The sequence below is a fragment of the Euprymna scolopes genome, chromosome 8 (assembly GCF_053919585.1).
Source record: "Euprymna scolopes isolate OS-2025 chromosome 8, ASM5391958v1, whole genome shotgun sequence".
NCBI lineage: Eukaryota > Metazoa > Mollusca > Cephalopoda > Sepiida > Sepiolidae > Euprymna > Euprymna scolopes.
The window spans coordinates 169,400,740-169,472,828 of record NC_136489.1 but is presented as its reverse complement, the minus strand read 5'-3'; the positions used below and the strand labels follow the sequence as shown (position 1 = coordinate 169,472,828).

The following is a 72,089-nucleotide window of genomic DNA, read 5'->3' as shown; positions in this document are numbered from 1 at the left end:
ATAGGAAACATTAAAAATAACAGATGAATGATTCCAGAATGATTCCAGAATTACCACATTCTTTCACCTTTGAGGACATGAAAATTTTCCAATTTTTCAAGGTATTAATTTTGTATGTATTTTATGTCTAAATCAAAGAAAATCATCAAAAAATACCAAAGAATAGCATTAAAAGCTTTCGATTCGATAGGAAACATTAAAAATAACAGATGAATGATTCCAGATTCACCACATTCTTTCGCCTATGAGGTCATGAAAATTTTCCAATTTTTACAGGTATTAATTTTGTATTTATTTTATGTCTAAATCAAAGAAAATCATCAAAAAATACCAAAGAATAGCATTAAAAGCTTTCGATTCGATAGGAAACATTAAAAATAACAGATGAATGATTCCAGAATCACCACATTCTTTAACCTTTGAGGACATGAACATTTTACAATTTTTCAAGGTATTAATTTTGTATTTATTTTATGTCTAAATCAAAGAAAATCATCAAAAAATACCAAAGAATAGCATTAAAAGCTTTCGATTCGATAGGAAACATTAAAAATAACAGATGAATGATTCCAGAATCACCACATTCTTTAACCTTTGAGGACATGAACATTTTACAATTTTTCAAGGTATTAATTTTGTATTTATTTTATGTCTAAATCAAAGAAAATCATCAAAAAATACCAAAGAATAGCATTAAAAGCTTTCGATTCGATAGGAAACATTAAAAATAACAGATGAATGATTCCAGAATCACCACATTCTTTCACCTTTGAGGACATGAAAATTTTCCAATTTTTCAAGGTATTAATTTTGTATTTATTTTATGTCTAAATCAAAGAAAATCATCAAAAAATACCAAAGAATAGCATTAAAAGCTTTCGATTCGATAGGAAACATTAAAAATAACAGATGAATGATTCCAGAATGATTCCAGAATTACCACATTCTTTCACCTTTGAGGACATGAACATTTTCCAATTTTTCAAGGTATTAATTTTGTATGTATTTTATGTCTAAATCAAAGAAAATCATCAAAAAATACCAAAGAATAGCATTAAAAGCTTTCGATTCGATAGGAAACATTAAAAATAACAGATGAATGATTCCAGATTCACCACATTCTTTCGCCTATGAGGTCATGAATATTTTCCAATTTTTCAAGGTATTAATTTTGTATTTATTTTATGTCTAAATCAAAGAAAATCATCAAAAAATACCAAAGAATAGCATTAAAAGCTTTCGATTAGATAGGAAACATTAAAAATAACAGATGAATGATTCCAGAATCACCACATTCTTTAACCTTTGAGGACATGAAAATTTTCCAATTTTTCAAGGTATTAATTTTGTATTTATTTTATGTCTAAATCAAAGAAAATCATCAAAAAATACCAAAGAATAGCATTAAAAGCTTTCGATTCGATAGGAAACATTAAAAATAACAGATGAATGATTCCAGAATCACCACATTCTTTCACCTTTGAGGACATGAAAATTTTCCAATTTTTCAAGGTATTAATTTTGTATTTATTTTATGTCTAAATCAAAGAAAATCATCAAAAAATACCAAAGAATAGCATTAAAAGCTTTCGATTAGATAGGAAACATTAAAAATAACAGATGAATGATTCCAGAATCACCACATTCTTTCACCTTTGAGGACATGAAAATTTTCCAATTTTTCAAGGTATTAATTTTGTATTTATTTTATGTCTAAATCAAAGAAAATCATCAAAAAATACCAAAGAATAGCATTAAAAGCTTTCGATTCGATAGGAAACATTAAAAATAACAGATGAATGATTCCAGAATGATTCCAGAATTACCACATTCTTTCACCTTTGAGGACATGAACATTTTCCAATTTTTCAAGGTATTAATTTTGTATGTATTTTATGTCTATATCAAAGAAAATCATCAAAAAATACCAAAGAATAGCATTAAAAGCTTTCGATTCGATAGGAAACATTAAAAATAACAGATGAATGATTCCAGATTCACCACATTCTTTCACCTATGAGGTCAGGAATATTTTCCAATTTTTACAGGTATTAATTTTGTATTTATTTTATGTCTAAATCAAAGAAAATCATCAAAAAATACCAAAGAATAGCATTAAAAGCTTGCGATTCGATAGGAAACATTAAAAATAACAGATGAATGATTCCAGAATCACCACATTCTTTCATCTTTGAGGACATGAACATTTTACAATTTTTCAAGGTATTAATTTTGTATTTATTTTATGTCTAAATCAAAAAAAATCATCAAAAAATACCAAAGAATAGCATTAAAAGCTTTCGATTCGATAGGAAACATTAAAAATAACAGATGAATGATTCCAGAATCACCACATTCTTTCACCTTTGAGGACATGAAAATTTTCCAATTTTTCAAGGTATTAATTTTGTATTTATTTTATGTCTAAATCAAAGAAAATCATCAAAAAATACCAAAGAATAGCATTAAAAGCTTTCGATTCGATAGGAAACATTAAAAATAACAGATAAATGATTCCAGAATCACCACATTCTTTTACCTTTGAGGACATGAAAATTTTCCAATTTTTCAAGGTATTAATTTTGTATTTATTTTATGTCTAAATCAAAGAAAATCATCAAAAAATACCAAAGAATAGCATTAAAAGCTTTCGATTCGATAGGAAACATTAAAAATAACAGATGAATGATTCCAGAATCACCACATTCTTTAACCTTTGAGGACATGAACATTTTACAATTTTTCAAGGTATTAATTTTGTATTTATTTTATGTCTAAATCAAAGAAAATCATCAAAAAATACCAAAGAATAGCATTAAAAGCTTTCGATTCGATAGGAAACATTAAAAATAACAGATGAATGATTCCAGAATCACCACATTCTTTAACCTTTGAGGACATGAACATTTTACAATTTTTCAAGGTATTAATTTTGTATTTATTTTATGTCTAAATCAAAGAAAATCATCAAAAAATACCAAAGAATAGCATTAAAAGCTTTCGATTCGATAGGAAACATTAAAAATAACAGATGAATGATTCCAGAATCACCACATTCTTTCACCTTTGAGGACATGAAAATTTTCCAATTTTTCAAGGTATTAATTTTGTATTTATTTTATGTCTAAATCAAAGAAAATCATCAAAAAATACCAAAGAATAGCATTAAAAGCTTTCGATTCGATAGGAAACATTAAAAATAACAGATGAATGATTCCAGAATGATTCCAGAATTACCACATTCTTTCACCTTTGAGGACATGAAAATTTTCCAATTTTTCAAGGTATTTATTTTGTATGTATTTTATGTCTAAATCAAAGAAAATCATCAAAAAATACCAAAGAATAGCATTAAAAGCTTTCGATTCGATAGGAAACATTAAAAATAACAGATGAATGATTCCAGATTCACCACATTCTTTCGCCTATGAGGTCATGAAAATTTTCCAATTTTTACAGGTATTAATTTTGTATTTATTTTATGTCTAAATCAAAGAAAATCATCAAAAAATACCAAAGAATAGCATTAAAAGCTTTCGATTCGATAGGAAACATTAAAAATAACAGATGAATGATTCCAGAATCACCACATTCTTTCACCTTTGAGGACATGAAAATTTTCCAATTTTTCAAGGTATTAATTTTGTATTTATTTTATGTCTAAATCAAAGAAAATCATCAAAAAATACCAAAGAATAGCATTAAAAGCTTTCGATTCGATAGGAAACATTAAAAATAACAGATGAATGATTCCAGAATGATTCCAGAATTACCACATTCTTTCACCTTTGAGGACATGAAAATTTTCCAATTTTTCAAGGTATTAATTTTGTATGTATTTTATGTCTAAATCAAAGAAAATCATCAAAAAATACCAAAGAATAGCATTAAAAGCTTTCGATTCGATAGGAAACATTAAAAATAACAGATGAATGATTCCAGATTCACCACATTCTTTCGCCTATGAGGTCATGAAAATTTTCCAATTTTTACAGGTATTAATTTTGTATTTATTTTATGTCTAAATCAAAGAAAATCATCAAAAAATACCAAAGAATAGCATTAAAAGCTTTCGATTCGATAGGAAACATTAAAAATAACAGATGAATGATTCCAGAATCACCACATTCTTTAACCTTTGAGGACATGAACATTTTACAATTTTTCAAGGTATTAATTTTGTATTTATTTTATGTCTAAATCAAAGAAAATCATCAAAAAATACCAAAGAATAGCATTAAAAGCTTTCGATTCGATAGGAAACATTAAAAATAACAGATGAATGATTCCAGAATCACCACATTCTTTAACCTTTGAGGACATGAACATTTTACAATTTTTCAAGGTATTAATTTTGTATTTATTTTATGTCTAAATCAAAGAAAATCATCAAAAAATACCAAAGAATAGCATTAAAAGCTTTCGATTCGATAGGAAACATTAAAAATAACAGATGAATGATTCCAGAATCACCACATTCTTTCACCTTTGAAGACATGAAAATTTTCCAATTTTTCAAGGTATTAATTTTGTATTTATTTTATGTCTAAATCAAAGAAAATCATCAAAAAATACCAAAGAATAGCATTAAAAGCTTTCGATTCGATAGGAAACATTAAAAATAACAGATGAATGATTCCAGAATGATTCCAGAATTACCACATTCTTTCACCTTTGAGGACATGAACATTTTCCAATTTTTCAAGGTATTAATTTTGTATGTATTTTATGTCTAAATCAAAGAAAATCATCAAAAAATACCAAAGAATAGCATTAAAAGCTTTCGATTCGATAGGAAACATTAAAAATAACAGATGAATGATTCCAGATTCACCACATTCTTTCGCCTATGAGGTCATGAATATTTTCCAATTTTTCAAGGTATTAATTTTGTATTTATTTTATGTCTAAATCAAAGAAAATCATCAAAAAATACCAAAGAATAGCATTAAAAGCTTTCGATTAGATAGGAAACATTAAAAATAACAGATGAATGATTCCAGAATCACCACATTCTTTAACCTTTGAGGACATGAACATTTTCCAATTTTTCAAGGTATTAATTTTGTATTTATTTTATGTCTAAATCAAAGAAAATCACCAAAAAATACCAAAGAATAGCATTAAAAGCTTTCGATTCGATAGGAAACATTAAAAATAACAGATGAATGATTCCAGAATCACCACATTCTTTCACCTTTGAGGACATGAAAATTTTCCAATTTTTCAAGGTATTAATTTTGTATTTATTTTATGTCTAAATCAAAGAAAATCATCAAAAAATACCAAAGAATAGCATTAAAAGCTTTCGATTAGATAGGAAACATTAAAAATAACAGATGAATGATTCCAGAATCACCACATTCTTTCACCTTTGAGGACATGAAAATTTTCCAATTTTTCAAGGTATTAATTTTGTATTTATTTTATGTCTAAATCAAAGAAAATCATCAAAAAATACCAAAGAATAGCATTAAAAGCTTTCGATTCGATAGGAAACATTAAAAATAACAGATGAATGATTCCAGAATGATTCCAGAATTACCACATACTTTCACCTTTGAGGACATGAAAATTTTCCAATTTTTCAAGGTATTTATTTTGTATGTATTTTATGTCTAAATCAAAGAAAATCATCAAAAAATACCAAAGAATAGCATTAAAAGCTTTCGATTCGATAGGAAACATTAAAAATAACAGATGAATGATTCCAGAATCACCACATTCTTTAACCTTTGAGGACATGAACATTTTACAATTTTTCAAGGTATTAATTTTGTATTTATTTTATGTCTAAATCAAAGAAAATCATCAAAAAATACCAAAGAATAGCATTAAAAGCTTTCGATTCGATAGGAAACATTAAAAATAACAGATGAATGATTCCAGAATCACCACATTCTTTCACCTTTGAGGACATGAAAATTTTCCAATTTTTCAAGGTATTAATTTTGTATTTATTTTATGTCTAAATCAAAGAAAATCATCAAAAAATACCAAAGAATAGCATTAAAAGCTTTCGATTCGATAGGAAACATTAAAAATAACAGATGAATGATTCCAGAATGATTCCAGAATTACCACATTCTTTCACCTTTGAGGACATGAAAATTTTCCAATTTTTCAAGGTATTTATTTTGTATGTATTTTATGTCTAAATCAAAGAAAATCATCAAAAAATACCAAAGAATAGCATTAAAAGCTTTCGATTCGATAGGAAACATTAAAAATAACAGATGAATGATTCCAGATTCACCACATTCTTTCGCCTATGAGGTCATGAAAATTTTCCAATTTTTACAGGTATTAATTTTGTATTTATTTTATGTCTAAATCAAAGAAAATCATCAAAAAATACCAAAGAATAGCATTAAAAGCTTTCGATTCGATAGGAAACATTAAAAATAACAGATGAATGATTCCAGAATCACCACATTCTTTAACCTTTGAGGACATGAACATTTTACAATTTTTCAAGGTATTAATTTTGTATTTATTTTATGTCTAAATCAAAGAAAATCATCAAAAAATACCAAAGAATAGCATTAAAAGCTTTCGATTCGATATGAAACATTAAAAATAACAGATGAATGATTCCAGAATCACCACATTCTTTAACCTTTGAGGACATGAACATTTTACAATTTTTCAAGGTATTAATTTTGTATTTATTTTATGTCTAAATCAAAGAAAATCATCAAAAAATACCAAAGAATAGCATTAAAAGCTTTCGATTCGATAGGAAACATTAAAAATAACAGATGAATGATTCCAGAATAACCACATTCTTTCACCTTTGAGGACATGAAAATTTTCCAATTTTTCAAGGTATTAATTTTGTATTTATTTTATGTCTAAATCAAAGAAAATCATCAAAAAATACCAAAGAATAGCATTAAAAGCTTTCGATTCGATAGGAAACATTAAAAATAACAGATGAATGATTCCAGAATGATTCCAGAATACCACATTCTTTCACCTTTGAGGACATGAACATTTTCCAATTTTTCAAGGTATTAATTTTGTATGTATTTTATGTCTAAATCAAAGAAAATCATCAAAAAATACCAAAGAATAGCATTAAAAGCTTTCGATTCGATAGGAAACATTAAAAATAACAGATGAATGATTCCAGATTCACCACATTCTTTCGCCTATGAGGTCATGAATATTTTCCAATTTTTACAGGTATTAATTTTGTATTTATTTTATGTCTAAATCAAAGAAAATCATCAAAAAATACCAAAGAATAGCATTAAAAGCTTTCGATTAGATAGGAAACATTAAAAATAACAGATGAATGATTCCAGAATCACCACATTCTTTAACCTTTGAGGACATGAAAATTTTCCAATTTTTCAAGGTATTAATTTTGTATTTATTTTATGTCTAAATCAAAGAAAATCATCAAAAAATACCAAAGAATAGCATTAAAAGCTTTCGATTCGATAGGAAACATTAAAAATAACAGATGAATGATTCCAGAATCACCACATTCTTTCACCTTTGAGGACATGAAAATTTTCCAATTTTTCAAGGTATTAATTTTGTATTTATTTTATGTCTAAATCAAAGAAAATCATCAAAAAATACCAAAGAATAGCATTAAAAGCTTTCGATTCGATAGGAAACATTAAAAATAACAGATGAATGATTCCAGAATCACCACATTCTTTTACCTTTGAGGACATGAAAATTTTCCAATTTTTCAAGGTATTAATTTTGTATTTATTTTATGTCTAAATCAAAGAAAATCATCAAAAAATACCAAAGAATAGCATTAAAAGCTTTCGATTCGATAGGAAACATTAAAAATAACAGATGAATGATTCCAGAATGATTCCAGAATCACCACATTCTTTCACCTTTGAGGACATGAAAATTTTTCAATTTTTACAGGTATTAATTTTGTATTTATTTTATGTCTAAATCAAAGAAAATCATCAAAAAATACCAAAGAATAGCATTAAAAGCTTTCGATTCGATAGGAAACATTAAAAATAACAGATGAATGATTCCAGAATGATTCCAGAATCACCACATTCTTTCACCTTTGAGGACATGAAAATTTTTCAATTTTTACAGGTATTAATTTTGTATTTATTTTATGTCTAAATCAAAGAAAATCATCAAAAAATACCAAAGAATAGCATTAAAAGCTTTCGATTCGATAGGAAACATTAAAAATAACAGATGAATGATTCCAGAATCACCACATTCTTTTACCTTTGAGGACATGAAAATTTTCCAATTTTTCAAGGTATTAATTTTGTATTTATTTTATGTCTAAATCAAAGAAAATCATCAAAAAATACCAAAGAATAGCATTAAAAGCTTTCGATTCGATAGGAAACATTAAAAATAACAGATGAATGATTCCAGAATGATTCCAGAATCACCACATTCTTTCACCTTTGAGGACATGAAAATTTTTCAATTTTTACAGGTATTAATTTTGTATTTATTTTATGTCTAAATCAAAGAAAATCATCAAAAAATACCAAAGAATAGCATTAAAAGCTTTCGATTCGATAGGAAACATTAAAAATAACAGATGAATGATTCCAGATTCACCACATTCTTTCACCTATGAGGTCAGGAATATTTTCCAATTTTTACAGGTATTAATTTTGTATTTATTTTATGTCTAAATCAAAGAAAATCATCAAAAAATACCAAAGAATAGCATTAAAAGCTTGCGATTCGATAGGAAACATTAAAAATAACAGATGAATGATTCCAGAATCACCACATTCTTTCATCTTTGAGGACATGAACATTTTACAATTTTTCAAGGTATTAATTTTGTATTTATTTTATGTCTAAATCAAAAAAAATCATCAAAAAATACAAAAGAATAGCATTAAAAGCTTTCGATTCGATAGGAAACATTAAAAACAACAGATGAATGATTCCAAAATCACCACATTCTTTAACCTTTGAGGACATGAAAATTTTTCAATTTTTACAGGTATTAATTTTGTATTTATTTTATGTCTAAATCAAAGAAAATCATCAAAAAATACCAAAGAATAGCATTAAAAGCTTTCGATTCGATAGGAAACATTAAAAATAACAGATGAATGATTCCAGAATCACCACATTCTTTAACCTTTGAGGACATGAACATTTTCCAATTTTTCAAGGTATTAATTTTGGGTCAAGCCGGAAACGGTCAAAAAGCGTGAGATTTTTACCAAAAAGTCAAAAACTTAGTGTGTACAAACATCAATGGCTTCCCCCCGCCTCCCCCCTCGTTGCCACAGGTCAAGGTCACGTGTGCATAAAGGGTCAAGGTCACGGATACAGGTCACACTCAAAAACAAAGGTCATGGTCAAGGGTCAAGCCGGAAACGGTTTAAAAGCGTGAGATTTTTACCAAAAAGTCAAAAACTTAGTGCGTACAAACATCAATGGCTTCCCCCCGCCTCCCCCTCGTTGCCACAGGTCAAGGTCACATGTGCATAAAGGGCAAAGGTCACGGGTCAAGGTCACATTCAAAAACAAAGGTCAACGTCAAGGGTCAAGCCGGAAACGGTCAAAGAGCGTGAGATTTTTACCAAAAAGTCAAAAACTTAGTGCGTACAAACATCAATGGCTTCCCCCCGCCTCCCCCCTCGTTGCCACAGGTCAAGGTCACGTGTGCATAAAGGGCAAAGGTCACGGGTCTAGGTCAAACTCAAAAACAAAGGTCAACGTCAAGGGTCAAGCCGGAAACGGTCAAAAAGCGTGATATTTTTACCAAAAAGTCAAAAACTTAGTGCGTACAAACATCAATGGCTTCCCCCGCCTCCCCCCTCGTTGCCACAGGTCAAGGTCACGTGTGCATAAAGGGCAAAGGTCACGGGTCAAGGTCACACTCAAAAACAAAGGTCAAGGTCAAGGGTCAAGCCGGAAACGGTCAAAAAGCGTGAGATTTTTACCAAAAAGTCAAAAACTTAGTGCGTACAAACATCAATGGCTTCCCCCCGCCTCCCCCCTCGTTGCCACAGGTCAAGGTCACGTGTGCATAAAGGGCAAAGGTCACGGGTCAAGGTCACACTCAAAAACAAAGGTCAAGGTCAAGGGTCAAGCCGGAAACGGTCAAAAAGCGTGAGATTTTTACCAAAAAGTCAAAAACTTAGTGCGTACAAACATCAATGGCTTCCCCCCGCCTCCCCCCTCGTTGATACAGGTCAAGGTCACGTGTGCATAAAGGGCAAAGGTCACGGGTAAAGGTCACACTCAAAAACAAAGGTCAACGTCAAGGGTCAAGCCGGAAACGGTCAAAAAGCGTGAGATTTTTACCAAAAAGTCAAAAACTTAGTGCGTACAAACATCAATGGCTTCCCCCCGCCTCCCCCCTCGTTGCCACAGGTCAAGGTAACGTGTGCATAAAGGGCAAAGGTCACGGGTCAAGGTCACGGATACAGGTCACACTCAAAAACAAAGGTCATGGTCAAGGGTCAAGCCGGAAACGGTCGAAAAGCGTGAGATTTTTACCAAAAAGTCAAAAACGTAGTGCGTACAAACATCAATGGCTTCCCCCCGCCTCCCCCCTCGTTGCCACAGGTCAAGGTCACATGTGCATAAAGGGCAAAGGGCACGGGTCAAGGTCACATTCAAAAACAAAGGTCAACGTCAAGGGTCAAGCCGGAAACGGTCAAAAAGCGTGAGATTTTTACCAAAAAGTCAAAAACTTAGTGCGTACAAACATCAATGGCTTCCCCCCGCCTCCCCCCTCGTTGCCACAGGTCAAGGTCACGTGTGCAAAAAGGGCAAAGGTAACGGGTCAAGGTCACACTCAAAAACAAAGGTCAAGGTCAAGGGTCAAGCCGGAAACGGTCAAAAAGCGTGAGATTTTTACCAAAAAGTCAAAAACTTAGTGCGTACAAACATCAATGGCTTCCCCCCGCCTCCCCCCTCGTTGATGCAGGTCAAGGTCACGTGTGCATAAAGGGCAAAGGTCACGGGTAAAGGTCACACTCAAAAACAAAGGTCAACGTCAAGGGTCAAGCCGGAAACGGTCAAAAAGCGTGAGATTTTTACCAAAAAGTCAAAAACTTAGTGTGTACAAACATCAATGGCTTCCCCCCGCCTCCCCCTCGTTGCCACAGGTCAAAGTAACGTGTGTATAAAGGGTCAATGTCATGGGTACAGGTCACACTCAAAAACAAAGGTCATGGTCAAGGGTCAAGCCGGAAACGGTCAAAAAGCGTGAGATTTTTACCAAAAAGTCAAAAACTTAGTGCGTACAAACATCAATGGCTTCCCCCCGCCTCCCCCCTCGTTGCCACAGGTCAAGGTCACGTGTGCAAAAAGGGCAAAGGTAACGGGTCAAGGTCACACTCAAAAACAAAGGTCAAGGTCAAGGGTCAAGCCGGAAACGGTCAAAAAGCGTGATATTTTTACCAAAAAGTCAAAAACTTAGTGCGTACAAACATCAATGGCTTCCCCCCGCCTCCCCCCTCGTTGCCACAGGTCAAGGTCACGTGTGCATAAAGGGCAAAGGTCACGGGTCAAGGTCACACTCAAAAACAAAGGTCAAGGTCAAGGGTCAAGCCGGAAACGGTCGAAAAGCGTGAGATTTTTACCAAAAAGTCAAAAACTTAGTGCGTACAAACATCAATGGCTTCCCCCGCCTCCCCCCTCGTTGCCACAGGTCAAGGTCACGTGTGCATAAAGGGCAAAGGTCACGGGTCAAGGTCACATTCAAAAACAAAGGTCAACGTCAAGGGTCAAGCCGGAAACGGTCAAAAAGCGTGAGATTTTTACCAAAAAGTCAAAAACTTAGTGCGTACAAACATCAATGGCTTCCCCCCGCCTCCCCCCTCGTTGCCACAGGTCAAGGTCACGTGTGCATAAAGGGCAAAGGTCACGAGACAAGGTCACACTCAAAAACAAAGGTCATGGTCAAGGGTCAAGCCGGAAACGGTCAAAAAGCGTGAGATTTTTACCAAAAAGTCAAAAACTTAGTGCGTACAAACATCAATGGCTTCCCCCCGCCTCCCCCCTCGTTGCCACAGGTCAAGGTCACGTGTGCATAAAGGGCAAAGGTCACGGGTCAAGGTCACACTCAAAAACAAAGGTCAAGGTCAAGGGTCAAGCCGGAAACAGTCAAAAAGCATGAGATTTTTACCAAAAAGTCAAAAACTTAGTGCGTACAAACATCAATGGCTTCCCCCCGCCTCCCCCCTCGTTGCCACAGGTCAAGGTAACGTGTGCATACAGGGCAAAGGTCACGGGTCAAGGTCAGACTCAAAAACAAAGGTCAAGGTCAAGGGTCAAGCCGGAAACGGTCAAAAAGCGTGAGAATTTTTCCAAAAAGGCAAAAACTTAGTGCGTACAAACATCAATGGCTTCCCCCCGCCTCCCCCCTCGTTGCCACAGGTCAAGGTCACGTGTGCATAAAGGACAAAGGTCACGGGTAAAGGTCACACTCAAAAACAAAGGTCAACGTCAAGGGTCAAGCCGGAAACGGTCAAAAAGCGTGAGATTTTTACCAAAAAGTCAAAAACTTAGTGTGTACAAACATCAATGGCTTCCCCCCGCCTCCCCCCTCGTTGCCACAGGTCAAGGTCACGTGTGCATAAAGGGTCAAGGTCACGGATACAGGTCACACTCAAAAACAAAGGTCATGGTCAAGGGTCAAGCCGGAAACGGTCGAAAAGCGTGAGATTTTTACCAAAAAGTCAAAAACTTAGTGCGTACAAACATCAATGGCTTCCCCCCGCCTCCCCCCTCGTTGCCACAGGTCAAGGTCACATGTGCATAAAGGGCAAAGGGCACGGGTCAAGGTCACATTCAAAAACAAAGGTCAACGTCAAGGGTCAAGCCGGAAACGGTCAAAAAGCGTGAGATTTTTACCAAAAAGTCAAAAACTTAGTGCGTACAAACATCAATGGCTTCCCCCCGCCTCCCCCCTCGTTGCCACAGGTCAAGGTCACGTGTGCATAAAGGGCAAAGGTCACGGGTCAAGGTCACATTCAAAAACAAAGGTCAACGTCAAGGGTCAAGCCGGAAACGGTCAAAAAGCGTGATATTTTTACCAAAAAGTCAAAAACTTAGTGCGTACAAACATCAATGGCTTCCCCCCGCCTCCCCCCTCGTTGCCACAGGTCAAGGTCACGTGTGCATAAAGGGCAAAGGTCACGAGACAAGGTCACACTCAAAAACAAAGGTCATGGTCAAGGGTCAAGCCGGAAACGGTCAAAAAGCGTGAGATTTTTACCAAAAAGTCAAAAACTTAGTGCGTACAAACATCAATGGCTTCCCCCCGCCTCCCCCCTCGTTGCCACAGGTCAAGGTCACGTGTGCATAAAGGGAAAAGGTCACGGGTCAAGGTCACACTCAAAAACAAAGGTCAAGGTCAAGGGTCAAGCCGGAAACAGTCAAAAAGCATGAGATTTTTACCAAAAAGTCAAAAACTTAGTGCGTACAAACATCAATGGCTTCCCCCCGCCTCCCCCCTCGTTGCCACAGGTCAAGGTAACGTGTGCATACAGGGCAAAGGTCACGGGTCAAGGTCAGACTCAAAAACAAAGGTCAAGGTCAAGGGTCAAGCCGGAAACGGTCAAAAAGCGTGAGAATTTTTCCAAAAAGGCAAAAACTTAGTGCGTACAAACATCAATGGCTTCCCCCCGCCTCCCCCCTCGTTGCCACAGGTCAAGGTCACGTGTGCATAAAGGGCAAAGGTCACGGGTAAAGGTCACACTCAAAAACAAAGGTCAACGTCAAGGGTCAAGCCGGAAACGGTCAAAAAGCGTGAGATTTTTACCAAAAAGTCAAAAACTTAGTGTGTACAAACATCAATGGCTTCCCCCCGCCTCCCCCCTCGTTGCCACAGGTCAAGGTCACGTGTGCATAAAGGGTCAAGGTCACGGATACAGGTCACACTCAAAAACAAAGGTCATGGTCAAGGGTCAAGCCGGAAACGGTCGAAAAGCGTGAGATTTTTACCAAAAAGTCAAAAACGTAGTGCGTACAAACATCAATGGCTTCCCCCCGCCTCCCCCCTCGTTGCCACAGGTCAAGGTCACATGTGCATAAAGGGCAAAGGGCACGGGTCAAGGTCACATTCAAAAACAAAGGTCAACGTCAAGGGTCAAGCCGGAAACGGTCAAAAAGCGTGAGATTTTTACCAAAAAGTCAAAAACTTAGTGCGTACAAACATCAATGGCTTCCCCCCGCCTCCCCCCTCGTTGCCACAGGTCAAGGTCACGTGTGCATAAAGGGCAAAGGTCACGGGTCTAGGTCACACTCAAAAACAAAGGTCAAGGTCAAGGGTCAAGCCGGAAACGGTCAAAAAGCGTGATATTTTTACCAAAAAGTCAAAAACTTAGTGCGTACAAACATCAATGGCTTCCCCCGCCTCCCCCCTCGTTGCCACAGGTCAAGGTCACGTGTGCATAAAGGGCAAAGGTCACGGGTCAAGGTCACACTCAAAAACAAAGGTCAAGGTCAAGGGTCAAGCCGGAAACGGTCAAAAAGCGTGAGATTTTTACCAAAAAGTCAAAAACTTAGTGCGTACAAACATCAATGGCTTCCCCCCGCCTCCCCCCTCGTTGCCACAGGTCAAGGTCACGTGTGCATAAAGGGCAAAGGTCACGGGTCAAGGTCACACTCAAAAACAAAGGTCAAGGTCAAGGGTCAAGCCGGAAACGGTCAAAAAGCGTGAGATTTTTACCAAAAAGTCAAAAACTTAGTGCGTACAAACATCAATGGCTTCCCCCCGCCTCCCCCCTCGTTGCCACAGGTCAAGGTCACGTGTGCATAAAGGGCAAAGGTCACGGGTCAAGGTCACACTCAAAAACAAAGGTCAAGGTCAAGGGTCAAGCCGGAAACGGTCAAAAAGCGTAATATTTTTACCAAAAAGTCAAAAACTTAGTGACTACAAACATCAATGGCTTCCCCCCGCCTCCCCCCTCGTTGCCACAGGTCAAGGTCACGTGTGCATAAAGGGCAAAGGTCACGGGTCAAGGTCACATTGAAAAACAAAGGTCAAGGTCGAGGGTCAAGCCGGAAACGGTCAAAATCGTGAGATTTTTACCAAAAAGTCAAAAACTTAGTGCGTACAAACATCAATGGCTTCCCCCCGCCTCCCCCCTCGTTGCCACAGGTCAAGGTCACGTGTGCATAAAGGGCAAAGTTCACGGGTCTAGGTCACACTCAAAAACAAACGTCAAGGTCAAGGGTAAAGCCGGAAACGGTCAAAAAGCGTGAGATTTTTACCAAAAAGTCAAAAACTTAGTACGTACAAACATCAATGGCTTCCCCCCGCCTCCCCCCTCGTTGCCACAGGTCAAGGTCACGTGTGCATAAAGGGCAAAGGTCACGGGTCAAGGTCATATTCAAAAACAAAGGTCAAGGTCAAGGGTCAAGCCGGAAACGGTCAAAAAGCGTGATATTTTTACCAAAAAGTCAAAAACTTAGTGCGTACAAACATCAATGGCTTCCCCCCGTCTCCCCCCTCGTTGCCACAGGTCAAGGTCACGTGTGCATAAAGGGCAAAGGTCACGGGTCAAGGTCACACTCAAAAACAAAGGTCAAGGTCAAGGGTCAAGCCGGAAACGGTCAAAAAGCGTGAGATTTTTACCAAAAAGTCAAAAACTTAGTGCGTACAAACATCAATGGCTTTCCCCCGCCTCCCCCTCGTTGCCACAGGTCAAGGTCACGTGTGCATAAAGGGCAAAGGTAACGGGTCAAGGTCACATTCAAAAACAAAGGTCAACGTCAAGGGTCAAGCCGGAAACGGTCAAAAAGCGTGAGATTTTTACCAAAACGTCAAAAACTTAGTGCGTACAAACATCAATGGCTTCCCCCCGCCTCCCCCCTCGTTGCCACAGGTCAAGGTCACGTGTGCATAAAGGGCAAAGGTCACGGGTCAAGGTCACACTCAAAAACAAAGGTCAAGGTCAAGGGTCAAGCCGAAAACGGTCAAAAAGCGTGAGATTTTTACCAAAAAGTCAAAAACTTAGTGCGTACAAACATCAATGGCTTCCCCCCGCCTCCCCCCTCGTTGCCACAGGTCAAGGTCACGTGTGCATAAAGGGCAAAGGTCACGAGACAAGGTCACACTCAAAAACAAAGGTCATCATCAAGGGTCAAGCCGGAAACGGTCAAAAAGCGTGAGATTTTTACCAAAAAGTCAAAAACTTAGTGCGTACAAACATCAATGGCTTCCCCCCGCCTCCCCCCTCGTTGCCACAGGTCAAGGTAACGTGTGCATACAGGGCAAAGGTCACGGGTCAAGGTCAGACTCAAAAACAAAGGTCAAGGTCAAGGGTCAAGCCGGAAACGGTCAAAAAGCGTGAGAATTTTTCCAAAAAGGCAAAAACTTAGTGCGTACAAACATCAATGGCTTCCCCCCGCCTCCCCCCTCGTTGCCACAGGTCAAGGTCACGTGTGCATAAAGGGCAAAGGTCACGGGTAAAGGTCACACTCAAAAACAAAGGTCAACGTCAAGGGTCAAGCCGGAAACGGTCAAAAAGCGTGAGATTTTTACCAAAAAGTCAAAAACTTAGTGTGTACAAACATCAATGGCTTCCCCCCGCCTCCCCCCTCGTTGCCACAGGTCAAGGTCACGTGTGCATAAAGGGTCAAGGTCACGGATACAGGTCACACTCAAAAACAAAGGTCATGGTCAAGGGTCAAGCCGGAAACGGTCGAAAAGCGTGAGATTTTTACCAAAAAGTCAAAAACGTAGTGCGTACAAACATCAATGGCTTCCCCCCGCCTCCCCCCTCGTTGCCACAGGTCAAGGTCACATGTGCATAAAGGGCAAAGGGCACGGGTCAAGGTCACATTCAAAAACAAAGGTCAACGTCAAGGGTCAAGCCGGAAACGGTCAAAAAGCGTGAGATTTTTACCAAAAAGTCAAAAACTTAGTGCGTACAAACATCAATGGCTTCCCCCTTCCTCCCCCCTCGTTGCCACAGGTCAAGGTCACGTGTGCAAAAAGGGCAAAGGTAACGGGTCAAGGTCACACTCAAAAACAAAGGTCAAGGTCAAGGGTCAAGCCGGAAACGGTCAAAAAGCGTGAGATTTTTACCAAAAAGTCAAAAACTTAGTGCGTACAAACATCAATGGCTTCCCCCCGCCTCCCCCCTCGTTGATACAGGTCAAGGTCACGTGTGCATAAAGGGCAAAGGTCACGGGTAAAGGTCACACTCAAAAACAAAGGTCAACGTCAAGGGTCAAGCCGGAAACGGTCAAAAAGCGTGAGATTTTTACCAAAAAGTCAAAAACTTAGTGTGTACAAACATCAATGGCTTCCCCCCGCCTCCCCCTCGTTGCCACAGGTCAAGGTAACGTGTGTATAAAGGGTCAATGTCATGGGTTCAGGTCACACTCAAAAACAAAGGTCATGGTCAAGGGTCAAGCCGGAAACGGTTTAAAAGCGTGAGATTTTTACCAAAAAGTCAAAAACTTAGTGCGTACAAACATCAATGGCTTCCCCCCGCCTCCCCCTCGTTGCCACAGGTCAAGGTCACATGTGCATAAAGGGCAAAGGTCACGGGTCAAGGTCACATTCAAAAACAAAGGTCAACGTCAAGGGTCAAGCCGGAATCGGTCAAAGAGCGTGAGATTTTTACCAAAAAGTCAAAAACTTAGTGCGTACAAACATCAATGGCTTCCCCCCGCCTCCCCCCTCGTTGCCACAGGTCAAGGTCACGTGTGCATAAAGGGCAAAGGTCACGGGTCTAGGTCAAACTCAAAAACAAAGGTCAAGGTCAAGGGTCAAGCCGGAAACGGTCAAAAAGCGTGAGATTTTTACCAAAAAGTCAAAAACTTAGTGCGTACAAACATCAATGGCTTCCCCCGCCTCCCCCCTCGTTGCCACAGGTCAAGGTCACGTGTGCATAAAGGGCAAAGGTCACGGGTCAAGGTCACATTCAAAAACAAAGGTCAACGTCAAGGGTCAAGCCGGAAACGGTCAAAAAGCGTGAGATTTTTACCAAAAAGTCAAAAACTTAGTGCGTACAAACATCAATGGCTTCCCCCCGCCTCCCCCCTCGTTGCCACAGGTCAAGGTCACGTGTGCATAAAGGGCAAAGGTGACGAGACAAGGTCACACTCAAAAACAAAGGTCATGGTCAAGGGTCAAGCCGGAAACGGTCAAAAAGCGTGAGATTTTTACCAAAAAGTCAAAAACTTAGTGCGTACAAACATCAATGGCTTCCCCCCGCCTCCCCCCTCGTTGCCACAGGTCAAGGTCACGTGTGCATAAAGGGCAAAGGTCACGGGTCAAGGTCACACTCAAAAACAAAGGTCAAGGTCAAGGGTCAAGCCGGAAAAAGTCAAAAAGCATGAGATTTTTACCAAAAAGTCAAAAACTTAGTGCGTACAAACATCAATGGCTTCCCCCAGCCTCCCCCCTCGTTGCCACAGGTCAAGGTAACGTGTGCATACAGGGCAAAGGTCACGGGTCAAGGTCAGACTCAAAAACAAAGGTCAAGGTCAAGGGTCAAGCCGGAAACGGTCAAAAAGCGTGAGATTTTTACCAAAAAGTCAAAAACTTAGTGCGTACAAACATCAATGGCTTCCCCCCGCCTCCCCCCTCGTTGCCACAGGTCAAGGTCACGTGTGCATAAAGGGCAAAGGTCACGGGTCAAGGTCACATTCAAAAACAAAGGTCAAGGTCAAGGGTCAAGCCGGAAACGGTCAAAAAGCGTGAGATTTTTACCAAAAAGTCAAAAACTTAGTGCGTACAAACATCAATGGCTTCCCCCCGCCTCCCCCCTCGTTGCCACAGGTCAAGGTCACGTGTGCATAAAGGGCAAAGGTCACGGGTCAAGGTCACACTCAAAAACAAAGGTCAAGGTCAAGGGTCAAGCCGGAAACGGTCAAAAAGCGTGAGATTTTTACCAAAAAGTCAAAAACTTAGTGCGTACAAACATCAATGGCTTCCCCCCGCCTCCCCCCTCGTTGATACAGGTCAAGGTCACGTGTGCATAAAGGGCAAAGGTCACGGGTAAAGGTCACACTCAAAAACAAAGGTCAACGTCAAGGGTCAAGCCGGAAACGGTCAAAAAGCGTGAGATTTTTACCAAAAAGTCAAAAACTTAGTGTGTACAAACATCAATGGCTTCCCCCCGCCTCCCCCTCGTTGCCACAGGTCAAGGTAACGTGTGTATAAAGGGTCAATGTCATGGGTACAGGTCACACTCAAAAACAAAGGTCATGGTCAAGGGTCAAGCCGGAAACGGTCAAAAAGCGTGAGATTTTTACCAAAAAGTCAAAAACTTAGTGCGTACAAACATCAATGGCTTCCCCCCGCCTCCCCCCTCGTTGCCACAGGTCAAGGTCACGTGTGCATAAAGGGCAAAGGTCACGGGTCAAGGTCACACTCAAAAACAAAGGTCAACGTCAAGGGTCAAGCCGGAAACGGTCAAAAAGCGTGAGATTTTTACCAAAAAGTCAAAAACTTAGTGCGTACAAACATCAATGGCTTCCCCCCGCCTCCCCCCTCGTTGCCACAGGTCAAGGTCACGTGTGCATAAAGGGCAAAGGTCACGGGTCAAGGTCACACTCAAAAACAAAGGTCAAGGTCAAGGGTCAAGCCGGAAACGGTCAAAAAGCGTGATATTTTTACCAAAAAGTCAAAAACTTAGTGTTTACAAACATCAATGGCTTCCCCCCGCCTCCCCCCTCGTTGCCACAGGTCAAGGTCACGTGTGCATAAAGGGCAAAGGTCACGGGTAAAGGTCACATTCAAAAACAAAGGTCAACGTCAAGGGTCAAGCCGGAAACGGTCAAAAAGCGTAATATTTTTACCAAAAAGTCAAAAACTTAGTGACTACAAACATCAATGGCTTCCCCCCGCCTCCCCCCCTCGTTGCCACAGGTCAAGGTCACGTGTGCATAAAGGGCAAAGGTCACGGGTCAAGGTCACATTCAAAAACAAAGGTCAAGGTCGAGGGTCAAGCCGGAAACGGTCAAAAAGCGTGAGATTTTTACCAAAAAGTCAAAAACTTAGTGCGTACAAACATCAATGGCTTCCCCCCGCCTCCCCCCTCGTTGCCACAGGTCAAGGTCACGTGTGCATAAAGGGCAAAGGTCACGGGTAAAGGTCACACTCAAAAACAAAGGTCAAGGTCAAGGGTCAAGCCGGAAACGATCAAAAAGCGTGAGATTTTTACCAAAAAGTCAAAAACTTAGTACGTACAAACATCAATGGCTTCCCCCCGCCTCCCCCCTCGTTGCCACAGGTCAAGGTCACGTGTGCATAAAGGGCAAAGGTCACGGGTCAAGGTCATATTCAAAAACAAAGGTCAACGTCAAGGGTCAAGCCGGAAACGGTCAAAAAGCGTGATATTTTTACCAAAAAGTCAAAAACTTAGTGCGTACAAACATCAATGGCTTCCCCCCGTCTCCCCCCTCGTTGCCACAGGTCAAGGTCACGTGTGCATAAAGGGCAAAGGTCACGGGTCAAGGTCACACTCAAAAACAAAGGTCAAGGTCAAGGGTCAAGCCGGAAACGGTCAAAAAGCGTGAGATTTTTACCAAAAAGTCAAAAACTTAGTGCGTACAAACATCAATGGCTTTCCCCCGCCTCCCCCTCGTTGCCACAGGTCAAGGTCACGTGTGCATAAAGGGCAAAGGTAACGGGTCAAGGTCACATTCAAAAACAAAGGTCAACGTCAAGGGTCAAGCCGGAAACGGTCAAAAAGCGTGAGATTTTTACCAAAACGTCAAAAACTTAGTGCGTACAAACATCAATGGCTTCCCCCCGCCTCCCCCCTCGTTGCCACAGGTCAAGGTCACGTGTGCATAAAGGGCAAAGGTCACGGGTCAAGGTCACACTCAAAAACAAAGGTCAAGGTCAAGGGTCAAGCCGACAACGGTCAAAAAGCGTGAGATTTTTACCAAAAAGTCAAAAACTTAGTGCGTACAAACATCAATGGCTTCCCCCCGCCTCCCCCCTCGTTGCCACAGGTCAAGGTCACGTGTGCATAAAGGGCAAAGGTCACGAGACAAGGTCACACTCAAAAACAAAGGTCAAGGTCAAGGGTCAAGCCGGAAACGGTCAAAAAGCGTGAGATTTTTACCAAAAAGTCAAAAACTTAGTGCGTACAAACATCAATGGCTTCCCCCCGCCTCCCCCCTCGTTGCCACAGGTCAAGGTCACGTGTGCATAAAGGGCAAAGGTCACGGGTCAAGGTCACATTCAAAAACAAAGGTCAACGTCAAGGGTCAAGCCGGAAACGGTCAAAAAGCGTGAGATTTTTACCAAAAAGTCAAAAACTTAGTGTGTACAAACATCAATGGCTTCCCCCCGCCTCCCCCCTCGTTGCCACAGGTCAAGGTCACGTGTGCATAAAGGGCAAAGGTCACGAGACAAGGTCACACTCAAAAACAAAGGTCATGGTCAAGGGTCAAGCCGGAAACGGTCAAAAAGCGTGAGATTTTTACCAAAAAGTCAAAAACTTAGTGCGTACAAACATCAATGGCTTCCCCCCGCCTCCCCCCTCGTTGCCACAGGTCAAGGTCACGTGTGCATAAAGGGCAAAGGTCACGGGTCAAGGTCACATTCAAAAACAAAGGTCAACGTCAAGGGTCAAGCCGGAAACGGTCAAAAAGCGTGAGATTTTTACCAAAAAGTCAAAAACTTAGTGCGTACAAACATCAATGGCTTCCCCCCGCCTCCCCCCTCGTTGCCACAGGTCAAGGTCACGTGTGCATAAAGGGCAACGGTCACGGGTCAAGGTCACACTAAAAAACAAAGGTCAAGGTCAAGGGTCAAGCCGGAAACGGTAAAAAAGCGTGAGATTTTTACCAAAAAGTCAAAAACTTAGTGCGTACAAACATCAATGGCTTCCCCCCGCCTCCCCCCTCGTTGCCACAGGTCAAGGTCACGTGTGCATAAAGGGCAAAGGTCACGGGTCAAGGTCACATTCAAAAACAAAGGTCAACGTCAAGGGTCAAGCCGGAAACGGTCAAAAAGCGTGAGATTTTTACCAAAAAGTCAAAAACTTAGTGCGTACAAACATCAATGGCTTCCCCCCGCCTCCCCCCTCGTTGCCACAGGTCAAGGTCAAGATATCATGTGTACTCATGTCCGTTTGGAAAAACACCTGTGTCCGGAAGATTTTGCCTTTTTGTCCTCTTTCGCGTTTCACGTTCGAGCCCGGACACTGCGGCTGATTGTTTTTTTTTTCGGTGGCCCGGGCATTCCCATCTATTTTAATTGAAAGAAAAATTGTTTTGAATCATTTAATGTATATGAGGACGGGGTCCAGTGCACAGGCAGCAAAAAGTACTCAACATCCGTAGAATAACTTCTTTTCGTATCTCTTCTGCCGGAATATCTAGTAAGGAGGTGGTAACATACTTCTTTTTTAGGGCGATTACATTTTCGTGTCTTTATAAGTTCTTGTATTTTTCAAATAGTTGTTGAGGTATCGACGTTACCCATGATGAAAATCGTCAATAATCTTAGTATAGCAGGTGTGTCCAAAATGATGTGCATCTGGGCAACGCCGGGTATCTATGCTAGTATTTTATAAACCAGAGTCCGTGTTTATGATTCTTTTTTAAGCCGACGTGTACTTCTACTAATATATATATATACATATATATATATGTATATATATATATATATATATATATATATTAACGTGTAAATGTGTGTGTGTTTTTCCGTGTTTGCAGAAGGTATACTAAACAATGTACTCATTTCCAATAACGGTGGCACATTTATTTATGAACTTAGAACAAAATCCACTACCTACAACTACAGAGACGAAAAATTATAACTACAGAATCATGTTCGCAAATGTTCAGGTTGATAACACTTATTTTCCAAACAACGTTGATTACACACATTAAGTGATTAACAAATGGCACAAAAAAGGTTATTACAAGTGGCCATTTGAGAAGTCTAGGCGCTGTATGTTCCGGGCTGGGTCGTCGAAATTTCCGCTTGCTATCTTGGTCTGTACTAATTTACTGGAAGAGATGCACCTCCAGTCTTCGTTAAGATATGCATTTAGAGGAAGGGAAAACTCTGATGTATAAACTTGCGATCTACTGCATGCTCTGTCTTGTGGTCGTCATCCGCACCGACAAAGATTAGCAGTTGTTGGTTGTACACAGAGCCTTCTTCACTAAACAAATAATTTGTGCGGATTACCGAACAACTAAATTGTTATGGCGGAGCCTCAAACGTCGAAATCGACGAAAGAGTATATCTGCCCCCCCCAACCTCTCTCTCTCTCTCTCTCTCTCTCTCTCTCCCTTTCTCTCTCACTCTTTCTAACTGTTAGAAGCTCTGACTGTCGTTTGGGCGATCGGGTTTCGATCCTGGCTTGAGGTAGTTGCTTGTTTAACTGCACTGATGAGCTGTGAAGCAGGGAAACAGTACTGTATGTTGATGACTATATATATATATATATATATATATATATATATATATACATATTTATATTCTATTTTAATAGAAAGTGCTAGTCAGGAATGGAATTGCTAAAAGATTTTAAATGACCACATTAGTTGATAAACACCTGCTTTATATGCAAAAATGAAATGAAACAGCTTGCGCATATTTGTAAATACAACTGTTAGCCGATGTTTGCGGATAAAACACATTTTTAAATAGTCGATAAGCGTGCATCTCAAATTATGACTCCAAGCTACCCAAGTAAACAAGACGGAGAAAAGATCTCATGTGGATGTCTTGGCTGTTAACATTCGATTCAGCAGAAGTTCTAATTTGAACCCCATTTGAATTAGTTATAACAAGGTCTTGGCAAGGATCCAACGTCTACATATAGCCTTTACTCTTAATCTGAGATTGAACACGTACATGAAATCCGTTGCCAAGCTGCTGGAAAAATGGTGGGAGCGTTTTACCGCTCCAGTAGATATCTCACTCCTGATGCAATTCTACCCGTGTAACAGCCAAGTCCGTCCAAGGATTAAATACTGTTAAATCATCTGGCCAGGAGCTGCTAGAAACAGTTTATTCTGCCTTGACAGATTTCAAAATAGATTTTGTAGCCTAGTGGAGAATGCCCTTTTCTTTTCCCTGCATCTTTTTCCCCCACAGAATGGACGTTGCGAGCTTATCTCTGCTTTATCGTTATTTTCATGGCAACTGCTCGTCTGGGCTCCAATCTATAGTACCCCAATGCATGACTTTCACGAAAAGCACTCGTCTAGCTGCAACTACTATCAATAATTGCCCTTACGTTTTATTTGTGCCGAAACGTAAGCGTAGATTCCATGAACAAAACTTATTTCTTAGAACTGCACGTTTATGGAACTCTGTTCCGTTTTCTTGCTTTCCAACTGACTACAATACTGTTTTCTTCAAGTCCAACGTAAACAAATTATTGATGAGCAATCCCCTTAAGTAGTCTAATGTAACAAATTTTCACTACTTATGATTACTACGTCATGTACCCTTTGATCACTGTACACTCACTAATCTTTATCCTCGAGTGGTCCCATGGCCTTGATAAGTGGTGACTCCTTTTTCAAAAAAGGTCATTAAGATAAGAGATAATTTTTCGTTGCATTAAAATTCTTATCGAGATTCATTCTTTTCTGCTAAAACATTAATTTGTATAAGAGTTACCATTTATCTGATTGTTGTCAAAAAATTATGTTAACTTGACATGAAAGCTCTTGCGGTTTTTAACGTTTTACATTTAGGTGAACATATCTTAGCTCAAACAAAAGATTTTGATCAAAATAAGCACCATCAGAGACAACACACTTTTTCAAACGGAAAACAAATGTATTTATGCTAGTATCGTAAAAATCTTGCCTTCTGGTGGCGATGGAATCGCTGAAGGGCTTTTTTAATATCGCTTGCGTTTATGACGCATTTCCCACGCAGAAAGTTGTTAAAATATTTTAAAAATGTATTAGTTGGTAGGAGAGAGGTCTGGGGAGTACGGTGGGTGGATCAGAGTTTCATAGCTCAATTTCTTCAACTTCAGCATAATGTATTATTATTTTTTTTTTTTTTTTACACAGTGATCACCACTTATCAAGGCCCGGAAGCCACTCAGGGATAAGGGTTATTGCAAGTACATTACGTTAGTGTGGAGATTTGATGAAGTGTTTACTTAAGGGGGCGGTTCATTAGGAATTTGTTAACATTAGACTTGAAGACATCCAAGTTGTAGTCCGGAGGGAAGCAGACAGACGGAACAGAGTTCCACAGGCGTGCAGTTCTAAGAAAGAAGCTTTGTTCATGGAATCCGCGTTTTGATTTAGGCACATATATAGAGTGGGGAAATTTTTCACAGATGAGTTACTGGTGTTTGCTCTGCCATTCGTATCTGCTATCAATCCTGTCTTATAATAAACGAATATAAACGTTTCTTAATTTTATCGATGCATCCGTAACTAATATTTCATCAAGATATGGCGGTTGGTTTAAGCATGAATAATGAAGTAAGTTATATCTTCCGTGATTACATTTAAATATGAAGATATTTTTGGCTTAAATAACTGTGGTAATGGTTATTTACGACTCAGCTTCTGCACATCGGCCCGGATAGATTCAAATATCAATATTTTCCCAGAATAGATCCGATGTGAACATAGAGACATTCAAATATTCGCTTGAGTGCGTTTATCTTGAAAATAATTTCGATAAACTCTTATCGCGACCTCGGATAAATAAGATGAAAAATAAAGAAGGGGATGAGTGTTCGCCTATAATACACCCAATGCAGTAGATGGTATACACCATTTAGCACACACACAATAAATATCTACGTTTACAGAACGCTGCAGCTCATCTTAGATATAAATATTCGTTTGCAACGAATTCACAAGATTATATATTTCAGTAGTGAATGTTAGGAATAGATAGACCCATAATCATGCAAATCTCTACTCTCATATGAAAGTCATTTTGAGGTTGCGAGTTCCTTCCTTATAGATTCCAAAAAGGTTGAGCCTATTTTTTGCAAATTTAACACAAACGTAATTTATATGTCTGGTAGTGTGCTTAGATAAGTTTTGTACAGAAATTCATCTCATAAGCATCGAAAATCGAAATAATCTAATCTGAAAACATTATATTTTTATTTATAAGAGAGGAAATGCTCTTTTAAGATCGTCAAATCTACATATCAGTTGACGAAATATTGTAAACATACGCAAACGAAATTTTATGAACGACATTATCATTGTTATTTTTTATGTTGTATTTTTTTTTTTTTTTTGCGAATTAGTCCACCGGCAAATTATTCCTCCTAATATATAACATTCAATGGAGATTGTATTCTAGAGTGTTATATACGCAATCTGCATGAATTAAAATATCATGTTTAAACGTATTGTACGACCGGACAACGACGGGCGGTGAGCCAGTTATTCTGTATTTTAAATTTATTGCCACATAGCTTAATAAGAAAAATATTCGGTAAAATGTGTTTCATAATAAAACAAGGCCGATAGCCATTAGTCGCGTGCTCTCGTGTAATGAATGAATGCGTGAATGTAGGATTGGCATGAAATTCTTAAAGATAAACTAAAATGACCGAAAAATGGGCTGAAATGACTTAAATAAATAAAAAGTAAATGACTTAGAATGGCTTTAATAAACTTAAGGATGGATTGAATGACCTTAAGAATGACTTGAATGCTTAAAAAATAACTGGAATCCTTCAAAAACAACTTGAATGATCTGGAGAATGATTTGAATGGCTTTGGAACTGACTGGTTGTAAAGCCTGTGATCATTTTACATCAAATTAATACAGAAAAGTGATCCCCCACTTTATATCACAAAGTTACAAACATAAGTATAGCATGTAGTAAGAAAGATACTACTCTTTGATTTTGGCCAAGAAAAATGTATTTATTTGCTCCCCCACCGAGAAAATTGGGCACAAGGCCGATTTTTTATGTGAAGAGTGAAGGGGAAATGGGGGAAATCTCCCCGGGGAGAATAGTGACAATGCCCATTTTTTAATGTGAAGAGTGAAGAGGAAATAGGTGCCAGCTCCCCGGGGAGTTGGGGAGCTGGATAGTGACAATTGGTATGAAGGGTTGCCCCTACATTGACCAAGGTCTTATATCTAGGGTTGGTATTTATTTGCTCCCCCCACCGAGCAAATTAGGCACAAGGCCGATTTTTAATGTGAGGAGTGAAAGGGAAATGGGGACCAACTCCCCGGGGAGTAGGGGAGCTGGATAGTGACAATTAGTATGAAGGGTTGCTCCTACATTGACCAAGGTCATATGTGGGGTTGCCCACACATATAATCATTGCTTGCAGTACCTGCCGGAACAGATACTACACTTTGAGATATTAAATCCTTTATTCATGTTAAAAAATACATTAAAAATCAACAATGAACAAAAAACTTAGGCACATGGCCAACTCAAAAGGGGGGATTGTGGGGGTCGTTGGTCATCCTTGTCACTCCAGAACTAAACAAAATCAAAAGTTTCTCCCAGCTAGTACCTTCTTTCACCATAATACTGCATTCACACTTTCATACTGGGAGACGTCCTACTACACTCCCAATTTTTAAAACATTTTTATTGACATGTAAATACAAAACAGATAGCAATAAAATGGTACAATAATTCATTTGTGTCGAGGGCGGGGGAAGAAAAAACCAAAGGTGATTAGTAGGACCCTCCCAACCCCATCTAGTTGACAGACTGCCCGTTCCACTAGGTTTGTAAAAGGAACCTCGTTTCTGCGGGCCAGTCTCTAAGTGGGGATGCCCTCTAGATGGGGGTGACTGGAGAAAAAAAATTTGTGGGTAAGGAATGGGGGTTAGTTTGTATTTCTTTCTCTCCAAGATGGGTGAAATTTAGAGGAGGGGGTGAAAAAAAAAATTGCAAGAAGGAGGGGGTGGGGATCTTGGAGGCTTCTAAATCGGGGAGGGATGGAACACACATTCAGCTAGCTGAGAGGCTACTTGTTTAATTTTACTTTACGGAACTGTGCGTTCCACTCCTAGGCGGGGAACACGTATTCAAATGTGGCTCCTTTTCGGATACACAGACTTGCTACATGTATCCATCTTCTGTCAAATGCCGCGCGATGCAGTCTTCTTCTATCACATCCGATCTCCACCCGTAGTTGGTGTTTAAAGAAAGCGCTGGACCTTGGTAGTCGTTTTAGCGCGGCTCGGCACTCTTTCATGTAGGCAGATTCTCCCGGCGGCCTGCGACGGCTCTCGATAGAAGGGTCGAGAACGAGGTCGGGGAAGGCGGCAGTAACCACCGGGTGCCATGGTTGGTCATACAGTGGCTCAGGAAGGCCAGCCTCTCAGCGTCTCGATAACACTTCAAGCCCGGCATTCCCAGGCCTCCCTCACACAGACGTGGAATACAGACCTGTCTGCACACTCAGTGTCTTCCTCTGTCCCAAAGAAGCGAGGACAAGAGTTGGACAAGAGCTGTTAGGTGCTGTGTGGGTAGGGGAAGTACGCCCAGTCGGTAAAGAATGAGAGGAAAGACGTAAGTGGCGCACGCCTCAGCTCTTCCATTTAAGGAAAGTTTCCTAAGAAGCCACGTATTGACTGCAGCCTCCACCTTTGACCTTACTTCCAACCAATTTTTGTCAAGCTGAATACCCGGTCCAAATCACACGCCGAGGATCCGAACTGAGCCATCCGTCCAGCTGAAGGGCGCCGGGAGGTTTGCGTTTCCACTCCAGGCGCCCAACCATAGTCCTATCGACTTGCTGCGGTTTATCTTGGTCCATTTCATTCTTCCGTACTGAGCGAGCGCCTCCGACTCGATCTCGATGTCTCTGAAGCTCGACAAAAAGACCGTGACATCATCGGCGAACGCAGATACTTTGGCGGCTGAGCCACCGGGTATTGTAATTCCGCGCAAGGCCGAAGTTGCCTCCCCATGTCTCAGCTTGCGGAGCAGGGGCTCCAAAGCCAGGACATAGAGCAGGGGTGATAGCGAACAACCCTGACGAACCGACCGAGAGATAATAAAGAGTTGACTTGCACCACAGCTCTAAGTTGTTGATACATCACAGAGATCCACTTGCAGAAGTCCGGGTTAAAACCGGCGGCCTCTAAGATAGACATCAAGAAACGATGGTCGACCTATCGAAAGCTTTTGACTGATATAAGTTGATCAGCGCGGCTTCCGTGTCGTCATGTATTCCTCCCTCTAGGATCGTGCGGATCAGGTGCAAGTTCTGAATCGATCTCCCCTTCACAGCGTAGTTCTGTTCCGGTTCAACCAACTCGCCGATAACAACCTGCGGCCGATTCGACAGGACCTTGGCCAAAATCTTCAACTCTCTGTTTAGCAGAGTTATGGGCCTGTAATCGGCTAACTGTTCCGCACCGTGTCCGCCACCTTTCCTCACCAATGTGATCACTCCCTTGGTGACTTGCCCTGGGATGGATCCCTGAGCAAACCAATGGTTGAACACATCCGTCAAAAGAGGCAGAAACATGGGCGACAGCCTCAAATACAGTTCGTATGGCAGACCATCGAGCCCCGGCGATCCGTCACAGCTGACCTGCTTCAGCGTAGTAAAAACCTCCCGCTCCGTCACCCAGCCCTCGCAACTAGCTGCTCTAGCCGCCTCGAGGCGGAGAGAGTCAGCCAAATAGTCGCTAAACTCAAGGACCGGAAGATCGGGCTGCTGCGTATAACGCTCCGCGAAATGTTCTAGAAACCCCTCGCAGATCTCCCGAGTCGATTCGTCGATTCCAGGGTGCGTCCATCTGGATGACTTACCTTTGCAAATGTATTTGTCCGAGCCACGCCTAGAAATTTCACGACGCGCGTCAGTGTTGAAGTTGACTGCTTCAGTGCCTATCTTCCTAAGCCTAGCTCTGACTACTTGACCTTCATAACGCTCGCTATTCTCACGCAGAAGGTCCTGTTTTGCTACTTCCTGACTAACCCTATCACCCTTCTCCGTAGCTCGGGCTAGTTTCTGCTCTACCTTCTTCTCGTATTGGCCTTTTCTAGTGCGAGGCGCTGGGCATAATTGAGGGAGAAAGTTCTAATTTTGACTTTTAGACCTACCCAATACTTACTCCCAGAAACCGCCCCCACTAGTGTTTTTTGAATTAATTCTATTAGGTTCTCTTGGAAGGCTTTTGGTCTTCCAGTGAGCCATTAACTTAGGCCTATTTCCCAGCTTCAGCCGGGCCATAACTAGTTTATGATCCGTTTGACCTAGCTAAGTGAACGTGGGACAAGATAAGAAGTCTACTTCGCTTTTCCTAACTAACATCCTGTCCAAGTAAGTGTTTGGATAGGAGGAAACGCTATATGTCCACGTCCACATCTCCCGCCCCGGATGCTCGACCCGAAACCCGTCGACCAGACAGCATCTAGCCATCAGATCGGCCAGGCTGGACTCGCACCTCTCCGATCCTCTAGCATCACCTCCTACCTTATCGATCTCGGGGTCTAAGATGGCGTTCCAATCCCCCATTAGCACTACCCGCTTCCAACAATCTACAAACGCGTCAAGCTAACTGAAGAATGAGACCCTCTCACGAGCGGTGTTGGGCGCATGAACCGCGATCACCCGAAACACAGAATCTTTTACGGCAACATCGGCCACAACCCACCGCATCCCTATGAATAACGTCGACCGTCGCTGACTGGGTACGTTTAACCAGCACGGAAACTCCCTTTCCCCGCGGACTGCCATATGCTGAGAAACCTCAAAAGCAATCTGGTTTTTCTTCTAAGTAATTGTAAGGAAATCTCAAAATATGCTATGATTTTTTTCATATTTTTTAACGTCTTTAAATAATAAATCTTTCTTCATAGTAAAATCTCTTTTTTCGCATCTTAATATTTTAGATGTGCAAGCTTACTCGATTTAAAGTATGTTGGTGCAATTATCCTTGAAGGCTGACCAAATTTAATAGAGTAAAATTTGGTTCGGTTTTAGAAAACGACCCACATATTACTTTCTATTTTAGAAAATGACTTGTCTATTTATTGGTTAATTTTTTTTTGTACTGAAACACCACACGTGCTTTGTGATCGAACCAATAAGCCTCTTTTTATTCTAGTGTGTATATGTGTGTAGACATATCGACATATGCATTTCTTGTTATGTTGTACTACTTATGTATATGTGTATTATGTAATTCTATACGAGCGGTCTTCAATAAGTTCTCAGACATTTTATACAGACATTCAAATTTATCGTAAACTCTTGAACACTCAGTAGTTATTGCTATGTATCTTATGAGATGACGCACTATTTTTATGATTTTAGGTTCAAATGTACAAATACATCAGGAATTATAATACATTTTACTAAAGCCTAATTGTCGCAGCTACTGAATTTTAAAAAGGCAATATTGGCATAAAAACACTTTAAAAGAACGATATGCAATTAAATGCTGTTTTAGACTTGGTAAAAAGGCCCAAAAAACGTTTAGTATACTTTACTGTTTTTGACTATCTTGCATGGATGAAGCATCGGTTTGTGAGTGGCATAAAAGATTCAAGGAAAGCAGGGAGCCTGTAAGGGATGATAAAGGGTGTGGGACGAATAAGGAAGTGAGAACACCAGAGTTGATTGGCTAAATAAAGAATGTCATAGATAAGGACTGTTTTGTGTCTATAGAGATAATAAGTGCGCAAATTTACGTCAGTGTGGAAACTGTACACAAAATAATCGCGAGGAATGAAAGATGCGGAATATTTGCACGTATGTAGCAGTCCATAACTCCATCCTTGTCACAAACTATTTGACCAAGATAGGCATAATGATAGTTCCTCACCCTACCTTAAGTCCATTGCTTGTTCTCAATAACTTCTGGTTATTCTCTAAGATCAAGAAGAAATTTTGCTGCTGCATTATTAGACAATTTAGTGGGAAAATGAGGCTACGACGAGGGTTATTGACTCGCTCAAAAACGGTTACTTCCGTCACACCTTCCAGAAGTTGTTGGAACGGTACAACAAGTGCATTAAGACTGGAAGAGATTACTTCGCAGGGGACTTATGTGTGTACTATCAATTAAAGTGACCATACTGAAAAAGTCTGGAAACTTAATGAAGGCACTTTGTATGCATGCCTTTATCACTCTAGTTCTGTACGTATCTCTTCAACTCAGATGACATTGCGATCGTGAACAGTTAGAGCAAACATAGACGCATACATATCACACGCAATGGCGTCCAAATTCACGACCAGTTCCTCTGCTAACTAATATCCTATCTCCCACTTTTTATCCCTCCATCCGTATTTATCTATTTATCTATCAATCTATCTATTTATCTCTCTATCTATTTATCTATCAATCTATCTATCTATCTATCTATCTATCTATTTATCTATCAATCTATCAATCTATATATATATATATATACACTTGTGCCCGATATTATTCATACCCCTCGGATCTTTGAGATTTCTATAAGATTATTGCTCAAACCAGAAGGTAGACAATATTAAAGGGATTTCAAACAATAAATCAAGCATAAGCATTTAATTTAAACTCAACAAATAAATAAATTATGCAAGTTTGAAACATTATACAAAGAAAAACAATAATGGCACTAGTTCAAAATTATTCATACCTCTCTTACTAATAGTCAATAGCATGCCCTTTATTCTTAATAACTGCCTGTAACCGTTTTGGATATTTATCAACAAGGTTTTTACAAGCATCAACACTGATTTTTGACCATTCTTCAATGCAGTAGTTCTCCAAATCCCTCAAATTTCTAGGTTTCCGCTTTTTAACCTCAGTTTTCAATATGTGCCAGAGGTTTTCGATAGGGTTCAGGTCGGGACTCTGGCTAGGCCATTCCAAAACATTAATTTGATTATCCTCAAACCATTTCTTGACTATTTTGGCAGTATGTTTTGGATCATTATCCTGTTGAAGGACCCAGTTTGGTCCTAAATGGAGCTTCTCCGCATCCTGTCTAATGTTTTTCTGGAGTATCTCCAAATATTGCTCCTTCTTCATGGTTCCATCTATCTTGACCAAACTACCTGGACCACTAGCCGAAAAGGAGCCCCAAAACATTAGGCTACCACCACCATGTTTCACCGTGGGTATGGTGTTCTTTGGGTTGTAAGCTTCTCCTTTCTTCCTCCAAACGTAAGAAGCATCCATATGGCCAAACAATTCAATTTTTGTTTCGTGAGTCCACAAAATACTTGAGAAAACGGACTCTGGAGAATTCACATGGTTCCTAGTAAACTTTAGACGTGCTGCAAGGTGTTTTCCGGTGTGCAATGGAGTCCTTCTTGGTCTTCTTCCTTTCAGACCATTTTCATGCAGAGTCCTTTGCAATGTTTGCCTTGATATTTTTATGCCAGAAGACTCCAGATTTTCTAAAATGTCCTTAGTAGTGGTGGTTGGATTTGCATTAACACTTCTTACAATATTCCTGGTGGCTCTAGCAGACAGTTTCCTTTTCCTTCCTCTACCAATCAAGTTGTTTGTTGTGTGGTGGCTCTGGAATTTTTTGATGATGCTCTGTACTGTTGCTGTAGGGACCTCAAATTCCTTGGAAATTGACTTTTAACCTAAACCATCCTTATGTGAATTCGCAATTTTAGCCCTAAGATCATTACTAAGCTCTTTTTTCTTCCCCATTCTAATAATTTTTATTCTTTTATTGGTTTTCAGTTGATATCATTTTAATTTCTGAAAAATGCAAAAAACGAAATGAAATTAATCAAAGGTTGTATAAAAGCATTCAAAATAAGAATCAAACAGGAAACAAAGTCAGAAACTCGATTAATACTGAAAAAATAAGGGGGTATGATTATTTTTGAACATTGCAGATTTTATAAATAGCTGTATATTTCTTTTATTACAAGTATCCCGAGATTTTAAAATGACGAAAATGATCAGAAGAGGTTTATTAAGAATATGTATCAATATGGACGTAAACAATAAATTCTAACAAAGTTACACCTAATAAACTCAATTTTCAAGGGGGGGTATGAATAATATCGGGCACAACTGTATATATATATATATATATATATATATACAGGGTGTCCGTAAAGTTACTATACAGTCTTACAAGTTACTGTGCTTGATTAAATAAACATGTAAAAAAAATAAATATTAACTATTAATACAAATATAATACAATAAAACAATAAGACTGTATAGTAACTTTACGGACACCCTGTATATATATATATATATATATATATATATATATATATATATATATATATATATATATATATATATATAGTAAGTTATAAAATGCATATAGCGATTAAGCTACACTGAATATTCCGCGTTTCATCCACTCTAGGATTTTTCAGACTTATGCGTATAAGCCGAAGAATCCTATAGTGGATTAAACGCGAAATATCCAGTGTAGCTTAATCGCCATATACATTTTATAATTTACTAACTAGCTCTACCTATGTATTGAGCACTTTTGAAGTAAATACTTAAAGTTTACGCATAAATCTATACTTTCGTATATTAATTTAATGTGAGTAAATTAAGTAGTTATATATATATATATGTATATATATATATATAGATAGATAGATAGATAGATAGATAGATAGATATCCCTCTCTCTTTCTTTCTCTTTCTAGTTTCTTATAAACCGTGCGGTTTTTATAGCCAATCAATCTGCGATCTCTTTCGATCCATATCAAACATGTCCGAGAAGCTCTTTGCAAATCTCTCACCGCAAACCTCATCACACAAATAAAGAGCCGCCTGGATCTGTCTTGTCGTTCAACAGCTGTGCAAGTCAGGATGATAATTGCTTGTGACGCTAACATTATCAAATAACTAAGAATGACGCCATCGACCGTGCAAGTCAGCCAGCAATGCTAAACGATTTCACGCGCCACTACACTGCACACTTCCTACTTTTTCGAAATTGAGAAAAAAAACAAAACAATGAATTCTGTACACCGAGTTGAGAAACGACAGCATGGTGGTTCTTTGACGACACGGGATTGGCTAAAATATTTTGTTGTTTCCATGTTGATCATAGATAATTAATATTGCTTTTAACACCGATGGTTAATTGTAAGGCATAACGGCAGATCTACCCTGGTTTTCTAATGTATGCCGAAATCCCGCATCTAAATATAAATAGTATAAAAGTCAATGTATTCTATAGACCTATGAGAAGCAAAGCGATAATAGTTCCTTATTATTAAACATTAGTTGCCCGGTCATGCAGTACATGATATTTTAATTTATGAAGATTGTGTATGGATTATTATAGTATCAATTTTCTACTAATTATTATATAATACAAGCAATAATATGCCCGTTTGACGAATTCGAAATTTGGCTGACAGAACAAGAGCACGCTTCCCCGTGAAGTAAATTAAGGGTTCCGCTCTAAATTCTGTCCAATTTCCCGAGTTCGACAGAAACATTCCCGAGTTCGACAAGATACATCTGAAGAAGTTCGGAGGTTATATCAACCGAAACGTTGACGGAATCACACTCAAGATGAGAATAGTAGTCCGATGAATAATAATACTAAAGATAATGTTTACAAGGGAATATTTTACGTTACACCGGCTGATAAAAATATATTCAAGGACAACGGAAAAGCCACAAATATGAGCCTCACTATCAGATTGAAGTTTCTATTATACAAATATCAATTCATCTCTATATAAATAAAATGAACTCATTTTTTCCCGTCTGATTTTGACATTAATAGGATTAAAAATCAAGATATTTCATGCAAATATAATATGCACAAACGGCAGAACAATATCTGAGGTGTGTTATAGGCTTATTATTTCTCAAATTCCTCGATAATCTTAGATTTCTATACTTTTTCTGCTGAGAAGTCACGGCCAAAATCGGTTAAGATCAATGGAAGTGGTAAAATATTTTCTCTCTAATTAATTCCTCCTCCCCTGCCACCACTTAACACCGTTTGAGGATCGTTCACAAGGAACAGTTGAGAAGAGAACACCGGTTTGGCTTCGTAGTTCTTTCATGTGAAGTTATTTAAAATCACTAAACTAAGCTGCAGTGCTCTGTGGCGTAGTGGTTAGCGTGCTGGACAATTCGCATTATATTTTCACGTTCGCGCCGACCTACCGTAGTTGGTTTTTTTTTTGTTTTCCTAAACAACTAGAATGGACTTTTCTTGGTGGCCGAACTGTTAACGTTGCAGATGTGTTTTTTTTTTCACACTTTATTTTCCTACTTTTACTCATGACTCCGGGTTTGATCCTTCCTACTTACCTACCATAACATTTTTTAAAACTCCCCCCCGTCCCGGAAACAAACACTCGGGCAACGCCAGGTACCCCCGCTAGTATTTAATAAATCAGCAAACCAGGAGAACCCGCAAAAAAACAGACTTGCTCAACATCTTTGAAATAAGCAAATTCACTCTCTGACAAAATAATTCAACTAGAAAGTCTAAATAATTTTAATTAGTTCTTAGATAAACAACCAATCGCCCGACCTTCACATTCCCTCTTTGTCTATTAGCTAGGCGCTGAGGTGCGACTACAGAGACTAAACAGAAACACCCAATGCCATCCTGATCTCCGCCATCCGGGGAGTATTCGCGGGCTCCCGTCGGCGCTTGTGGAAAATGAATTCTCCCAGTTTTTCCTGACTCGTATAGAGACGGTGATCGATACTGAAGGCGGCTACATTGAATAACTATCACCTCTACTACATAATCAAGTTACCATTAATTTTGTTTTAATTCAATTTTAACCCCAAACAAGGAACAGTGCCACTTTGAAGCAGGGGGCTAAAATCAGGGACTTAATTTTCACAGGCATTATGAAGGGAGATGTGTAGAAAGATGTTTGTTCATATTACACTTGAACTTCTGCATATCAGTAAAGTTGGGAAAGCAGAATCCCGGAAGGGAGTTCCAAACACCTGCAGTTCTGGGGAAGAAACTATTGAAGTAAAAGGCTTTCTTGCACCTAGGGATCTCTACTGTAAAGGGATGAGACTTACTAGCTTGTCGAGTTTGTCGGGGGTAGTTACGTCGAGGAGGTACAAGTGTTTGCAGTTCGTCAGAGCATTCACCATTAAAGTATTTGTAGAACAGGAAGAGGGATGCAAACAAAACAATGGATTCTGTACACCGAGTTGAGAACCGACAGCATGATGGTTCTTTGAGGACATGGGATTGACTAAAATATTTTGTTGTTTGTTTCCATGTTGATCATAGATAATTAATATTGCTTTTAACATCGATGGTTAATTGTAAGGCATAACGGCAGATTCACCCTGGTTTTCTAATGTATGCCGAAATCCCGCATCTAAATATGAATAGTATAAAAGTCAATGTATTCTATAGACCTATGAGAAGCAAAGCGATAATAGTTCGGCTGACTACAATATGGTTGTCTTCAAGTCTAACGTAAATAAGTTCTTGATGAGCCGTTCCATATAAGTTATCAAATTTACCAAATTTTCATTACTAATGATTACTATATTGTCCAATTTCTAGTGTACACTCTTTAACCTTTATCCTTGAGTGGCCTCAATAAATATATATATACATATATATATACATATATTAATATATATATATATTAATATATATATATGTATATAGACATACACATACAATACTGTTTCGCTGTATCACAGCTCATCAGTGCGGCTATACAGGCAACTACCTCAAGCCAAGATCGAAACCCGACCGCCCGTAAGATAGACAAGGCTTTGAACGATTACGCCGTACAGGTAGGAAATTAATGATTTTTTGACATCCTCCGAATACCTAAGTTCGATTTGTTTACACAAAGAGTATTGCTAAAGACACTAATAGTATATCGTGTATCACTTCCCAATATGCTCAACTCAAGATAAGGAGTATATATATATATATATATATATATATATATATATATATATATATATATATATATATATATATAATACATAATTATATATATATTACATATATATATATATATATATTTATAATAATTATTATAGTAAATTATTATATATATATTAATATATATATATAGTCATACACATACAGTTCTATTTCATGGTATCGCAACTCATCAGTGTAGCTAGACTAGTATCTTTCCCTGGCCGAGGCTTCTTCCTACAACCATCGCATTGATAGTAGGAAGTTCCACCCATCGACCCAGAGAGCGGCGCCCGAGTAAATGATCTCAACAAATGTCCATTTTAACAAACATTCTCCCACCACTGTATTCGGCATTAAATAACCTAAAAAGTGTTGATATGCCGCCAAAAAAACAAAAAAACAAAAAGAAAACAACCAAATTAACATTTTCGCAGTTTATAATTAACTCTTTTCTTTAATCTTTTCAACACCTGCCAACATCGTCAGTAGTGCCTGCTTTAGTGTGTGTGTGTGTGTGTGCGTGTGTGTGTGTGTGTATGTGTGTGTGTGTGTGTGTGTGTGTGTGTGTGTGTGTGTGTGTGTGTGTGTGTGTTGACATATAACACGAATACATAAACCTGGTTTTGCTGCTCAACCTCTGGAAGTTTTCCAGCACTTCTTGGGGAAGCAGTGTTCTGTGTAAATGAAGACGTTTCAACAGAGATCCCAAGACGCTGTGTATCTTTATGCAGTTTATTCACTCCCAGGCATGACTACTAACAGAAAAGTGATCGCCGATGTTTCCCTGGGTGGCTAGTCCTTACACGTCCCTCCTCTGAGACGCTCCCCCCTTCGAGAGAAGATCCTTTTCAGATCATCTTCTTCTGTTGACATCCTCAATTCTACTCCGACTATCTTCTCACCTAACTAGAACACATGATCACATACACGTATTTCCGGCTCAGCTACCAGAGTCTTCCGGTCAACGAGTGTGATGTGACTTTCACATGTTTTAACAATGTCAAAACACAGTTCACACTTCCGTGTTATGTTATGATTTCGTTGTGTTTTTATTTTGCGTTACGTTGTTCTTGTTATTGTTGTTGCGTTCACGCATCTATACTCGCTGTATATCAATCAAATAATCATAAGCGAAAAAGTACACTTTAACAATTGGTTCGATATAATGATCAAATATGTTCTCCGTTCGCGAGCATTTCTGAGTTCACTCGGTGCAAAATGACGGATGCTTCAGTTCGCTTTCCAGACAAACGTATTTGAGATGGACGGAGCAGATGAGCGCGAGAGGGGAATACTAAAATGGAACAGAAAAGATGTGGAGGGGGGGGTGAATGTTTTAAAAAATACGGAAATGGAATAATCATGACAAGAATTTGAGGCAGAAAAGAGGATGAAATGAGTTCTAGAAAATGCGAGATAGATTAGAGGGGGTAAGATCATATGGGATGGAAAACGATGGACGGATGGGTAAGGTATAAAAGAAAGAGGACGTTTCAGCTAAGAAATAAATATAGAAAGTTAGATATTAGAGGATAAGTGTACTATCTATCTATAACCATGTTTCTCTCTTTCGTTTTATCTAATATATAAACGGCTATATGCCTGTGTGTCTGTCTGTCCCCATACTATCAAACTCTATATTCTCCGAAATAAAGTTCTAGAGGGGCACTAGAAGTCTCAAATGATTGGATATTATAGGGACCGTTTTTTATGGGTCTTTAGTCGGTTAAAATTGTTTTTAAGGGGTAAAAAAATGGGTCAAAATTGTAAAAATCGTTATGGATTTTGTACATTCATCCTAGTTTAGTTTTAATTTTAATTTTTAAATGTTTAATGTTTAATGACACCTGCATACTTTATTTGTACTTTTGAGATCACGACTCGATAATAATATATGCGGAATCTAAATTAAAATATCATATTTAAGCGTACTTTACGCCTGGGCAAAGCCGGTCCCCCTCCCCCGCGTATATATATACATGATTAGATTTTTGTTCTTTGGAAAAGAAATCCAGCAGAGTGCTCAATTAAAAGGAAAGTCCGAAGATATCCGAAAAATAAGAGCGTATTTATATTTTGTATTTTGTGTACAGAAATTTGTTAGATGGGGCAAGTCATTGGTACCGTCGGTTTCAAGCCCGATAATTAGGACCGTTTAAGATATCCATACCAATCTCTCTTCAGCCAATATTCATCTCTCATCTAAACAGAGACATTTATTTCGAACGTGCCATTGTCATACATATACTTTGTATTTTGTGTACAGAAATCTGTTAGATGAGATAAGTTATTGGTACCGTCGGTTTCAATTAGGACCGTTTTAGATATCCATATCAAGCTCTCTGCAGCCAATACTCATCTAAAAGATGAGTATTCGCTAAAGAGACGGTACAAATGACTTATATAACAACTTTCTTTACACAAAGTACAATGTATATATATATATATATATATGTATATATATATATATATATATATAATTATTTTCCACAGCCGAACCAACGTCGAAGCCCACAAGAGCCAAGAAAGCCAACAAACCGGAAGTCCAAGACGAGTTTCGCCCTCATTTTGGGCTCATCAGTAGAATATCTGCATGAATATAATTACACGTAATAGTTAACTAAAGACGTCCATCCCATAAGAAAACCGAAAAAACTAATAGGGAATTAATTAAAATTAATGTTTAAAAGAATATGCAAATTAGCTTGATCTTTCCATGGCCCATATATAAGAAAATTGTATTTTCTTTTTAAAAAGAGGGTTTTTAATATGAATATTTATACACACAAAAGAATCACGAATTTATAGGAGTATAATATAATATAATATAATATAGATAGATAGACTAAACACAATAGACTGCAGTAAAACGTTACATGCAATTTTTTTTTTAGTTTCTGCTAATTTGAAAAAAAAATGGCCGCTATTCCATGCAATTTTTCACTGTTTTCTGAACGTCCGTCGTTGCCCAGTCGTACAATACGCTTAAACATGATATTTTAATTTATAAAGGTTGTATTATTATAGAATTGTGATCCAACCGTGGTAACAACATGTCTGGTCGTGGAAAGGAAGGAAAAGGTTTAGGAAAAGGAGGCGCTAAGCGTCATCGTAAAGTACTTCGTGATAACATCCAGGGTATCACGAAATCTGCTATCCGTCATCTTGCCCGTCGAGGTGGTGTGAAACGTATCTCTGGTCTGATCTACGAAGAAACTCGCGGTGTCCTGAAAGTTTTCCTTGAAAATGTCATCCGTGATGCCATCACCTACACCGAACACGCCAAGAGGAAGACTGTCACCGCCATGGATGCCGTCTATGTTCTGAAGAGACGAGGAAGAACCCTTTACGGATTCGGAGGTTAAACCATGATTTGAGCAAAGAAAAACGAACCAAACCTTTTCCTCCCTTTCCACAACCAGACATGTTGTCAATTGAAGTATTATGAAAATACGAATACGATGGTAAAAGATAACCCAAGAGATGGGGGTAAGGAGGGCTGAATTGGAGCTATGGTTTAAAATTGCCCCAAAAGGGGGCCAATGAGAGATGAATTAAAGCCTTTTTATTTAATTAGCGATCCCGGGGCAATATAAGTTGACCCTGCCAGTTTAAAGGAGAAAGCGGTTGGTCGTTGATGTGAAATACATTGTCATTGTAAAAGAAAAAACAAAGTGAAAAATATTAAACACTATTGCTGTAAGAAATTATTATTTGAAAGTATTTAGCCATTGTTTGGGCTAGAAGGTCCAGGACGAAGTCGGCCGGTTTATTGGAATCGGCGATGAGAACCTTTGCTATGCGATAAATTATCTAATTGGCGTGCATGAAGATGGCTAATTATCTAATCAGAACTGATCTATTTATGACGGAATGGACGGTGAGTGGCTAGATGAGAACCACAGCTCTGCGCAGACGCCATCCACTCCTTCCATATATAAGGCGCTGCAGAGCAAGGTAAATCGGTTTTAGAGTTATTGCGGAGTTTGGAGCTTTTAAGAGACTGTACACTGCCCCACCCCTTCCCTAAATGCGAGAAAGTTTTCTATTCTAATAATTTCTTCCCTCGAACAGCTAGACTTTGGAATTCCCTTCCTGTTGCCGGCTTTCCTGTCTGTACTGATATGCAGAAGTTTAAATGTAACATAAACAAATATCTTGTTAATCTTTCCTAGGCGTGGCTCCAAATAGTAGCCCTTTACGTCAAAGTGGCGAATTGCTTTGTAAGGGGTGAACATGAGTAAAAAAAGAACAATTATGTCAGTGTTTTATGCCACAAAAAGGAATTTCAAGCCAATATTTGGCTTCCGTGAATTGAAGCATTTTGTGGTGTGTGATATAGGAAGCGATATAATAGATGTTTGCAATGAAAAGATGAGAAACTCGAGACGATTATAAATATTAAGCTTGCCTACTTGCCGTCATATGAGACGTAGCAACTATAGCAATACTACTTTAGAAACAATAATTCTTGAATATTTATAATTTACTTTAGTTTTGCCATCTTGAATCAGTTTGAACCATATTTGGATAAATAAGTAAGTCGGTTAAAAGAATCACGAATTGTAATAAAACCCGAAGCGCGTTTCGTCAGACAAACTTTTCAAGGATGAGAGAGAGGGACAGAGAGATAAAGAGAGAGAGAGAGAGAGAGAGAGAGAGTTAAGAATAATTTTTCCATTGATCAATTTGGTAAACCCAAATGGAGAGTGGAATATTTATTATTTTTAATATATAATTATTTACTGACACGTGTTTCATCGTCTACAGCTCATCAGAGTGGCTGACTCTAGCGAGATCAGAGCGGCTGACTCTAGCGAGATCAGAGCGGCTGAATCTAGCGAGATTCGAAATCGGGAACCCATGGAACGAAGAAAGGTAAGCAATGAGTGGTGGAATGTATCGCGTTTATATATATATATATATTTCAAGCATCTAAACTAGACAATTCAAAAATGTAATTGTCTAGTTTAGATGCTTGAAAATACCATAAGGTTGAAATAAATTATTGCATCGACAATTATGTAATTTCCGTGTTATATTTTTATGTTATATATATATATATATATATATAAATATAAATATCCCGTAGCAATATATATATGTATATATATATATATATATATATATATATATATATATATATATATATATATATATATATATTGCTACGGAAACATATATGCACATGGACATGTGTACCTTATAATGTTTGTATAACTAAACATATATTTATTAATGTTTGTATAACTAAACATATATTTTATAACTTACTATATGTGTGTGTGTGAAGACATAGATAGATAGATAGATAGATAGATAGATAGATAGATAGATAGATATTGACACCACAGCAAGAACGTCTATTTTCATATAAAGTTATTAGTTATTGAATTGGTTTATGGGAGAGAACTCTGAAAAAAAGTTAAATAATAAACAAAATTACCTCCCTTAGATCTAAGAACATGACGTGCTTCAATTCAGTTGAACCTAAAATTATTATATAAGGTAATATTTGTATATTAATAGAGATAAAGCGCTTTTTTTTGTTGTTGTTGTTGTTTTTATTTTAACGTAGTAATGTTTTACGATCAACATTATTAGAGTTACTTCCATGTTAAACACCATAACAGATTATGTTTTTTTTGCCTGCGTGTATTTAAATAATTGTCAAATTTTATTCACTTATTTTTAAAAATGGTAATTAAATTTATAATTCGTAGATCAATAGAAAGATAATTAACAAATTTATATCAGAAGTGTGCGCTGTTTTACAATTGGTCATTGTCCTGAGGGAGACAACTCACTGTTACTAAGAGATTCGTTCATTTTTCCATCTTATAATTTAGTACGCTAATAAGCTGTCAGTAAATTTACATGAGCGGTTTACAAAACATAATTATAGATGTTTCATTCTTTTCTTTTTCTCTTTTTTTTTTTTTTTTTGGTTGGGGTATTCAATTTTAGGACTTGTATAGATTTTAACGTGCTTCTACACTTTAATTAACCTTTTTTTTTCGTAAGTAACACGCCGACATTAACCGAGAAAATAATCGTTTAATATTTCACAAACATTTTGTTTACATTGATGGAAGGGAATTCTGTGAGGGGCTGGTGTGATACAACTTTTATAATTGGATACTCCTCTACAAAAAAAAAAAAAAAAAAAAAAAAAAAAAAAAACATAAAATAATGTTTTTGTAAACCGCTCGCTAGTGTAAACTTACTGACATCATTATTAGCGTCCTAATAATGAGATGAAAAAATTAACGAATCTCTTAGTAAAAGAGAGTTGTCTCCCTCAGAATAATGATAAATTGCAAAACAGCACCCAGTATTTAATTGACAAGTAAATTATTATTTTCTTATTTTAAGATTGTTTAATCGGTCGGTTAATTATTTCAGCGTCGCATGTTGTTCCTATTTACAATGCCTCTCCACGGGACAGAGTTAGACACTAGGGTCGTTTTTTAATGTGGAGAAAAGGAACAAAAATAAAAATTTTCTCAGTCGTGAAGGATTTCTCCTCCACTGACAGATAACAAAAAATTGAAGTGCAGCACTGCAGCAGCATCTGAAGAACAGATACTACACTTTGATCTTGTTTATATATTTCATTGCTTTTAAAATTTTGTAAATACAATTAAGTAAAAAAACAAAAGATTTTCAAACAACAAAATTAGGCACAAGGCCCTACAAGAAATTGGGGAAGGGAAGGGTTCAGGATCCGAAGGTCAATGTTGTTACTTGGAAATATTTTCTGAATAATTCCTAGTTATCTCCCTTGCATCAACTACAACAAATGCTTCCATAAAACAGTTAATATTAAAAGAAATTGTTTAGTCTAAACATGATTTTGTAATAAAAAAGTTACCGTGTCTATTTGATTTAAATGATTACACTTAATTTTTAAAAAGAACAAGCAGAAAGTCATTGTATTATAGGGTGCTCTCTCTCTCTTTCTCTCTATCTATCTATCTATCTCTCCCGTGCTAGAAAACTACTTAGGCCTGTATATATATATAAATATATTCGTCAGGCTTATGCTCTAGATCTACCTACGTATTGAGCACTGTTGAAGTAAATACTGTAAATTTACGCATAAATATATCTTTGGATATTAATTTATGCGATTAAATGAAGTAGTCATACACACACACACACACACATATATATAATATATATATATATATATATATATATATATATTCCTACCAAATAACTCTGTCAATTTTCAGTCTAGAGACTCGGGATTTTACATAAGGAGTAGTGAGATTTGGGAAAATCTTTTTAATTCGTTTTCGGCTAGAAATTTGACTGTCAAGGGGGCAAAGTTTAACGATTTGGCCTTGAGAAATAGTTTTGGAGCTAGTTTTATTAATGCGTGTATTTTGAAATATAAATCACTGGCGACCATGTTTGAACAGGCAGCATATGAAAGGGGCCAACCCTCAATTTGTTCAGGTATGCTGAAAACGAATATCGCAAGGAAAATTAGCTGAGACAAATAGTTTTGGAGCTAGTTTTATTAATGCGTGTATTTTGAAATGTAAATCACTGGCGACCATGTTTGAACAGGCAGCATATGAAAGGGGCCAACCCTCAATTTGTTCAGGTATGCTGAAAACGAATATCGCAAGGAAAATTAGCAGAGACAAATAGTTTTGGAGCTAGTTTTATTAATGCGTGTATTTTGACATGTAAATCACTGGTGACCATTTGTACAGGCGGCATATGAAAGGGGCCAACCCTCAATTTGGTCAGGAATGCTGAAAACGAATTTTTTATATTATATTTTTTATATATAAAATTTTATATATTATATTTTTATATATTAAATTTAGGTGAGTAAATTAAGAAGTTAGTTATATATATATATAGATATAGATATATACAACTACTTCATTTACTCATATAAAATTAATATACGAAAGTATAGATTTATGCGTAAACTTTAAGTATTTACTTCAAAACTGCTCAATACGTTAGTAGAGCTCGTTAGTAATTTATGAAATATATATGGCGATTAAGCTACACTGAATATTCGGCGTTTCATCCACTATAGGATTCGTTAGCCTGACGAATCCTATAGTGGATGAAACGCCGAATATTCAGTGTAGCTTAATCGCCATACATACATATATATATATATATATATACATATATATATGTTAGTACATTTTCATATGGTTTTTTAAAGGTAGATAACTCTTATTTTTATTATCTCCCTTGAGAAAGCACACACATCTATATGTATATATATATATATATATATATATATATATATATATATATATATATATACACATATATTTGTGAGTATATTTTCATATGGTTTCCTAAAGGTAACTCTGACTTTAATTATCTGCCTTGATTAATATCTGAGAAGTTCTTTTTGTTTTAACTTATTTTAAAGCGTTTATTTACTTGTGAACATAAGTGTTCAGGCTCAAATTAGAACAAGACCGAGGTGACTGTCATGAGACCGTCGTCTCCCTGCATATTAAAAGAAAGTCCCCACCAACCTCCATATGTAGTTACTTGTCATGTCGAAAATAGTAATATATCCAAAAATTACGAAAACTCTACAAGTGCAGAGTTCTTTATAGTTCAAAGTAATTTGTATGTTTGTTAAAAACTACTTCAAAAATGCTGTTTGACTTTAAGTATCGTTTAAAGACAAAACCAATATTAAGTATTTAATTGTCATGCCGAAAATAGTAATATATCCAAAAATGACGAAAACTCACCAAGTGCAGAGTTCTTTATAGTTCAAACCAATATTAAGTAATTTTTTTTTGCATACATTATTGCTGATATTCATGCTGCTCCTCTTTGATAAAATTGTCTCTAGGATGGATTAGGGTTGGGGGTCAGGGTTAGCTTCTTTTTTTTTTATATTTGATATGTAATTCTATGTCGATTTTTTTAATCTTTTCGAGTATGCTGAAAACGAATATCACAATTAACTTTGGGGCTTATAAATCGTTTACCAGATATCAATAAACATGATGTATAACAAATAGATAACACAGAAAATAGACTTATAGTTTTTAAATGTTTATTAGAAGAAACATATGTAACCCACAGTGGGGACCCTAACAGGTACTACCACTCCGGGTCAGAGTGGACCTGGGAGCAATGGTAATTAAAGGGTGGCTCCACACTCCCCAAGCCCGCTTATGGAGCTTTACCATCGGATACAGTTTAAGGTCATATCCAGGACCCTGAAGTGGCGGCGGCTATCCTGTTCTTGTAGAAATTTCGGGTGGGAGTGGTCTTCTTCTGGGAGAAGTTTCGGCTGGTTGCTTATAAAAAAGAAAAAAGAGACAAGTTTTAATCCAACGGAAATGGAATCATGTCGTTACAAGTCCGAGTAATTTTGAAATGGATATATCTATAAAAGTGAAAGTGTACAACTTATAGTATAAACCATTGAAATGTTAGATATAGTTTCCTTGGCCATGGATCTAACGTAATAAATTCATATGACCCTTAATCAATAATGGTTAATGTGTCAAAGTTAAAAATAAAGGAAAAATATATATAAGTGTAATTATTACTTCACGCGACAAATAGCTAGGGGGTTGCTTTAATCCACGATGTATTTGTAAGTCATGCCGTGCTTTCTTTTCTCTAGCTTTAATTTAAACCTACATCACTGCCAGTGGTCATACACGCAAACACGTAACGGGTTCTAGCCTTCCTCCCTGCTACCACGCGTTTTTCCTTGTTTGGCTCAACACAAAACCCCCAAACTCCCACGGCTAAAATGCTAGTTTTGTACAAAGTACTGAGATGCCAGACAATTATGCTAGTTTAGAACTTTCAGGTCCAAGTAATCAGCCACATTTTTCAGTTTTGGGGCATAAATATTACTGCAAAGGCGTGTAAAGGGCAAACTCGAATTTGAGCGCAATCGTTATTCTAATAATTGCTAATTTTTAATATGCCATTATTATTATCATTTTTTTATATGGATCAGCAAGATATTTTTACTAGTAATAAGTTTATTTTTAGAACAGCTTATCACTTATTCTCTGGTATATTTTTGGTTTTAAAGTATTATTTTAGTATTAGTGTTTAATCTTTCAGTATTTATACAATTTAACATTTTGATATTTACATTTATGTCGAGGTTTAGTGTTTATTATTTGATCAGTTATAATTTAATTTAGCGCTAATTTATAACTTATGTTTTAGTATCTAATCATGATTTTTTTGTTTTTAATTATTAGTTTTAGTTTTTATAGTTATTTAATATATTATAATTTATTAGAATATATTAACAGTAGTAAAATTATATTACTGATCCATAATGAAAATGATAATTATAGCTGGAACAATTACATCGAGAGCATTGCCAGGGCCGCTGCGAGGAAGGTGGGCTCTCTCTCTACCGTGCTAGAAAACTTCTAACACCCGAAAGTATCCTGTACCTCTCCAACAAGGCCACTATTCGCCCATGTATGGAGTATTGCTGTCATATTTGGGCTGGTGCATCGGCTACTAGTCTCTCACTCCTTGACAGGGTTCAAAAGAGAGTCGCAAATCTGATAGGCCCTAAACTGGCATCTAAGCTTCAGCCTCTGTCCCATCGTCGAAACGTTGCATCCCTCTGCCTGTTCTACAAGTATTATAATGGTGAATGCTCTGATGAACTGCATGCAAGCACTTTTGCCCCCACAATGTAAACACCCTCGACAGACCCGACAAGCTGCAAAATCCCACCCCCACACTGTAGAGATCCCTACATTTAAAAGATCTTTCTACTCCAGTAGTTTCTTCCCCAGAACTGCTAGAATTTGGAATTCCATTCCAGGTCACTGCTTCCCCAACTGCACTGACATGCATAAGTTCAAGTGCAACGTGAACCAACACCTCCCTGCCCAAATCCCTACATAGTACCCTAGTAGATGTTTCCCCCTGATAGTGGCAAAGTGCCTTGTTTGGGGTGAAAATGTAATAAAAAAAAAAAAAAAAAATAGTAATGTAAATATTTGTATATAATTACAAAGCATATTGTTCATGCATTTACATACAAATCCACATGAACAAGGAAACCTATCTCTCTCGGCAAAAATGAGTTCAAACTGAAGAAATGTTATATATAATTGTTTTCGGCTAACTTTACCAAATCTGTGCGTATGGTAAAAATAAGTAAAAAAAAACAAGTAATGTTCAACGCTGCAAGAGAACTAGAAAGAGAATAAAAGTTAATAGACAGGATAAAGTCTGGAACAAAAAGAGAAAAAAGAAATTAGCAAAATTTATCAGGTGCGAAAAAAGCGAGTAATGTTCAACGGTACTGGAGAACAAGAAAAGAAAGGGCCAATTAGAAGCTGGAATCATCAAAATAGGGGTAGGCTATAGAAACAAAATTTTTCAAATAAATGCCAAAACTGGCTTATTATATGTAAATAGATGGGAACAAAAAAATTGGAGGGTCGCTGGCCCCAAACGTGATTTGACCGCGTCAACGCGTGAAAATGGCCCAAATTTCGGCCCCGAACACACTTAATCATTTATTGAAAGCCACAGGATGCGTTTTTTGACTATAAATGCATTTGTATCATTAAATCTAACATTCCCATTGGCTATCTCACAAGTACGGTTTTTTTAAGGGTATCTCAGAGTCCAAAATGGGTCAAAATTACCCCAAAAGTAGCCAAAAATGGTCGGAAATCACGGATTTTCCAAAATGCACCTCCCAAGACACACAGGGTGCAATTTTTGACCATAAATGGCTCTATAAATTTAAATCTAACATTCTCACTGGCTATCCCACCTATATAGGGCTTTTCAAGGTATCTTAAGGGTTCAAAATGGGTCAAATTTACCCAAAAATTAGCCAAAAATGAATGAAAATCATGGATAATCCCCAAAATGCAGGTATTATATCTCATCGGGCTCCTATAAACACTCCTGTATGGCTTTTTACAGTTGGAAGACTTCCATTTGTATTTAGAGATCTTTGGGGGATGTAAAAAGGGTCAAAACAATCCAAAAATGACAAAATTACGCTTTACGGTACATAACATATGAATCATTAGTTCATTCATCAATGATACTTTTTAGAAACATTGTAACTTTACTACATCAACTTCTCAGAAAGTAATTAATTGTAAATTGAACATTGAATGTCAATAAAATGCTGTCCAAGAAGAGTCTGAATTCATAGTGTTCTCATAGTTACCCCAAAATTGATGAAAATGGCCCTCGATTCGCTATTTCTAGATTTGTAACCAATATATTGAATAACTTGATAAAAGCTATGAGTAATTAGCAAAGGAATTATTTTGTTATTTCAAGACACAGCTTCACTTCACATTACTTTAAAATCATACAACAGTAAAATATCAATATAATGCATTAAATGTTGGCTGCAGCACAGGAATTTTGATTGACTCCTGGAAATTCCGTGCACCAGTTCGCAGATTGTAAGTGACATGTGTTTGGCTGGCGATCTCGGTACATGGGACAGTGCTACGGATTGTACCCGATCTGTTTAATGAGTAGTTCAAATTGTTTGAGGTATCATGCTCTGGCACAATGAGCCATTTGCGAGAGAGAGAGACTTTTGATCGGCAAAGAATCTTCGTTCATGTACATCAAATTCATCAGGATTCACATCTTTTGAAAGTATATTGAGAAGGACATGGTGCTCTCGTTTCCATTTAATTATATTCACACGTCTGGAACCCTTTGCTTTGTAGACATCTTTATCGTAAATTTTTAGCCATCGATCAAGTTTATGTTTTATCCCAGGTATTGTAACATAACGAACATCACTTCCAAAGGCTTTCTGCCACAATTGTAGTAATCGCAAGGAGAACTGGTCAATATGATTTTTCTGTGTCGTGGTACCATATTTGGCAGCATGATGTTGCTGCACAGCTTGAACACATTCAGCCTCAGTTGGAAGAGAATCAAGCAGAAGATAAGTCCAATCGTCGTAATTATAATCTTAGTTCAATCAAATTCACAATTAATGCAATGCAATGTTATCGTGTCTATTTAAAGATGCCATTCCATTGATACAGAAAGAAAACATTTCCTTATTTGGTAATTTTCCATCTATAACTCAAATTAAGCCCCTTTTTGACAACCTATGTTGATTCTTAGGGACTTTTTGACTCATTGGCTAAATCGGCCATATTTAGCCCCTTTTAAAGGTCCTTATACCCCTCATTAACAGTGCAAAAGTTAGGAGAGTGCCTTTCCCAACAGTTTCTGCCATGTAGAGGTGTCTTTGAGCCCATGGGAGGTGCATTTTGGAAAATCTGTGATTTCCGACCATTTTTGGCTAATTTTGGGGCTAATTTTGGGGTAATTTGACCCATTTTGGACTCTTGAGATACCCTAAAAAAAACCCTACTTGTGGGATAGCCAATGGGAATGTTAGATTTAATGATACAAATGCATTTATAGCGAAAAAATGCACCCTGTGGCTTTCAATAAGTGATTAAGTGTGTTCGGGGCCGAAATTTGGGCCATTTTCACGCGTTGACGCGGTCAAATCACGTTTGGGGCCAGCGACCCTCCAATTTTGACCCGTTTTGAACAAAATCACTTGTTCCCATCTATTTACATATAAATGAAGGTAATAAGCCAGTTTTGGCATTTATTTGAAAAATTTTGTTTCTATAGCCTACCCCTAATCAAAAGTCATTAGACAAAAAAGAAATCAAGTAAATAGGACATTATAAGAAAAAATTCATCAGGTGCTGTAAAGAAATGCTCTTTTAGAATCTTCAAGTCTCAACACTCATTAGTAAAAATAACTAAAAAAAAACAAGTAATGTTCAACGCTGCAAGAGAACTAGAAAGAGAATAAAAGTTAATAGACAGGATAAAGTCTGGAACAAAAAGAGAAAAAAGAAATTAGCAAAATTTATCAGGTGCGAAAAAAGCGAGTAATGTTCAACGGTACTGGAGAACAAGAAAAGAAAGGGCCAATTAGAAGCTGGAATCATCAAAAGTCATTAGACAAAAAAGAAATCAAGTAAATTAAAAAATTAACTGAAACCCATCTAAAACAAAGCAAATTCAGCAGCTGGTACAAAACAAGTGCTGAAAAGGTGGTTTAGAGTCCTGAAGTCTCAACAATCACTAGAAAATTAGAAATAAATCAAGGTAGTTGTTGCAGCACCACCAAGACACATTGATACAATAAATGAAACCTTTATGAATTCGATGGGAAGTTGGAGTTGCTTATAAAAAAAAAATATATTATTACTTACTTTAGGAATTTCTGGAACTGCTTCCAAGATGGGGATGAGAGGGGTCATGGGTGTTGCTGCTGCTGGTGCTGAAAACTTGAATAACTTTTTCTTTTTTTTTTAATTGTTTTTTTCTTTTTTTGGTTTGTTTGTTTTATTTATTTTCCTTTATTTCATAGCATTTTATTTTTATGAAATTATTTTTTTGGAAATTATAATTAGGAAATAGCAATACTTACTTTATGACTTTCTGGAACTGCATCCAATATTGGGATGACAGGGTCATGGCTGTTGCTGTTGAAACCTGTAATAACTAGTTGTATTATTATTTTTACATTTTTTTTTCGGTTTATTTTCCTTTAGATCACAGTATTTTATTTTTTGTGAAATTTTCTTTTTTTTTTAAAAATTATAATTAGAAGAAGATATCAATACTTACTTTATGACTTTCTGGAACTGCATCCAATATTGGGATGACAGGGTCATGGCTGTTGCTGTTGAAACCTGTAATAACTAGCTGTATTTTGCATTATTATTTTTACATTTTTTTTTCGGTTTATTTTCCTTTAGATCACAGTATTTTATTTTTTGTGAAATTTTCTTTTTTTAAAAAATTATAATTAGAAGAAGATATCAATACTTACTTTATGACTTTCTGGAACTGCATCCAATATTGGGATGACAGGGTCATGGCTGTTGCTGTTGAAACCTGTAATAACTAGCTGTATTTTGCATTATTATTTTTACATTTTTTTTTCGGTTTATTTTCCTTTAGATCACAGTATTTTATTTTTTGTGAAATTTTCTTTTTTTAATAAATTATAATTAGAAGAAGATATCAATACTTACTTTATGACTTTCTGGAACTGCATCCAATATTGGGATGACAGGGTCATGGCTGTTGCTGTTGAAACCTGTAATAACTAGTTGTATTTTGCATTATTATTTTTACATTTTTTTTTCGGTTTATTTTCCTTTAGATCACAGTATTTTACTTTTTGTGAAATTTTCTTTTTTTAAAAAATTATAATTAGAAGAAGATATCAATACTTACTTTATGACTTTCTGGAACTGCATCCAATATTGGGATGACAGGGTCATGGCTGTTGCTGTTGAAACCTGTAATAACTAGTTGTATTTTGCATTATTATTTTTACATTTTGTTTTTGTTTTATTTATGTTACTTTAGTACATTGCATTTTACTGAGTGTATGTTAATTATTTTGTTAATTTTTATTAAAATAAAATACCTGTAACAGAAAAATAATTTTGGTTATGATCATGCATGGGTGAATATTTTTGGTTAGACTTGCTAAAGTTGGTTAAAGGAAATACAAGCAGAAAGGAATTCGTTTTAATCACTAGCAACACAATGAAATGAAATACTTACCTGAGGATTGTGCTGATTCTAACTAGAAGCTGCAGTAATGGAAAAGAGGAAAATTAAATTTGTCAATTACAAAAACTGAAATCGAAAAGAAGAAACGCTTGATGCTTTACTCACCTGTGGCTGGTCGTGGTCGCCATCAAACTGAAAAAGGAGGGAAAGGGTGGAATCCACTAGTTACCAGGTACCGTACAGGAAAGGACAGTCTGGCCAGGTAGGTGATGATCTCCCCAAAGTGGAGCGCTACATAAAACATGCATTGCTACGAACATCCTCCGAAAAAGGCGGTTTCTACTCGGAATAAAAGGCGGAGCAGAAAACGGAAGTGTTCTCTCTACTCAACACGATTCCTAGAGAGATACCACAAGATTGTGCGTGAATGTGGAAGAGCCTATGAAAGCTCACAAAACTGCCATTCCTACTATCGTATCGGATATTATTAATCGGAGGTCCATCATTGCATTACCGCCCCAGCTCGTAGTTGATAGATAGTAGGAATAATATTACCAGCGCCCTTCAGGCAGCTTGTGAGAACACACAAACTAATGGTAGTATTACTCTAGTCGTTCCTGGTCGAATGGAGCCATGCATGCATTATGTAGTAACACGAGCACGTGTCGCCTGATAAGAAAGAGCGTAGGCTCACCCACTTGGGGAGATTCCCTATCCAGACTTGCACCTATTTGTACACCTGGAACCGGACTCAGAACCTCGACAATGAGAAGAGTCAAGGAGAGCAAGGTGTTGAACTACCTAAAGAGGTCACCATTAAAACAAGCGTTGCTGTGAACAACCTTCCAAAACGAGGGAAGGGACTTTTTGTTCTCTCTACCCAACAGGATTCCTAGAGAGATACCACTAGATTGTGCGTGAATGTGGAAGAGCCTATGAAAGCTCACAAAACTGCCATTCCTACTATCGTATCGGATATTATTAATCGGAGGTCCATCATTGCATTACCGCCCCAGCTCGTAGTTGATAGATAGTAGGAATAATATTACCAGCGCCCTTCAAGCAGCTTGTGAGCACACGCAAACTAATAGCAGTATTACTCTAGTCGTCCGTAGTCGAGTGGAGGCACGCGTGAATTACATAGTAGAAACACGAGCACGTGTCGCTCCCTCTTCGGGGGAATTCGGAAAAGCGCACCTTGCGCTGCAGGTATTTGTTGAGCTGGGAGTTGACTCAACACCTCGACACTGAGAAAAGAGCTTTAGAAAAGCTCCAGATTAGTTACCTGCAAAGTCGAGGAAAGTTGGAGGACCAGGCCTGCGAAGGAGAACACACACAATTTGGGCCTTGATGGAAGCACACGGGAGAGAGGGAGGCCCATTTTTCTCTTTCGGGGGAGTGTTCTCCTTCCAGCCTGCTCAAGCACGTCTTTTCTGCTCGCCACATGCAAGCGTATAAAAAGACGACCAGATGACGGACGCAACAAACTCATGCCGTCATTCATTAACTGGATTTTGATCGGGTTCCGTACAACAAGGTGTTGAACTCCCTAAAGAGGGCACCATATAAAACAAGCGTTGCTGCGAACAACCTTCCAAAACGAGGGAAGGGACTTTTTGTTCTCTCTACCCAACAGGATTCCTAGAGAGATACCACAAGATTGTGCGTGAATGTGGAAGAGCCTATGAAAGCTCACAAAACTGCCATTCCTACTATCGTATCGGATATTACTAATCGGAGGTCCATCATTGCATTACCGCCCCAGCTCGTAGTTGATAGATAGTAGGAATAATATTACCAGCGCCCTTCAAGCAGCTTGTGAGCACACGCACACTAATTGTAGTATTACTCTAGTCGTTCCTGGTCGAATGGAGCCATGCATGCATTATGTAGTAATAAAATAAAATACCTGTAAGAGAAAAATAATTCTGGCTATGATCAAGCATGGGTGATTATTTTTGGTTAGACTTGCAAAAGTTGGTTAAAGGAAATATAAGCAGAAAGGAATTCGTTTTAATCACTAGCAACACAACGAAAGAAATACTTACCTGAGGACTTGTGCCGATTCTAACTAGAAGCTGCAGTAATGGAAAAGAGGAAAATTAAACTTGTCAATTACAAAAACTGAAATCGAAAAGAAGAAACGCTTGATGCTTTACTCACCTCTGGCTAGTCGTGGTCACCATCAAACTGAAAAACGAGGGAAAGGGTGGAATCCACTCGTTACCAGGTTTCGTACAGGAAAGGACAGTCTGGCCAGGTAGGTGATGATCTCCCCAAAGTGGAGCGCTACATAAAACATGCATTGCTACGAACATCCTCCGAAAAAGGCGGTTTCTACTCGGAATAAAAGGCGGAGCAGAAAACGGAAGTGTTCTCTCTGCTCAACACGATTCCTAGAGAGATACCACGAGATTGTGCGTGAATGAGGAAGAGGCGATGAAAGCTCACAAAACTGCCATTCCTACTATCGTATCGGATATTGTAACTCGGAGGTCCATCATTGCATTACCGCCCCAGCTCGTAGTTGATAGATAGTAGGAATAATATTACCAGCGCCCTTCAAGCAGCTTGTGAGCACACGCAAACTAATGGTAGTATTACTCTAGTCGTTCCTGGTCGAATGGAGCCATGCATGCATTATGTAGTAATAAAATAAAATACCTGTAACAGAAAAATAATTCTGGTTATGATCAAGCATGGGTGAATATTTTTGGTTAGACTTGCTAAATGTGGTTAAAGGAAATATAAGCAGAAAGGCATTCGTTTTAATCACTAGCAACACAACGAAAGAAATACTTAACTGAGGACTTATGCTGATTCTAACTAGAAGCTGCAGTAATACAAAAGAGGAAAATTAAACTTGTCAATTACAAAAACTGAAACCGAAAAGAAGAAACGCTTGATGCTTTACTCACCTGTGGCTGGTCGTGGTCGCCATCAAACTGAAAAAGGAGGGAAAGGGTGGAATCCACTAGTTACCAGGTACCGTACAGGAAAGGACAGTCTGGCCAGGTAGGTGATGATCTCCCCAAAGTGGAGCGCTACATAAAACATGCATTGCTACGAACATCCTCCGAAAAAGGCGGTTTCTACTCGGAATAAAAGGCGGAGCAGAAAACGGAAGTGTTCTCTCTACTCAACACGATTCCTAGAGAGATACCACAAGATTGTGCGTGAATGTGGAAGAGCCTATGAAAGCTCACAAAACTGCCATTCCTACTATCGTATCGGATATTATTAATCGGAGGTCCATCATTGCATTACCGCCCCAGCTCGTAGTTGATAGATAGTAGGAATAATATTACCAGCGCCCTTCAGGCAGCTTGTGAGAACACACAAACTAATGGTAGTATTACTCTAGTCGTTCCTGGTCGAATGGAGCCATGCATGCATTATGTAGTAACACGAGCACGTGTCGCCTGATAAGAAAGAGCGTAGGCTCACCCACTTGGGGAGATTCCCTATCCAGACTTGCACCTATTTGTACACCTGGAACCGGACTCAGAACCTCGACAATGAGAAGAGTCAAGGAGAGCAAGGTGTTGAACTACCTAAAGAGGTCACCATTAAAACAAGCGTTGCTGTGAACAACCTTCCAAAACGAGGGAAGGGACTTTTTGTTCTCTCTACCCAACAGGATTCCTAGAGAGATACCACTAGATTGTGCGTGAATGTGGAAGAGCCTATGAAAGCTCACAAAACTGCCATTCCTACTATCGTATCGGATATTATTAATCGGAGGTCCATCATTGCATTACCGCCCCAGCTCGTAGTTGATAGATAGTAGGAATAATATTACCAGCGCCCTTCAAGCAGCTTGTGAGCACACGCAAACTAATAGCAGTATTACTCTAGTCGTCCGTAGTCGAGTGGAGGCACGCGTGAATTACATAGTAGAAACACGAGCACGTGTCGCTCCCTCTTCGGGGGAATTCGGAAAAGCGCACCTTGCGCTGCAGGTATTTGTTGAGCTGGGAGTTGACTCAACACCTCGACACTGAGAAAAGAGCTTTAGAAAAGCTCCAGATTAGTTACCTGCAAAGTCGAGGAAAGTTGGAGGACCAGGCCTGCGAAGGAGAACACACACAATTTGGGCCTTGATGGAAGCACACGGGAGAGAGGGAGGCCCATTTTTCTCTTTCGGGGGAGTGTTCTCCTTCCAGCCTGCTCAAGCACGTCTTTTCTGCTCGCCACATGCAAGCGTATAAAAAGACGACCAGATGACAGACGCAACAAACTCATGCCGTCATTCATTAACTGGATTTTGATCGGGTTCCGTACAACAAGGTGTTGAACTCCCTAAAGAGGGCACCATATAAAACAAGCGTTGCTGCGAACAACCTTCCAAAACGAGGGAAGGGACTTCTTGTTCTCTCTACTCAACAGGATTCCTAGAGAGATACCACAAGATTGTGCGTGAATGTGGAAGAGCCTATGGAAGCTCACAAAACTGCCATTCCTACTATCGTATCGGATATTATTAATCGAAGGTCCATCATTGCATTACCGCCCCAGCTCGTAGTTGATAGATAGTAGGAATAATATTACCAGCGCCCTTCAAGCAGCTTGTGAGCACACACAAACTATTTTAGTATTACTCTAGTCATCCGTAGTCAAGTGGAGGCACGCATGCATTACACAGTAGAAACACGAGCACGTGTCACTCCCTCTTCGGGGAAATTCGGAGAAGCGCACCTTGCACTGCAGGTATTTGTTGAGCTGGAAGTGTGGACTCAACACCCCGACACTGATAAAAGAGCTTTAGAAAGCCTCCAAACCAGTTACCTGCAAAGTCGGGGAAACTTGGAGAAGCAGGCCTGCGGAGGAGAACACGCTCAAATGGGGCCTTGGAAGCAAACGGGAGGGGTTAGGGTTAGGATAAGGGAAAGGGATAGGGTAAGGCCCATTTTTCTTTTTTTGTTCGGGGAATGTTCTCCTTTCAGCCTGCTCCTTCCTTAACACGTCTTCTTTGCTCGCCACATGCAAGCGTATAAAAAGACGACCAGATGACGGACGTCATTTCCTGGATTTTGTTTTGCCAGAGCCCATTTAGCCGTGTAGTTGTTGTTCAACTACAACGTTACACCCCCCTACCACGGTGAGGATAGGGTTGGACTTTAGGGGGGAAAATACACATCCACATTTACTAATCTTACTCTTGCAATGTTGTTGTAATAAACAAAAAATTAGGAAATTCTTTAATGATTGCATTTTCGTAATTTTGGGATATGTTACGATTGTCGACTACAACTCAGTAGCTAGGATTCTTTTTTTTTTTTTTTTTTTTAAATATCAATTCGAAATGGCGACCGATTCTCTCTTTAACACGGTAAGTTCGGGAAAAGGTGTTATAAATAATAAACTAGATCAAATACTATTAAAAAACCACCGAATATATGTCAAGTTATGTCACGGTAACATATATTGAGCGAATTTATAAAAGTATTTTGTCTAGTTTATTATTTATTACATCTTTTTCCGAACTTACCGTGTTAAAGATAGAGTCGGTCGCCATTTTGAATTTTCCAATATATCGGTAAACACTGTTTTTTCGAGCTGAATAAACATGTTTAATTTAATAAAAACACGAAAATTATATACAGTTTGGTAAAAAAGTAATTTATCTTGCCTTTGATAACATTTATTTGTTATATATTTGTTTTTTGACAACTGTTTCGAATCTATGTGTCCAGTACTAATACACACCCGGTTATTCTATATTAAATAAATACTGAAATCAAATTATGAATAAAAAAAAATATAAAAAAACTGAACTAATTTGGTGGGCTGAAATAAGGAACCAAGCAGAGAGCCGATGCGAGGTTAAAGAGACAGACAGACAGAGGATGTAGTTGGAGAGATACAGTACAGCTAGATAGATAGATAGACAGACAGAGAAATATTTTTAATTTAAATCTAAATTAACGTCTTCTTATTTAATTTGTTAGGTGAAAGTCTACATATAATATTATTTAAACAAATAAAATGAGTAAACGGTCGGTAATTTCCGTAACGCCGACCACAACACTCGTGAAATTCCGTGGAGACAAGTTCTTCAAGGGAGACAATCAAGATTTCCGATTATCCGCCCTTGATTTCTTAGTCTGGCTTTTGCTTATACGCCATATCAACCCTTTTCCAGGTTATTTAATGGCGATTTCAGTATTTTGGAATGAAAATGCTTTTTATAGAATAATTTTTTTGTTTTTTTTTTTTATTTATGATTAAATAAGCGACGTGGTTATTCTATATTAAATAAATGCTGAAATAAAATTATAAATAAATAAAAAAATACAATATAAAACCATCGATAATTTAACACATATTCTCAAACAGAAGATTAATACTCGATTTAAAGTTTGCAGCAAACGATTAAAAATACAACAAATTATAAATAAATATACATTTTATTTGACAATGATATCTGTAAAAAAAGGAAACGTGTAGTATCTGTTCTTTTTTTTTTTTTTCGTTTAATGACATGAAATAATTATAGGGTTTGTATTACTGTACACATAGATTCGAGAAAGCTGTCAATAAACAAATATATAACAAATAAATGTTATCAAAGGCAAGATAAATTACTTTTCTACCAAACTGGATATAATTTTCGTGTTTTTATTCAATTTAACATGTTTATTCAGCTCGAAAAGCATACAGTGTTTACCGATGTATTGGAAAATTCTAAATGGCGACCGACTGTCTCTTTAACACGGTAAGTTCGGGAAAAGGTGTTATAAATAATAAACTAGACAAAATACTATTAAAAAACCACCCAATATATGTCAAGTTATGTCACGTTAACATATATTGAGCGAATTTCTAACAGTATTTTGTCTGGTTTATTATTTATTACATCTTTTTCCGAACTTACCGTGTTAAAGAGAGAGTCGGGCGCCATTTTGAATTTTCCAATATATCGGTAAACACTGTTTTTTCGAGCTAAATAAACATGTTTAATTTAATAAAAACACGGAAATTATATCCAGTTTGGTGGGCTGAAATAAGGAACCAAGCAGAGAGCCGATGCGAGGTTAAAGAGACAGACAGACAGAGGATGTAGTTGGAGAGATACAGTACAGCTAGATAGATAGACAGACAGACAAATATTTTTAATTTAAATCTAAATTAACGTCTTCTAATTTTTTAATTTGTTAGGTTAAAGTCTACATATAATATTATTTAAACAAATAAAATGAGTAAACGTTTTTCGTAATTTTTGGACATCTTACTATTGGCGACTTTACAAGTGAGTGTGTAAATCAATTTTAACGTCATTCGACTGTTAGGTGGAAAGCACACATAAATACGACGTTAATATTTCACACCGGTGGTCAATAAACTGCACGAGTACTCAAACATCTCTCAACCAAACAAAGGTGAAAAAAACTAAACAAATAAAATCAGTAGACGGTCGGTAATTTCCGTAACGCCGACCACAACACTCGTGAAATTCCGTGGAGACAAGTTCGTCAAGGGAGACAATCAAGATTTCCGATTATCTGCCCTTGATTTCTTAGTCTGCCTTTTGCTTATACGCCATATCAACCCTTTTCCAGGTTATTTAATGGCGATTTCAGTATTTTGGAATGAAAATGCTTTTTATAGAATAATTTTTTTTTTTTTTTTTTTTTTATTTATGATTAAATAAGCGACGTGGTTATTCTATATTAAATAAATGCTGAAATAAAATTATAAATAAATAAAAAAATACAATATAAAACCATCGATAATTTAACACATTCTCAAACAGAAGATTAATACTCGATTTAAAGTTTGCAGCAAACTATTAAAAATACAACAAATTATAAATAAATATACATTTTATTTGACAATGATATCTGTAAAAAAAGGAAACGTGTAGTATCTGTTCTTTTTTTTTTTTTTCGTTTAATGACATGAAATAATTATAGGGTTTGTATTACTGTACACATAGATTCGAAAAAGCTGTCAATAAACAAATATATAACAAATAAATGTTATCAAAGGCAAGATAAATTACTTTTCTACCAAACTGGATATAATTTTCGTGTTTTGATTCAGTTTAACATGTTTATTCAGCGCTCGAAAAGAATACAGTGTTTACCGATGTATTGGAAAATTCTAAATGGCGACCGACTGTCTCTTTAACACGGTAAGTTCGGGAAAAGGTGTTATAAATAATAAACTAGACAAAATACTATTAAAAAACCACCGAATATATGTCAAGTTATGTCACGTTAACATATATTGAGCGAATTTCTCAAAGTATTTTGTCTAGTTTATTATTTATTAATAAATCTTGCGCATTTGGGGTAACGTACCCCTCCTGCCTGGCATCGTGGCGGTTGCACTGACCGCTGACGCAGACCAAAGTGTAGTGGGGGAAAAGAAAACCCAGGGGAATGGAGGGGGAGGAGCGGACTTTGAAGAAATTAGAGTTTTTGACTTCCCCTCACGGGGATGTCGGGTTAGCAGCTCAGATCCCCCCGCGAGGGGGGGAGAGCAGAGAAGAAAGACGCAGTGGGTGCTAGCGGGCCAGAGTGCCGCGTCGCAATTAAGAGAGAGAGGGGATAGGAATCCCTGCCCACAGAGGGGAGCAGAAACGAAGCACCCGCCCTACCCCACGTCACCCTACCCACTAACTTACCCCAACGGAAGCGAGAAAGAGAGCCCTGTCTGCTCGATCCACTGGGAGAGCAGCGAAGATAGATAAAGTTTGGGCCTGGCAGGTCAGTGCTGCTCAGGCAATTAAGTGTGGAGAAATTAGACCATCCCCTGTCTCTAGAGGGAAGAGACCGGAACGAAGAAAAAACGCATGCAAAAAACCAACAAAAGCAGGTCTCAACTACCAGCTAGTGGTGTTGGTCCCGAGATTCCAGTCTCCCAAAAAAGGGGATCGGTTTCCGGGTCCAAGCTCCCAACTACCCACTAACTTACCCCAACGGAAGCGAGAAAGAGAGCCCTGTCTGCTCGATCCACTGGGAGAGCAGCGAAGATAGACAAAGTTTGGGCCTGGCAGGTCAGTGCTGCTCAGGCAATTAAGTGTGGAGAAATTAGACCATCCCCTGTCTCTAGAGGGAAGAGACCGGAACGAAGAAAAAACGCATGCAAAAAACCAACAAAAGCAGGTCTCAACTACCAGCTAGTGGTGTTGGTCCCGAGATTCCAGTCTCCCAAAAAAGGGGATCGGTTTCCGGGTCCAAGCTCCCACAAATGTGGAGTCGGTCCTTGCTAACGAAGGTTAGTATGAAAACACCTTAACCTATCCAGAAACCCGGTGGCGGACAGTTTCGTAACTGAGAGAACAGATACTACACTTTGATCTTGTCACGAGGGCCGAGAAAGTCGTGGAAAATTCAATACATAAAATCAACAGCTTTAATTTCTATGAATCGTCATTCGCGTATCGGTGCGAAGTCAAGTGTCGGCGTTAGAAAGCCGTTCTTAACATGGAGAGATTGGGATACGGCCATTCCGAAAGTCGTTCTTAAAATGGAGAGAGGAGGGCGTTTTGTAACCATTCCGTACAAGCATCTAACAATTTAATAACAACCATCAAATGTTAAATAAAAATAAGATCAATAAAAAAATAAATAAAAATAAAAAAACATCAAATCAAATAAAAACAACGATCAATGTGTCATATCTGTTAACGAAAATATTTTTTTTAATTATTAGCAAATAATTCAAAGTGTAGTATCTGTTTTATTATTATTAATGACAGTTTAAAGGCTCCAAAATCACTTTCGAATTCAACATCAACTGTCGCATTAACTCGCATCCCTACAATTCTGAAATCTCGTCCCAATAGTGTAGAAGCGCCCATTTCAACCTAATAACATGGATTTCAATATCTAATAAAAAACATGTACTAATTTTTATACAAATACAGAAAAAAGAAACGGTTACTACGTTTAGCCAGAAAGACATAATTAGTAATTATGCATTTATGTTACCGTGTTTTGTGTTTGCATTTCCTTTTTTGTTTTGTTTTTTTCGTTTTTTCATTTGAAATTCAAGTTTCACGACAACTTGATTAAAATGTTAGAATACAAAGAATAGATTTCTAAATAACACCGTTTTTATTTCGGCACGGTAGCATAACTGCATATACTTTTGCAGGTTTTTGTTTTTTTCCTATTATAATCATACGTATATTTTGTGTCTATGACGTAACTGTTCCTTAGTTCGTCTTTATCAATGTTACAGCATATTCCAAATATCACATCCATCTGTAGAGTGGTTTATTTAAGTGATATTCATTAACAAATATAGGGTTTGTATTACTGTACACATAGATATAAATTATATTGAAAATTATATATAAAGAACGAAATGTGTAGTGTCTGTTCATTTTTTTTTTTTCGTTTAATAACACGAGGTAATTATAATAACTTAAATAAAATATCATTTTTTTTTTATTATTCACTTTAAACATTAAAAAAAAAACAAGATTATTATTTTACATAAAAGAAATGCTGAAATAAAATCACAAATTATACCAAAAATTACTTATCTTTCTTCTAGTGAAAACTCCCAGTAAAAATACATGTGTCTCTAACCACGACGTTTCGTGAAATGGCAAATTCCCCCCAAACATATTTGTTCCCGCGTTTATTTCATGTGAGCACGAGAGAGAGAGAGAGAGAGAGAGAGAGAAACAGAGAGAGGGGGGAGAAAGAGAGAGAGAGACAGAAAGAGAGAGAGGGGGAGAGAAAGACGGAAAATAATGAAATTATGAAAGTAATAAAACAATAAAACTTCCACCCACACACCCACACACTCCGCACGTGTTTGCACTCTTGCCCGGGGTCAAACGGAAGTTAAATGAAATGTCGTCAAAGTTTTGTTTCTGTCATGACGTGGCGAAGGGTGGGGGTATCAAGCGAATTTGAAATTCAACGAATTTTATTTCAACGCGCCAATTCCTCCCCCTCCCACCGCCTCCCTCTTTCGGATCGTAAAAATAACTGTTTTTTTTTTGTTATTAAATTGTATTTTTTTAAGAAATCGTTACCTTAAAAGTTCAGAAAGCCATTCTTAATGTAGAGAGGATCATGTTAACTATTCTGTCCAATAATTTAATAAGCAGAAGATCTGATAAAAATTCAATTTAACTTGTATTAACACTTTCAATCTCTCCATGATAAGAACGGCTTTCTGAAAAAAAAACACCTCACAATCTGGAAAGCCGTTCTTACCATGGAGAGATTGGGCTCCCCCCAATTCCGAAAGTCGTTCTTAAAATGGGGAGAGGAAGGCGTTTTGTAACTATTCCGTACAGTCACCTAACTATTTAATAAAAAAAAAACATCGGGTTTGTATTACTGTACACATAGATTCGAAAAAGTTGTCAAAAAACAAATATATAACAAATAAATGTTATCAAAAGGCAAGATAAGTTACTTTTCTACCAAACTGGATAGAATTTTTGTGTTTTTATTCAAGGTAACATGTTTATTCAGCTCGAAAAACATAGTGTTTACCGATGTATTGGAACATTCAAAATGGCGTCTGATTCTCTCTTTAACACGGTAAGTTTGGGAAAAGGTGTTATAAATAAAAAACTATACACAATACTACTAAAAACCCGCCGAATATATGTCCACCTATGTCACGGTAACATATATTGATCGAGTTTGTACAGTATTTTATCTGGGTTTTTATTTATAACACCTTTTCCCAAACTTACGGCTGAATAAACATGTTATATTGAATAAAAACACGAAAAATATATCCAGTTGGGTAGAAAAGTAACTTATCTTGCCTTTGATAACATTTATTTGTTATATATTTGTTTTTATTACAACTTTTTCGAATCTATGTGTACAGTAATACAACACCAAAACATTAAATGTTAAATGAAAATAAGATCAATAAAAAATAAATAAATATAAAATACATCAAATCAAATAAAATAAACGATCAATGTGTAGTATCTGTTAACGAAAATATTTTTTTATATACACGTTGACTTGCCTTGGTCTATAGAATCTAACTCTCATTCAGGTATGCTGAAAACGAATATCGCAAGGAAAAGTAGCTAAGACAAATAGTTTTAGAGCAAGTTTTATTAATGCGTGTATTGTGAAATGTAAATCACTGGCGACCATGTTTGAACAGTTTGAACAGGCGGCGTATGAAAGGGGCCAACTCTCAGTTTGTTCAGGTATGCTGAAAACGAATATCGCAGCAGAACTTAAAACACTTGTTCAAGTACGTAGAAGAGTAACTTATCTTGCCTTTGGTAACATTTATATATTATATATTTGTTTTGTATATCAACTTTTACGCTTGGTTGTCTTAACTCCGAAGGATTAACCTTAGAATTTCCACAGGTCTCATTAGTTAAAACGAATTATTTCGCGGTCCAAATTGGCGTGAAATAAACAAATCTGACTGACACAGGGTTTGCCATTTCCGGTTGTCGCCGCCGACAACGCTCTTATATTTACAATCGAAAGCGTCGCCAAGTCCGTTCGTCGCTGTGTCTGTGTGTGTACCTATTTACTATGCCTCCCCACGGGACAGAGTTAGACACCAGGGTCGTTTTTTTAACGTGGAGAAAAGGTACAAAAATAAAAACTGTCTCAGTCGTGAAGGATTTCTCCTCCACCGAAAGAGAACAAGAAATAGAAGTGCAGCATCTGAAGAACAGATGGTATTTATTTGCTCCCCCACCACCGAGCAAATTAGGCACAAGGCCGATTTTTAATGTGAGGACTGAGGGGGAAATGGGGAACAACTCCCCGGGGAGTAGGGGAGCGGGATGGTGACAATTGGTATGAAGGGTTACCCCTACATTGACCAAGGTCTTATATGTGGGGTCAGCCCCATATACGGTCTTTGCTGGCAGTATCTGCCGGAACAGATGGTATTTATTTGCTCCCCCACCAAGCAAATTAGGCACAAGGCCGATTTTTAATGTGAGGAGTGAAGGGAGGGGGAAGGGAAAAAGGGGACCAGCTCCCGAGAGGTGGGAAATGGGAGCTGGTTAATGGTCAGGCATGTGGGGTTGCCCCCACATCTGGTCTTTGCTAGTCATAGCTAGTCATAGCCTGCAGTATCTGCCGGAACATCTTGTCACGAGGGCCGGCAAAGTCGTAAAATTCAATACATAAAATCAACAGCTTTCATTTCTATGTATCGTCATTCGCGTATCGGTGCGAAGTCGAGTGTCGGCGTTCTTGTCTCATTGAAGGGGAAGTAAGTTTTTTAACACAGTTGCGTTGGAAATGCATTTCTGCACGTGCATGGCTGGACGATAAGAATAACATTACAAATAAAAACAATAATTATTATCTTCAAGTCTCTTCTTAAAGGGGCTTTTCGGCTGGCTACGAAGTTACAACTAGCTAATCGACACTCGACACTGTCAATGAGTTATGCGAAACAGACGGACTGTTCCGCTGTATCACAGTTATTAAGTGTGGTTAGACTGAAACTCATTAAAGCCAGTAATCTAAGTTTCAACTTGCTAATAGACATTCGGCACTTTCAATGAGTTATGCGATCACCGCCACTTGTCCAAAAACGGACTGTTCCGCTGTATCACAGTTATTAAGGGTGGTTAGAGTGTAACTCATCAGAGCCAGTAACCTAACTTACAACTAGCTAGTTGACATTCGACACTGTCATTGAGTTATGCGATACACTGCTAATTGTCCAGAGACGGACTGTTCTACTGTATCACAGTTGTAAAGGGTGGTTAGACTAAAACTCATAAGAGCCAGTAATCTAATTTACAACTAGCTTATCGACAGTAGAGATTTTCACTGAGTTTACGTGTGTGTGTGTGTGTGTGTGTGTGTGTGTGTGTGTGTGTGTGTGTGTGCTTCGTTAACATTCGGACTGTCATTTTAAAATCGTTCGGGTATGCTGAAAACGAATATCGCAAGGAAAATTAGCACAGACACGTAGTTTTCGATTTATTAATGCGTGTATTTTGAAATGTAAATCACTGGCGACCATGTTTGAACAGGCGGCATATGAAAGGGACCAACCTTCAGTTTGTTGAGGTATGCTGAAAACGAATATCGCAAGGAAAATTAGCAGAGACAAATAGTTTTGGAGCTTGTTTTATTAATGCGTGTATTTTGAAATGTAAATCACGGCGACCATGTTTGAACAGGCAGCATATGAAAGGGGCCAACCCTCAGTTTGTTCAGGTATGCTGAAAACGAATATCGCAAGGAAAATTAGCACAGACAGACGAATAGTTTTCGAGATAGTAATGCATGTATTTTGAAATGTAAATCACTGGCGACCATGTTTGAACAGGCGGCATATGAAAGCGGCCAACCATCAAGTTGTTCAGGTATGCTGAAAACGAATATCGCAAGGAAAATTAGCAGAGAATGACCGACTACTAGTTTTGGAGCTTGTTTTATTAATGCGTGTATTTTGAAATGTAAATCACTGGCGACCATGTGTGAACAGTTTTAACAGGCGGCATATGAAAGGGGCCAATCCTCAGTTTGTTCAGGTATGCTGAAAACGAATATCGCAAGGAAAACCAGCACAGACTGACTATAGACTCACCATCAAAGTATTGAAATATTTTTTATTTTATAAAGGAATCACTACTTATCAAGCCCCAGAGGCCACTCGAGGATAAGGGTTAAAGTGTGTACATACAGTAGTCAATGGACAATATCATAGTAATCGTTAGAAGTGTAAATTTGGTAAATTGGATTATTTAAGAGGAACGGCTCATCAAGAACTTGTTTACATTGGACTTGAAGACGACGAAATAAAAATATAAAGTTGAAAGAACTAGCAAAAAATATCATTTTAACGATGCATTTCAAATCGTAAACTGCCTGTTTACATTTTTTTTTACATTTTTCGAAGATAATAAAAAGTGTAAAAAAAAGCAAGCCTTTAGAATCCTAAAAAGATCTCCCGGGAGCATTTTTGCAACATGAAAAATATACAAACCAAAATAAAGAGAGGAGGCAACCCTGCTCAAAAATATGGCTTATTACATCGCCTAAAAAAAGAAGAAGAATCGGTGGCTCCGTGGGGAAGTAAATTGTATTCTTTTTTCTAACTTGGTTTTAAAAAGTTTTTATTGCTAACATTTATTTTCATGAACTCTAACCACACCTCACAACCCTAATCCGGCCGGTCGGGGAAAAACGTTTTTATTTTTTTAAATTTTGGTGAATACGACAACACACATACGCACGCATATACACACACACACACACACACACACACACACACACACACACACACACACACGCACGCACACATAAGCATATCGCTTGTCACCAAGCTAAAGAAGAGAGAGAGAGAGTGGGGGAAGGAGAGAAAGGATCGTACGTGCCGGGGTCAAACAGAAGTTAAATGAAATCGATTATAAATCGCTCGACAAAGTTGTGTCAGAACTTTTTATTCTATGAAACTTAAGATTAATAAAACGAAATAATCATGACCCGTGGAAATTTCATGGCGAATATTTCGCATTCAAGAGAACAAAACGAAAAAGTAGTGAACAAATAAATATATAAGAAAATGAATGTTACCAAAGGCAAGGTAAGTTACTCTTCTACCTAGATCACATTTTTGTTGTTTTAACTTATTTTAAAACGTTTATTTAACACAAACAAAAGTAGCGCACGGTTTTAAGTTAGAACAATAAAGAAGTGTCTGACATTTTACAGACATCTTGTGAGACTCGATAATCGCTCCAAACTCGAAAATTAAGCAAAATACTGGTAGGAACACATCCAATAAATGTCAGCAAACGTTCGAACATGTTTTCTTTTTCACATTAGCGAAACACTTATCAGAGAAAAAGCGAAAATGAGAAGCAAACACAAATGAAGAAGTCGGTTTTTATCGTTGAGCACAAAAACAACAAAAAAAAAGAGTATCTAATCTAATAGGCCCCGTGCGTGCTATAGGTCAATCTCCAACGTCTGTCCCATCGCCTCAGTGTTGCATCCCTGTTTACAATTACTTTAATGGGATGTGCTCTGATGAACCCATAGCACTTATACCAGTGCCCGGAAAACTTGTCCCGGGAAAACTCGTCTCCGGAAAAACCGTACCCGGAAAACTCGAACCGTCAGTTTGTTCAGGTATGCTGAAAACGAATATCGCAGCAGAACTTAAAACACTTGTTCAAGTACGTAGAGGAGTAACTTATCTTGCCTTTGGTAACATTTATATATTATATATTTGTTTTGTATATCAACTTTTACGCTTGGTTGTCTTAACTCCGAAGGATTAACCTTAGAATTTCCACAGGTCTCATTAGTTAAAACGAATTATTTCGCGGTCCAAATTGGCGTGAAATAAACAAATCTGACTGACACAGGGTTTGCCATTTCCGGTTGTCGCCGCCGACAACGCTCTTATATTTACAATCGAAAGCGTCGCCAAGTCCGTTCGTCGCTGTGTCTGTGTGTGTACCTATTTACTATGCCTCCCCACGGGACAGAGTTAGACACCAGGGTCGTTTTTTTAACGTGGAGAAAAGATACAAAAATAAAAACTGTCTCAGTCGTGAAGGATTTCTCCTCCACCGAAAGAGAACAAGAAATAGAAGTGCAGCATCTGAAGAACAGATGGTATTTATTTGCTCCCCCACCACCGAGCAAATTAGGCACAAGGCCGATTTTTAATGTGAGGACTGAGGGGGAAATGGGGAACAACTCCCCGGGGAGTAGGGGAGCTGGATGGTGACAATTGGTATGAAGGGTTACCCCATACATTGACCAAGGTCTTATATGTGGGGTCGGCCCCACATACGGTCTTTGCTGGCAGTATCTGCCGGAACAGATGGTATTTATTTGCTCCCCCACCAAGCAAATTAGGCACAAGGCCGATTTTTAATGTGAGGAGTGAAGGGAGGGGGAAGGGAAAAAGGGGACCAGCTCCCGAGAGGTGGGAAATGGGAGCTGGTTAATGGTCAGGCATGTGGGGTTGCCCCCACATCTGGTCTTTGCTAGTCATAGCTAGTCATAGCCTGCAGTATCTGCCGGAACATCTTGTCACGAGGGCCGGCAAAGTCGTAAAATTCAATACATAAAATCAACAGCTTTCATTTCTATGTATCGTCATTCGCGTATCGGTGCGAAGTCGAGTGTCGGCGTTCTTGTCTCATTGAAGGGGAAGTAAGTTTTTTAACACAGTTGCGTTGGAAATGCATTTCTGCACGTGCATGGCTGGACGATAAGAATAACATTACAAATAAAAACAATAATTATTATATTCAAGTCTCTTCTTAAAGGGGCTTTTCGGCTGGCTACGAAGTTACAACTAGCTAATTGACACTCGACACTGTCAATGAGTTATGCGAAACAGACGGACTGTTCCGCTGTATCACAGTTATTAAGTGTGGTTAGACTGAAACTCATTAAAGCCAGTAATCTAAGTTTCAACTTGCTAATAGACATTCGGCACTTTCAATGAGTTATGCGATCACCGCCACTTGTCCAAAAACGGACTGTTCCGCTGTATCACAGTTATTAAGGGTGGTTAGAGTGTAACTCATCAGAGCCAGTAACCTAACTTACAACTAGCTAGTCGACATTCGACACTGTCATTGAGTTATGCGATACACTGCTAATTGTCCAGAGACGGACTGTTCTACTGTATCACAGTTGTAAAGGGTGGTTAGACTAAAACTCATAAGAGCCAGTAATCTAATTTACAACTAGCTTATCGACAGTAGAGATTTTCACTGAGTTTACGTGTGTGTGTGTGTGTGTGTGTGTGTGTGTGTGTGTGTGTGTGTGCTTCGTTAACATTCGGACTGTCATTTTAAAATCGTTCGGGTATGCTGAAAACGAATATCGCAAGGAAAATTTGCACAGACACGTAGTTTTCGATTTATTAATGCGTGTATTTTGAAATGTAAATCACTGGCGACCATGTTTGAACAGGCGGCATATGAAAGGGACCAACCTTCAGTTTGTTGAGGTATGCTGAAAACGAATATCGCAAGGAAAATTAGCAGAGAATGACCGACTACTAGTTTTGGAGCTTGTTTTATTAATGCGTGTATTTTGAAATGTAAATCACTGGCGACCATGTGTGAACAGTTTTAACAGGCGGCATATGAAAGGGGCCAATCCTCAGTTTGTTCAGGTATGCTGAAAACGAATATCGCAAGGAAAACCAGCACAGACTGACTATAGACTCACCATCAAAGTATTGAAATATTTTTTATTTTATAAAGGAATCACTACTTATCAAGCCCCAGAGGCCACTCGAGGATAAGGGTTAAAGTGTGTACATACAGTAGTCAATGGACAATATCATAGTAATCGTTAGAAGTGTAAATTTGGTAAATTGGATTATTTAAGAGGAACGGCTCATCAAGAACTTGTTTACATTGGACTTGAAGACGACGAAATAAAAGTTGAAAGAACTAGCAAAAAATATCATTTTAACGATGCATTTCAAATCGTAAACTGCCTGTTTACATTTTTTTTTACATTTTTCGAAGATAATAAAAAGTGTAAAAAAAAGCAAACCTTTAGAATCCTAAAAAGATCTCCCGGGAGCATTTTTGCAACATGAAAAATATACAAACCAAAATAAAGAGAGGAGGCAACCCTGCTCAAAAATATGGCTTATTACATCGCCTAAAAAAAGAAGAAGAATCGGTGGCTCCGTGGGGAAGTAAATTGTATTCTTTTTTCTAACTTGGTTTTAAAAAGTTTTTATTGCTAACATTTATTTTCATGAACTCTAACCACACCTCACAACCCTAATCCGGCCGGTCGGGGAAAAACGTTTTTATTTTTTTAAATTTTCGTGAATACGACAACACACATA

At 37.9% G+C, this 72,089-nt stretch overlaps 1 protein-coding gene across 1 annotated transcript; it reads left to right on the top strand.

The window, feature by feature from the left end:
* Positions 1-40,801: 40,801 nt before the first annotated feature.
* LOC145284078 (histone H4-like) lies at positions 40,802-41,113 on the top strand. Its single transcript, XM_080133147.1, has one exon. It carries the CDS (start codon positions 40,802-40,804, stop codon positions 41,111-41,113), a length of 312 nt encoding a protein of 103 aa, XP_079989273.1.
* The last annotated feature ends 30,976 nt before the right edge of the window (positions 41,114-72,089 follow it).

What these genes read in the sequence shown, in the direction of transcription:
- LOC145284078 (XM_080133147.1), top strand. Translation starts at nt 40,802, where the DNA reads ATGTCTGGTCGTGGAAAGGAAGGAAAAGGTTTAGGAAAAGGAGGCGCT.